This window comes from Scaptodrosophila lebanonensis, unplaced genomic scaffold, assembly GCF_003285725.1.
Source record: "Scaptodrosophila lebanonensis strain 11010-0011.00,11010-0021.00 unplaced genomic scaffold, SlebRS2 tig00000085-arrow-pilon, whole genome shotgun sequence".
Taxonomy (NCBI): domain Eukaryota; kingdom Metazoa; phylum Arthropoda; class Insecta; order Diptera; family Drosophilidae; genus Scaptodrosophila; species Scaptodrosophila lebanonensis.
Window position 1 is genome coordinate 3,746,732 of NW_022060564.1, and position 72,089 is coordinate 3,818,820.

At 37.5% G+C, this 72,089-nt stretch overlaps 3 protein-coding genes across 5 annotated transcripts; 1 reads left to right on the forward strand and 2 right to left on the reverse strand.

Moving 5' to 3' along the window:
- Window positions 1-25,700: 25,700 nt before the first annotated feature.
- LOC115626505 (ctenidin-1-like) lies at window positions 25,701-28,119 on the reverse strand. Of its 3 annotated transcripts, XM_030521893.1 has the most exons (3): window positions 28,089-28,119; window positions 27,863-28,028; window positions 25,701-25,922 (listed from the first exon to the last, which is right to left on the reverse strand). In XM_030521893.1, exons 1-3 carry the CDS (start codon window positions 28,098-28,100, stop codon window positions 25,801-25,803), a joined length of 300 nt encoding a protein of 99 aa, XP_030377753.1. In that variant the 5' UTR covers window positions 28,101-28,119; the 3' UTR covers window positions 25,701-25,800. The 3 variants fall into 3 exon arrangements, with proteins under 3 accessions (XP_030377753.1, XP_030377752.1, XP_030377751.1); XM_030521892.1 differs by lacking the exons at window positions 27,863-28,028; window positions 28,089-28,119 and adding an exon at window positions 26,149-26,179 and having other exon boundaries at window positions 25,701-26,088; XM_030521891.1 differs by lacking the exon at window positions 25,701-25,922 and having other exon boundaries at window positions 27,654-28,028.
- Window positions 28,120-30,387: 2,268 nt separating this feature from the next.
- Window positions 30,388-30,820, reverse strand: LOC115626496 (glycine-rich cell wall structural protein-like). The gene is made up of 2 exons (XM_030521882.1): window positions 30,790-30,820; window positions 30,388-30,722 (listed from the first exon to the last, which is right to left on the reverse strand). Exons 1-2 carry the CDS (start codon window positions 30,799-30,801, stop codon window positions 30,426-30,428), a joined length of 309 nt encoding a protein of 102 aa, XP_030377742.1. The 5' UTR covers window positions 30,802-30,820; the 3' UTR covers window positions 30,388-30,425.
- A 3,097-nt stretch (window positions 30,821-33,917) lies between these two features.
- On the forward strand, window positions 33,918-35,525 carry LOC115626473 (E3 ubiquitin-protein ligase KCMF1-like). Its single transcript, XM_030521857.1, has one exon. The coding sequence runs from the start codon at window positions 34,077-34,079 to the stop codon at window positions 35,373-35,375; it is 1,299 nt and encodes a 432-aa protein (XP_030377717.1). The 5' UTR covers window positions 33,918-34,076; the 3' UTR covers window positions 35,376-35,525.
- The last annotated feature ends 36,564 nt before the right edge of the window (window positions 35,526-72,089 follow it).

Sequence of the window (72,089 nt, forward strand, 5' to 3'; positions counted from 1 at the left end):
AGGTGATGCACTATACAAATATATAGAAACAGTTCATTTTAATATTAATCTATTTAGAAGATAACAAATGAGAGCAATATTTAGTAGTGTCGGCAAATTATAGAAAATAGCAATCACATTTCCAGATATACAAAAATATATAAATTACAATAAAACCGTATGAAAATATGACTTTGGTATCCATTAAGGAAAAATGTTTGTTAACTTTCTTAATTGACATACAAAAATATTCAAATTGTCACATTCAGTTGTTAATGCATAAGATATAATGAATGAAAAAAGAAAAGACGGATAATTTACAAAGTAAAAGTAATTTACAAATATCATTATTATAATCAGATAGAAAAAGATCAATCTGCAAATTATTCAATATTTTTCAGTTAGGCCTATAGTCGTATAGGTATGTGCATATCTAATACCAGTGTGGCCTTCAGTATTTAGTAGTAATTGAAATTATCAAGAGATGTCGTTGTAGTATTATTTACTTTATTTATTTTATAAAGATTTAGTTAGATACAGTTTTAACTATTAACATCGCTCTTTAATTATGGAATACAATTAGAAAACATTTTAAATCTGTAAGATTTTGAATCTGTAAGATGATCCATTTAAGATAAGACAGAAACAGAAGCAGAAACAATTTACAGAAAAAGTAATCTTATACTTTGCATATGAACCAAACAAAATATGGCCTACTCTTTAATATTTGAATATTTATGTGCAGTCAGGATTATAGCCAGGATTTCATTATAAATGTTATAGAGTATTAGAATAAGAAAGCTGGGCCAGCATTAATGGCACATTTTGAGGCATTGCATGTTGGGCTTGTTACGTTGTGCACGACATGACGCTCGCAAAAACGCAAGAGCGGCAGGATCAGCCGTCAGGACAATAGAAATTGTCAGCCACAATGAAGCGGCGCACGCGTTCTGCCAGTCTCGGTCTGGTCCGGACTGCAGGGCTGTGGGGGACTGCTGACATGTACAGCCTGCAGTCTGCAGTCTGAGCTGAGCTACAGCAGGCGCCTGCATGGCTATGCAAACAATAAAGGATAACATTTACACAGGCACACACACACACACACACGAGCGCACGCACAAACACATATGGAGAGTCCCAGCAAGGGTCATAAAATCCCTTAGCAATGCTTTGGCCAAGTTTGCTTTTGTCGTTCACATCGTCCTCATCATCTTTGGTGCGCCCCCTCCCCGCCTGTCCGCCTGTCTGTCTCTTTGTCTGCTACCTTGGCATGGACGGGCATTGTCTTTATAATCTGTGTCAAAAGGCGTGAGTTATTACAAGGCTTTTCTATCGCCCACAGACACACACACACACACACTCACTCACAAATGTATTGGTGTGTTCTATAAAGCTGTAATGTCCAGCTATTATGGCCGACCAGTTGGCCAGCCAGGCAGCTTAAACTTTTGGCCAAGTCAAAGGTTTATCTTTTGTGCAACGGCTTTTGTGTCGATGGCATAATCAGGCGCCTTTGATCGTCTCTCTATTTAAAGCAAATGCAGCTTTGGGATTCGCATCCTCACACCATTAAATTGTGAGTGCAGACAAAGTCAATTACATGAGCTCCTTCGTATAAATGCACTCAGCCTGCATAACAATTCAGTACACGGCGAAAAAATAATTTGTGTATATTAATTATTTCACTCGAAAACAATAGAAAAGCAAGATAAATAAGAAAACAGATATGTCATTAAATAGATCCTTAAATACTTAAATTCTTAATGTGTTTTGAATATATTTTCGATTAAGTTCCAGAGCGATAAATGTAATATATTGTGCATAAATATTATATTGTTTTATCGTTACATGATATTGAAATGTTTTCAACGTCTTGCCAGCCAAAAATCTCTAAATATCAATACAATCTCTTGAATCAAAAGCCATCAATAGATTCAATAGCAATAATTAAACGTGTGTGGTTATTTGACGATTATTTTAATTTATTCATTTGGATGTTTGGAATTTCTTCTAAATAATAGAAAGTTTTGATATTATATTGATATTTTGTTCATTCTAACTAATAAAAGAACAATCACTCCTACAAAAGGAGCAACCTAATGCCGATTGTTTAGAACTAAGTCTTCGAGATCAGTTTGTGAGAAAAAGCGGAAGCGTGACTCTAAGTGTTTATTAAAACTTTTAAATAAAAAGAAAACCAAGTGGTTTTACCAAGTTAAAGACTAAAGACACTTACATAAATAAATTGTTTCAATATAAAGAAGTTTTATATGTGGGGAAGAACCACTTGACTCCCACCATCCAATAACCAATTAGGAATCCACTAATACGATAAGGGATTAAAGGTAACAATTTACCAAATAAAATCAATTTGTGATTAATGGTTGCCCATGTATGATTAGTTATTGTAAAAATATTGTCGTTTTAGTATTTTCTGACAGCAATTCACAGTCGCCGGTAAAAATTGAACTTTAATTCACAAAAATCGCAATCAAATAAAAAAGCGTTTGGTCTTGCTAATGTTGTTATATAAATAAAACACTTCTGTAATATAAATTAATAATAATAATAAGAAATTATATTGTTTTTCCCTCTTTAATTAATAATAAACATTTTAGCAAATAACGGCATTCTGTTGTGTCATTTAAGTGAAGTATTTTATCTCAACTATAGATTAAAATCAATTCATTCGCAAAACCACCATTTTCTTCAGCAGTGTAGGGAGTGCTATTTGCTTTTAGCGTCCCCTTTGTCTTTTTGCCGAATAAGCTACTAAAAGCAATGTACAATTTAATTGAACTTCTATTTTAGTTTTTTGTTTTGACTGTGAGCATAATAAAAACGTAAATTAATTAATGAACCCAATTCGCACTTTACTTGTGCATGGCCGGATTGTATGCTGTACTGCTTTCCCCCCATCCCTAATGGCCCCGTTCCCCGGCCCCTCCCCCAGCCCATCACTTGTCTTTGCTCATGCTCACAATTAGCGCATTTGCTTGGCCCTCCACACTCGCCATCGATTGTTTAATGGCAGTTGATTGTAATAAGCCAATTTGAAACTGAATTTGAATTCAAAATGCGAAATAAGTTCATTAGCAAAGCGATGGCATGAACTGAATGGGGCTCGGAAGGGTTTGCGACCGCGGCAGGTCGGGTCGGGCCGGGCGGTCGTTGGGCCCGCAACAACGGAAGTGTAAACGTGCCGAGCGGAAATGTGTGGCAAAGCGTTCGTCGTTGTTCTTGTTCTTGATGCTGCTTTTATTATTTCTGTTGTTGTTGTTGCTGCTGCTGTTGTTGGTGTCTGAAACTGCATGTTTACCTGTTTGTTTAATTCGAGTTTATGCAACTTTTATGCTTATGATTACTTTTATTTTTAAGCTGAGGTTGCCACTGCTATTGCCGTCGCTCGGCACCAGCACGTAACTTGTAATGGCTTAAACGTAATTGCCAATTGTCTTGACATTTCAATTGGTCTATTCGAAGTTCTTGTTTCTATAATAACATTAGAAGGCAAGGTAATGTAAACTTGTAAAATCATTGGAGTAAGCATTTGATGCTGAAAGAAAACTGTTTGAGCATGCCATTTTATTTTGGAATCATTTTGCAAATGATTAAGTTGGTTTGAGTTGCTAACATATAACTATTTGTTAAGCTATATATTACAATGTAATCATTGAATTATAGCTAAAAGAATAAACGAATGGGAGAGCTGTTTTAGTTGGATAGCAGTGAAGATTTTATGGATCTTCAAACCAAATCCGTTGAAGCAATATAAGTGAAACGGGCAATCAACTCTACTGACTTCTTTAAAATCTTAATGAATCTAGAAAGGGCCATAAATATGACTCCCTAACAACTTAAATTCTTGGCCGAAATTGACGAAAATTGGGAAAGAACTGGTCCTTTTTAGGACTTTGGAGCATATAATTTAAAGCTTGTAATTCTACTTCTACTTCATGATTTGCCTGGATGTGAATTTAGCACAAAATTGATTTCCTTAGTAAGTAGAGGAAGAGAAATATGTGACTGAAATGTATTTTCTTTTAAATTGATATTCAATCAAGTTGCACGCAACTATTTAATTAATCTCGTTTATTAACATGCAAGAGCATTGACTTCGACTTAAAGAAGCTTCATTATGTTTTATGAAAAAAGAAGCCAAATAAAAAAATTTTGATAAATAAATAAAGCTTCACCATTGAGAGCAATCGATTGCCAACATAAAATCGTGCAAGCGGAAAGGAAGAATTTTAAAAGTGAGACGAAACGCGTGAAGTACTCGTAATTGCCCGTCGTTCGCTTCTCTACTCGCTAAGCACATTGTTGTTTATATAACTTGTTAGATCTAAAATCGAATTCGATCATTAATCGGATGTCCATTACATAGTTCGAACAACACACTTTAATGGCGCAGTAGCTGTTGTCGGATGCAATTGGACCACATGCTCGGAAGTGGCTCCTCAAGTGCTGGGTGGCACTCACACTCACACACTCACACACACACACTCGCATAACTTACATTCAGCTGTGAATAAGAAGCTATGGGTCCAACGCTCGGATAAACAGAGCCAGCAGTAGCAGTATTAACAGAACAGAGGCAGATGGGGTCGAGGCAGTAATTGTGCTTCAAACATGGCGGACAGCATGGCCAGAAGACAACAACAACAACAGCAGCATTGCTCTGACTCACTGGCAGCATTTTTATTATCTCAACATATAAAGCCATTTTAGTTTATATTTTTTGCGAGAGAGAGCGAGAGTGGGTCAGGCGAACTTCCCAGTACACTCGACGAGAACAACAACAATAATGTGCAGCAGTAGAAGAAAAAAGAAAAAATTGCAGCTAACTAAAGAGAAAATAACCGTGAAGTTGTATGTTTTGCAGTTCACTGCATTTTGGTTATTGTTGCAACATTTCTTTCATATTTCACTTCTAGTTGTTGTTGTTGTTGTTATACGAGAGCACACATGTGTGTTTGTGTGTGTGTGTGTGTGTATGTGTGTGAGAGCAGGGCTTGTAAAAATGTTTGAAGTGCCGCTGCCGGCACTGGACGCTGGTCAACATTTGACTCTGGTCCCACACTCCCTCTCGCACCATCTCCTCCTCCCGTACCTCCTCCTCTCTCCACAGATAAGCAAATGGAGAAGCGCAGCTGGCTAACAATTTTGCCGCTGGTTACTGCTCTCTGTTGTCTAGGAGTTGGTCAACTTGCTTCGCTGCTACGAGCTCAAGTAGCAATTGAGTTTTTCGTATACAAAATTTACTTGTCATCCTTTCCTACTTAGCTACCACCACCCTCTTCCTATTCTCCAGCGTAGTGTTGTGTAGTGTACTGTAGTGCAGTGTAGTCTGGGTCGGTCCGGTCTGGTCTGGCCTGGCAATTGACACTCGACACTTGCGCGATAGTCGTACTACTTGCCTGTATCAAATTAGGAGGCTACTTAGTGTGCTGCGCGCCTACTAGTATGCTATAATTTTTGCACAATTGCAAGTTGCAACAATAGCGCAACAGAATTTAATGGCACTTCACATTTTCCAAGCACAAAACATATCGCCTTGGTAACGCTTCTTCCTTCTCGCCATTATACGTAACTTCCCACCATTTTCACCCGCTTTCCCATGCCCACAAAGTTTTGATGGCTGTGAACGAATGTGGAAATATTGTGTGTACGAGTGTGTGTGTGTGTGAGAGAATGTAAAGGGTCTGAGTTGTTGGTAGTTAGTCGAGCTGGAAGGCAAGTTGAAAAATGTTTCCAAGTTAAATGAAGCGCATCAAACGTCAGTCGATAAATTTAAAAGCCAAAGCTATTGACTTGCAAAAATAAAAGCAAATAATAGAGCGCTCAGTGTACAGGATGGGCAAGAGTTTGTAGACACCGTGGAATAGATGGGGACAACCTTGGTAAATAAAATTCTGGGAAATTCAAGTGCCAACTAAATTTTTAAAAAATCAACTCGTCATAATAGTTTATATATTAAATAGGAAAGAGATATTGTTTTGTATTGTAATATATAGAAGATTATAAATATTGTAAAATGCAATCTTCTGCTTAAGTAATTTGATTTGGCTCCGCTTTCATTAATTAATTATTGAGTGATTAATTATTTTGTATTGTTTTTATTTCTTATTGGGATTTTTTCACCAATCCAGATGAATAACCAAAAGCTGCCCTCCAATTCAATTTCTCTTGCTACTACCTCTCAGTCAAAAGTGCTGTTTCCATTATGTTTTAATAGGTGGCGCCAGTTAAACCATTAAGCAGAGGTCCGATCGCGACCGAGCCTACAAAAACAAAATACATGCAGTTGTCGCCAGCCAGACGCACAAGCAGATTGAAGCAAAAACAAAATATATGTTCTGTAGAATTTACTTATTATTTTACGGGTGCATTTTGTTGCGATGCTCCCGATTAAAAATTTCGTGCTCTAAAGAAATAAGAAGAACTTATTAGTTGACTTCACTTGAATACCTGATTAAATATCCCACTGTCCAAGGCTTTTGTGTACCGTACAGTTGTGCGAGTGTGCATGTATGCGTGTGTGCATCTATTCTGTGACATTTTGCTGACAGCACAAAAGGCAGCGCTGCAACTGCACTGCCAATGGCTGGCAGCGGCGACAGTGATGGCGACGGTTGCAGTAACTTGCACGGAAGTCAACGTGTTGACAGCGCCCTCTGTGGAGCAATGTGAGCCACATAAAATGCATGAGCGGCCGGCCCCGACCACCCCCTTTACCGGCTTTCCGAAATGCAGCCAGAGAGCTATGCTCCAACTGGCAGCATAGTGATTGGCTACTTAACTCTTTGCCAACTTGGATGCCCGACGCAGAGCCAACCGAGAAAGCGAGCGAGTCGGCAAGCGTGGAGCGTATGGATCACAAAGCCAGCTGTGGCAGCCAGCAGCAAGGAGCAGCAAGCAGCAGGCAGCTTTGGGCAACTATGGGGCAACTGTGGCAAGTAACGTATGTGGATGTGATGCTGTCGCAAAAGTTGCCCGTCCGAGCAAAAACTTTGTCTTTTGCATGCTGCCAAAGTTTAATAGAAATTCAATTTCTATTATTTTTGAAAGAGTGTGAGTAAGATGGTGTCGCAATGGGAAGGGGGAAGGAGTGCATATGTCGTCGCGCAGTTTGCTGATCAATTTCAGTTGAGACAATAAATTTTTACCGTGTGTGTTGGTCCATCACTCGGTTAGGGCTTTGACCAGCAGACAAAAAGTGTTGAGGCGTGCAAAAAGTTGGCATTTTATTAGTTGGCCAGCATAGTTGGCAGTATTGAACTCTTGTCACCATAAAAAGGGTCTGCGGCCGAGAGGGGCATCAAATATATATGTAGATTGTACTTAATGGATGGCAAAGGTGACATAAAACTAATTTAAATAAAAGGAATTTCACAGTTTGAGGCAGGAATTTCAATTCTGGACGGGGGCCTGAAATGAAAACACCACTCCATTCCCTAAATTCACATTTTTAATTGTTTTATTCGCTAAAACTCTAGCCTTATACACTTACATGCTGTTCTTATTATTTATTTATTTAATTTATTTTATTTACTTATTTTTGTAATCTCTATCCTATCGTTTCAAGGTATTAGGTTACTTCTATATTATTACGCTAGTCTTTAAATATTTAGATTGATATCAATATACCCTAACATAGCAATACATATTATATAAGGTTATATAAAAACATTTCTAATTTAATGTTATATTTATTTGTTCTATTTTAATTTTAACACAACATTTTATAATTTAATTTTGATTTTTATTTATTTTATTGCTTTTATTATTATTATTACCAGTATTAACATTGTACTTTTTAGGCTATTTTTGCATTTATTTATTCTCTCTTTCAAACGACATTCACTGCAGTTACACATGTTCGTATACTATATATAGCTTTATTTTTATGAATGGAACCAATCGATGTAACTTCGAAAATACTTACTTGGCCCATTATGTGGTTACATTTTGTATTTACTATAATTTACTCACCGTGTCTACTAGTCCTCAATCATTCAGGTTGATAATGTGATAAACTTATGCTGACTTCGTTTGGGTTTTTTTGAATTTTGTTGTTAAGCAAATTGCATATAAATTGCACTCATTGAGGGGAAATCTACATAGAAATATTCTCGCACATAAAATTCATATTTCGAGGCATATCACAAGTGCCTTTGCAAATTAACAACAACAACAACAGCAACAAGAGAAACAACTGTGACAGTTTTTAGTTCCGAGAAATTGCAAGTAAGGGAAGTTCTCAGCTCGTCCTGTTTCGTCTCTTCAGGCTGCGTTCCACAATTTGTCGGACGGCATTTTTGATGAGCAAGTTGCACATTCCACTCAAAGTTGAAGTCGCGTTGCCAGCTGCCACCTGCCACATGCCACCTGACGTCGTTTTGACATTCTGATGTTACCGCTCCTGTTCTTCACGACTTTATTAAAATTATATATTTGCATGTTTGTTGCAATTTCAAGAACTTTACAAACGACGTCGACAACGTCGTCAACAACTCGGGTAATGCATATTAATTTGTATATATGTACATATATACTTATATATACGAGTACATAAATATGAAAGCAATTTTTCTTCAATTTTCTCTGTGCAAATCATAAACACGACAATGCTGAAATTTTTCGTCATCCTGCGACAATTTGCTTGACAATATTCGTGATATCTCATCAGCTAACCAAATATATAGGCCATATATATAGCCATATCTTAAGCCTTCACAAAAAATATATTATACATAGAGAATGGTCAATATTTTAGACTTTTATCGAATGTGGATGAAGGTAGAAAAGTTTGACGATCAATTAAATTTGTTGAAGGCTTGACTAAATATTATTTGCATTTATGTAGAAGGTTTCATGGCATTAATTAGGCAAAATAATTTTTAGGTTGGGTGATTTATTCATAAACTAATTACTTACAAGTATTGTATTTTGAACACTAATCCTCCATAACTGGCGAATTTAGTCAGTTGTTGATAAAAAGAACAAAACATGTTTAATGGAATTCAATTATTCTGACTAGGTTTTTTAGCAAAGTAAGAAAAGAGCTAGTTTTTTTCTTTAAGTGGAAAAAAGCTTTGAAGTCTTTCAATAGCAATTATTTTAATGCCATTATTAAAATCGATAAACTCTATTTCCTAACCCATATCCTCATAAAAACTCTATGAATTTGCATGAATTTAATATTTGCGGGTTCTTAATGAACCCAAAGAAAAATTGGATGGCAAGTGGTTCATTAATTTCAAATGTGTGGTAAATGTTGTTGCTATGTCTATGTACTCATATGTTCGTGTATGTCTAGAAGCCAACTCTCAACACTAATGTGTATGCGTGTGTGAGTGTGTGTGTGTGTGTATGTGTGTATGGGCCGGGCAACAACTACTTAAGCCAGAAGTTTTTGCGCCTGAATTTGTTGTTGCACATTTTTTAGCTTGCTAAGTGTTACACTTAATGCTCCACGCAAGCCCACGCACTCAGCCACGCTCCCATTCCCATTCCAATCCCCAACCCTGTAGCACAGCCCCAGCATTTGTATTTTATACAAATAAGCCGAGCATAAAATGCCAGGAGGTTTGATGTCGTCGTCGTCGTCGTCATCCTGATACTCGTACTCGCGCTTAGACAGTTGCCAGCTGGCTGCCTGTAGGAAGGATAAATGTTTGGGCCGCCGCAATGTTGTGTGGTAAATTAAATTGAAAGCAAAAGGTGGAAATGTTTTATGTGGCAAGCATCTATGTATGTTAAAAAAATGGGGAGAAAAAACATGAGCAGGAAATAATATTTGCGCCTTGTTAGTTTGTCAACGCTTCGCTGACTTTGAATGATGATGGCGGGCTGTGTTGAAACATTTAATGACATTTAACAGGCGACTCATGCTTACCGGCTTTGAGTTTGGCTCGGGCTTAGGGTTAACTGACAAATGCGAAGTTAAAAATGTAAGTAATTAAGAGGAAAAGAGTTCAAGATGCACACCGTATTAACCCCAGATCAGTAAGCTGGGACTTATAACAACCGGTATGAACAACAAAATGAACAGCAAAGCATTTGAATGCGAACCACAAAGCTGGAAGCACAACTATAAATACTTGTTCAATGTCTTCTACTTCTTTAGTTTTTGGTTCTCATTTTATTGTGAAACTGATAATAAATTAGTGCGTAAGGAAAATATAAAAGGAGAGTAGGTGCAGGCTATAAACAGTTTTTCCTGTGCGCCAACTTCTAGAAGAGATTGTCTCCCTCTTTATGATATTTCTATAGATATAGAAATTTTTATGTTATTCACAACAATTAAAATTTGAAAATAAATTGTGATCTAGAAACTTGTACGTGTACATAAATAATACTATATTTGAATTTTTGTACTACAAATTCAGATTAAAAATTAGGATTAGGTGATCGATGAAATGGCGTCAATGAAAGTTGTTTGCCAAAAGCAACAGTTTGAACCTGAACTTCTGAACTACTTTTCTTTATTGTGCCTGACTTTAAAAATGAAGAAACTTCGGAGAAATGTCGAAGAGCACTATTTTATTGGAAAAATTAAATACTGCCCTAGAATTGGAGCCAACATAAAAAGCAAGAGCTGAGTCAAAGGCGCCAAGTAGAGCACAATTGCTGCAGGAATGGGAACATTGCCAGTAGTTTAGTTTGTAAGTGGTGTGTGTGTGTCTGTATGTATGTGTTGTGTAAGTGCGTGCGTGAGTTGAAATGTGTTTGCCCCACCCAAAGCCCGTGGCTGCCGGAATCACGCTTAAGCTCACGATTTATGTGAGATTCTTTAAGCGAAATCCAAGTCAATTAGTTTCCTAATTCGTTTTACGAAAAGGAATTTATCGATTTTATCTGCAAACGTGCAGAAAGTAGTTCAGAGCTGTTTTCTGCTTCACGATTTCACTGCGCATTCCGAATGTGCTGCTCTGTGTATGTATGTGTGTGTGTGTGTGTGTGTTAGTGCTGATAATGATGCTGTGGGTGTGTGTGGATGTACGTTTACATTTGCGGTAACAATGCCAACTGCGCCCTACACACGCATGCCTTCAATGTGTGAGTGCAGGCGTGAGCAATAAACAAAGACTCCAGATTGCTCATACGCCACATGGACGCAGAAAATTAAATTAAATTGAAATTCTATTTGTATTTAAGTAATAAAGGGATAATAAGTACGCAATTAAAGCATTTTCTTGTTCATTTACTATTAAATGCTACGATTTCAGAAATGCAAATATATAGGGTGGTTCATAAAAAATTTATTTTTTTCGGTTAATTATTGGTGTATTTGAAAGGGGAAATATGGAACACCATCACATTCACGTGACTGCCTCTGCTACCTTCGCAATAGCACATCCGTCCTTGGTGGCGGTGTCTGGCTCTATCTCAGGAATGGAAATGGGTCCCAGAGCTCCAGCAGGAAAGAGCACTCAATGAACAATTTATTGTGCAATAAAACACAATATGGGCCACCCTAGAGAAATAACTCTCGTTTCAAAAACAATTTAAAATTGAAACTTTAGCTGATACGTAGCTATGAATTATTAACTTCTTTAATATTGGTGTATTCTTTTGATAATTAATTAACAAATTGCCAATAATTACACTATTTTAGTACTTTATTATTATAGAAACCATATCTTATGTTAAATATTCAACAATTGAATATATTGTAGTTGTTTTATTAAAATATGTCTTTAAATTGTAATTCAAAGTAAGTAATTATCTCTCTCTTATTTGTAGCTTTTTAAAAACTAAAAATGTTTAGTTTATTTGTTTAACATTGTAATTCAGCTCGAATAGGCCAGTAATAGCTGCAATACGTCCCTGACAGATTCTGTAGGCTATCATTTGGAATTATCACATGTTGTTCAAACTATTTGCTGGCAGCTTTATAATAAATGAAATTGACAGGAAAAATGTTTAAAGTAATATGTTCTGTGAATTGTGCACCATAAAAGCTCAAATACCTTACAATGTTATGCGAAATTCCAAGGCTTGTTAAATAAATATCAAACATAAATCAGTTGAAAATTAAAACTTTGATTATTTCGTTTGTGTTTACATTTTGGCAAAAGTAAAGCAAACAGCAAGACATTTACAGCTCACTCAGTTTCTGGGCCCCATAACCCCCACCAGCGGCAACACCCAGTCCGCATTGAATGCGACCACAGTCTTAAAGAATTTTTAATTGCTTCAAAAACAAGTTGAATGCTGTTTTATTTATTCTGCGCGGCGTCGACGCCACCATAGACAAATTCCATTAAACTTTTGCTGTAACTGCTCTGTTCTGTTCGGCTCTCTGTTCTGTTCTGTCACTGGCTCTGCTCCTAAACTGTGTCAAAGTTGGCATAGGCAGGTCGCACGCATGTAACGACGCTCCTCAATTCCCTGACCCGAGCCTGTGCCCGCCTCAGTTTGCTGCTTCGCTGGCCGTGGATAATTCACTCGCTGCCGCAGACGCCGTTGCCACACAGTGGGTCTGAGCCCTGAATTCGTCCGCCATAATATATAGCTGCCAAAAGAATGGGAATTGTTTTTCCTCATTTATGTTATTTGAACTACAAATTGGTCAGTAAGATAATATTAGAGTTATGTTTTTAATCTTTATCTAAGATGTTCCCTAGGTTAGACAAATATAAAATGATAACTTTGAACATTTTTAATCATGACAAGCATAATGAGAATCCATTTTATATTCAATTGATGATGTTTTTTCATATTATTCAATATTCTACATACTACTTAGTAGAGTAAAAAGGCAGCTCGGATTAGATTAAGAACAGTTTATATTCAAATTAAGGCAATGCCATTTGAATTGTTATTATCCGAAGAAGATATAGTGCTATATCTTAAATATATACATTTATTTGGCTATTGGACTACAACTATAGTCACACTATCTATGATTGAATCTATGAATCTCCGCGATATTTAAAATATTTGTAATATTGGTGAGTTCACGATTCACGAGTTAACGCTTTTTTTTTTGTCATTTTAGAAATATTTGCAAGGCCTTTTAAAAATGTGATTCAAGTTTTCGAAATTACTATAAGCATAGATTTCAACAATTTATTGACAAGTCAGTGCTCAAGTGTTGGTTATCAATTAGATATTGGCTTAATTTATTTATTTTTCTTTATTTATTATCTTCAATATATACGAGTATATATAGAAGATAACGATGGGATATTTTTTCCACATTGCAATTCGGTTCCCACTGTCTGCGGTCGGAGACGAGCTTGAAAGTTTGGCGCAAAGTAAACTAAATGAAATGAAAATGCCACAGAAGCAAAGCTAGCAAGTACTGAGAGCCATGAAGACAGTGGTATACGAGTATAAAGAGTGGCACTGGAGGCGAGTAAGGGGGGCGAGAGTGCAATCAATTTCTGTTGACGTTGACAACAACCAAAAGTCCGGCTAAAGTTAAGGCCAAAGGCATGGCAGCTGAGGCGCAACAAATCAAAGTCGACGGACGCTTCTTAAGACGCCTGTCGAATTGTTCCGGGGTGTTGGCAACCCACACTACATTCCCATTCCCGCTCACAGCCACAACCACAGCTACTGCCACAACCACAGGCACAGGCACAACCACAGCCACAGCAACAGCCGCCTATCTACTGCAGCTTAAAGCCGGGCAGGAGGCACTGAGGGTGACGTGTATTTAAAAGTTTGATTAGTTTGTAATGCTTGGGTTGGAGTTTCTTATATATATATATATAAAAAAATTTATTTTTTTTTTTTGGTTCAGTTCGGTTTGGTTTGGTTTGGAAAGGCAAGTTACGCTGTAATTTTTATAAAGTTTTCAGTTTATTTTATTTTTTCATCACAATATTTCTTTGGCATGTAAACAGCTTAGCTGCACACAAAACTTGTTCCCATGATAAAGTCGTAAATATAATTTATACCAATCAGAAAAGTAAAGCCCTTAGTAAAGCAAAACAAGCCAGCAGCGTGCGTTGCGTTGCGTTGAGTTGAGTTGCGTCGACATGAAGAAGAGTTCCATATTCCAAAAATTAATGCATATTTATGCAAAAGTGAACTAATCACAAGCATATTGCATAAAATAACAATTTCATAAATTGAAACAAATGTCTAGACTCATTATGCCACAAAATTTGTATTTGCCACCAATGAAATTATGCAAATTCTATCGTTGGACTGTTGAGCTTGCTGCAAATTTAGCAGAGAGTGGGAATATGGCAGCAGACAAACAATAACAACAACAACAAAAATGGCCAAAACCAACTGATATATTTTCGGCTAAAATTGTCATACACAATTGGAACATGCTCTTTACCAATGCAAAGTATTCTGGATTGCGAACATCATTTGAAATGCAAATATAGGGCAGTGGTGGGAATTTAATGGTAAGACAATATCTTGCCCTCTCCCAGCTGAAAGAGTGTAAGAAGTTCGAGTATGTCTACAACATTTTAGGCATAAATTATTGTGAGAAATAAGAGCGTCTTCAGAAAGTCGCTTTGCAGTGTATTCAATGTTCGACGTACCTGAAATCCAGTTGATGTTTTTATTTAAAGCCTCTTTTCCCCTCCTTGCTGTTCTATCTCTTCTTATTTCTGCAATTGTAAAGTGGCAAACGCGTTATGCAAAATAATTTCAAATATGTTAGGAATTTGTTTTGATAAAATGTTGTGTGAGTGGCATTTTGAATATATGAGTTTTTACATACTACTCTTGAATCACTTTAAAGACGGGCTTGAAGATAATAAGCTTTGCTAAAATCCAACAATCGCGAACAACATAAAACACAGACAATACTGCTCTCCAAGTTTCCTTTATTTATGCTAATGCCAGTCATTACGCAATTTCCACCACCCCCAAACAAACAAACAAATTATTATTAAAAATGTTTTAATCATAATTGCGAGTTAACAAATAGCAACGGGTCTGGAGGTGTGGAAGGTCCTGCTCTCCACCGCTGTCGTGGTCGTTGCCGTTGCCGTTGTCGTTGCTTCAATAAAAGTCAGTCACCAAAATGCAGTCATAAATTATGAATACGAATGAGAAGGTGTATATGAAAGGCTGTGCGGGTGTACGGGTGTGTGGGTGTGTCTGTGTGTGCGTCCCCAGAGCCCAATAACATTAAGAGGCGCACAAGGTCGGTCTGGCAGCCTTCATGGAATATGTGGGTGAGAACGGTGCTGATAGAAAATGTACAGAAGGCTGTAAGCCGTCTGCCCACAAGTGCGTAAGCATGTGCATATAGAGATGACACCCAAAAAGTACTGCTATCGATCACGAAAATTGAAAGGACTTCTTTTTTTGATAGAAAATATAAGCAAATACTCGCATGTGGGAATTATTTAATTAAGAATTCTTTCAACTATAAATAAATATATTCCACAAAGCAAAGCTAAACAGCAACAAAATGTGAAATATGAAATTTTTTTAAAAGCTGTACTTGCACATCTAATGCTAAGAAATTTGTGTGCATTTTTGTACTCACGCTTAAAGCACAACTCTAAAATCTATAATATGTATCTATATACAGTATAAGTGTGTGTGTTTGCTGCTGCTGAAAGTTATAAACATTTATGGCAGCTACTTAAAAATGTCAACCGAAAAAATTATGATAATGATACGTGACATTTGAAAGCAATAACAATTTAGTTAGCTTGTAGGCTGGCAGTCAACTCGTACGCACTTTTTGATTACATGAGCGCCTTTTATTTATCGACCTTCCCTTCCCCTCCCCCTTCCCATTTGCCGTCCTGCTGTGCCTTGTAACATAAAATTGAAAAATTGCCTCAAGTATGCGAACTGCTGAAATGGGTGGCAAATGGCAAATGCTTTTGGCACCCTACCCCCGCCAACTTCAAGGAATGCGCGTAATAACAATAATCATAAAGCATGCCGAGTAGAGGCAACAACAACTTTAATTTCATGTGCTGCCATTTTGCGTGTTTGGTGAGTGAGTGCGTGTGTGCGTGCGTGTGTGTGTGTGTGTTTATACCAACAACTTTAAACGAAATGAAACTTCCGCTTTCGCATTGCAACGGCAAAACAGGTGCAAGTGCCTCCCGAGGCATATGTTCTTAACTCGAACTAAAACAATTTATTAAAGAGTATGCCTGTGGGGAAGAAAGGGCTCGTAAAACACAGGATTACATAAAGTTTTAGAAATAGAAAAATGTATCAAATTAATTATTAAAAGTTCATTAAAACACAACTCAATGGAATTAAAATAATACAACTTGCCAAAGAGGCATTCCCATTTTAATTTAAATAAACAAAAACTCGGAAATTATGTTGAAAAAACAAAGCTTTGCTTCAATTTGACTGAAAAGCAATGAGTTTTCACGCAGAATTAAGCGAAAAGTAATAACTTTTCTCTTGACTTATACAAATTTCTTAAGAAATTTCATAATTTCACAACTTACAGCAGCAATACAAATGACTGATATGTATATCTGCCTTCACATAAATGTACTTTTCAAGCTTTAACAACAGTACAGTTGGACAAATGGATAAGCTGGTGAGAATAACAAATTATTGGTTAATTGAAATAGTCAAGTTGACGGGTAGATGTTGTGCCTTCTCTGCAAGTATCCATTATTATATACAAATACACCGACAGGACAGCAAAAAAGGGTATCGCTGTACCTGCCAACACTAATTAACGAAATTAACCCGTAAACAATAATGGGTCGATAACATGCAATTACATTTTTGAAAGTAAGCCTGTTAGCCACTGGACTTGAATGAGAGAGAGAGAACTGTTATTATTAATTAATTAGTTTTAATTATTTAATAATTATTTCTGTATTTTTCGTCGCTTCTAAGTCAATCAGTTGTTAACACAGTAACAATTTCGTACCAAATTTAGTTCAATTTACGAGTATGTTCGAAGCAGAGAAATAGATATTTTCTTAACAAAATATATAAATAAATGGTTCAATAGAAAATTGCTTCATTTAATATCATTTAAAGGAAAAGCAAAAAAATGGTTTCTCTCAGCTGTTTCAATTAGAAAATACACTTAGTTTTGACAGATGTGTTAACACTTGAAGTAACTATCAAATGAATGAAATCGAAAATTATCAAGCCTGTGATAATGGCAATATATAGTAAGCATCCATTTAATCTGAAAAAAGGTATTACTTTACAACTTTTTAGCTACCGTTTACTTACTATTATATGTATGGTTACTTTATTGAAATAAAAAGGAAATCATACCCTTATGATTTATACCCGCATGCGCTTTTCCACTCCCTGTTACACTTCTATTGAATTGTGAATTGGATTGCTGTGGCTCGGATCAAAACGCATTGCCACAATCGGTCGGCAGTGAAAATTAACCCACATGGAATTAACCAAACTCTAGCAATTTGGCATCGCCCAACCAAAAAATCAGTACCGCCACATAACAACAGCAGAAGTAGCAGCAACAGCAGCAGTCGCTGTGTGGCAATGGCAACAAAAACAACAACAACAACAAAGCACACATCCTGTGTGTGTCAACTGAATAATTCGTTGCATGCACAAAAGGCACATCCGGTTTCCTGTCATTCTTTTTGCTGCACACACGCACGCAAACTCAAACACACACACACACACATACGCACACACACACAAAGAGAGGGCCAACTGGCAATTTATGTCTATGTGCTGGTGGCTGTAACTGCAGTTGTTGTTATTGCTATTGTTGTTCTTGTTCTTGTTGTTGTTGTTGTTGTTGTTGTTGTTGTCTTTATGGCGTGTTTGGTATTTGTTGCAACTTTTGTTTTGAATTCCTGTGGCCTTGTCACACGCTTGCAGTTAAATTTATGTTTTTACACAATCACACATACGTACATATATACGAGCATGCACATGCACATGCATAACTCTTAACGAACAATGAAATGCAGTCAGGAAATAAACACAAAAAAGTGTTGCATACAACGCGGCGCTGCCACTGACTGACTACCGAGTTCAGTGACTGAATCTCGCTGCTGGTGCGCCTGCTTCTGTAGATTGCGGAATGCAGAGCTAGGAATCAGCAAGCTCTCCGTCTATCCGTCTATCCGTCTGCCTGTCTGTGCTATGCTGTCCTGTGCTGTGCGCCTACTCGCCAGATAGCCTGTCATGCTGCCGCTGTAACTGTGAAGCAGCGTATAATCCACTGATTGCTCCCAAGGTTCAGCTTTCAACAATGAGAGACAGGCACCGGACAGCACAGCAGGCTAGCTGACTGCCTCTGACTCTGCCTGCTTGCTTGTGTGGGCCTGAAGGACACACACACACACACACACACACACACACACGCTTGCAAAGCTAACGGGTCAACGGATGTGTTGCTCGTACGCCGCTGTTCACAACTCGGTTGCCCTGCGCCTTTGTGCCTTTTGTTGTGAGCGCGAGAACAACGACCAGAATTGGGAGGGAGGGAAATGCGACGTGACATGGCACCTACCATGACCCAAAACTTGTACTACAGACGAGCAACTCTACAAAGAAAAAGCACAAATTCCTCTTAGAAGCTGAAAAAGTTGTCTCTTAATGCAATTACATTGTTGTATCATTTCTTTACCCTTGATTATTTTCCTTTCCTATTGAGAATTCAACTTGAAGCACTTCAAGCATAAAGTCTATAAATAAATATACATATTTCGTTTATTTCCAAGAGAAATATTTCTCTAATTAGTCTGTTAAACATTGATTCAAAAATTTAAATTATATTAAGAAGGGCTTGCATAACTTTTATGGATTCAACAGTCTAACCAATAAGTATACTATACATAGAAAAACAGAAATATTTGTATGTATATTTGTACTGCCTTATCCTTCGCTTTTAAATATTTTTAATTAAGAACAAAATTTAATCAGTACTACAGATTATGCACAAGAGCTTAAGGGGCTCCAAAACTACGTACAGAAGTGAACTAAATTTATGAAAATGGGGTTACAGTGATTCTCTTTTTAGCTGATGTGGTAAAAGCCTATTTATGTTTCCACTTAGCCCAACTCATAGCGTTAGTTTTAGAGAATCGTTTTGAAGTCAAGGAATTTAAATAAACCACCCTGCATTTTATATATATTTCCTTAACTACAATTACAGCGATTGCCCTAACAAATACAAATATTTTCTCATCTGCTCGTATAAATTCTTTAATTGGAGGCCCTTCTGTTGCTCATCGTGTCTGCTGTTCGCATTAATTTTGCATATGAATACTTCATGGACAACTGGATTTGTCGTCGCTCTATGCGACAAGGTGTCATGTTTATTGCATGTAATAAATTTTCCACCCACTGCCCCGACAAGTTATTCCCATGCCCATGCCCATGTCTATGGCCGATGTCCCATGCCCCAAAACCCCAGACCTCCAGGCAACATGTTGTGCTCTCTAATGCACACAAGGCGAGCGACGCGCAGGTTCTTCAATTTTCACATTAATTTCGTTTGAAGTTTCAGTTCGCTCAATTAGCCAGCGCTGCCGGATAATTAACAACTACGGCCCTTAGTAACCCCATCCCCAACCCCATCCGCGCCACCATCATCCATCCCATCGTGCTTTCGGCTGGCGAAAGAGTAAAAGCATTTTGCAGCTGTTTTGGCAAAGGTTTCAATTTGCATGCCACCTCACTCAATGGGTCTCGATAAAATTGGCTGTGCAATAGCACGAGCTCGACACTGGCATTGGCCTCATTAATATGCCATGGATATAGCGATTTTCATAGCTGTGCACGGCTCGAATATAGTAGATATTTCAATTCCTCTTAGCCACTTGTTGTCAAATTAATATGTTATTAAATAATTAAAGAGTATCAATGTTGAATAATGGTACTTTCTCAAGTACCTGCAATGGACAAAAGCAAGGCTTTTCTGCAAATTCAAAAACTTGTTGCTGTTCCGGAACAATACTGATGTGCAAAATAGAAAAAGCTACATATATCGTTTTAAAAAAGGTTAAGATCGAGTAATTTCTTTCTTTTTATTTTCTATCGCCTATATGTGAATTATTTATTTAATTTTGTGTATTGTGATTAAAATACATGGAAATGTTTCAACAGAACTACCAGTTATTTACAGATTTTGTTAGTAGCTGATCTACGACTGCAACTTTATAGCTCTGCTGTATATCTCCTATATGTTTACCTATATATATCTATTACTATTAGTCCATTATGGAGCAAAGGGCCGAAATCAATCAGCTTCATTAAGATTATTTTTTATTGTATGTTTAATGTAATTGCCAACTTTAACGATTTAAATTGGTCTAAAGTTGGTGTAAAAATCGTTCAGAAAAATATACAGGTGTCGTTTTTATTAATTGCAACCTCAGAAAAGTATACAAAATGGAATCAGAAAGCATAATTTATTAATAAAAGGGGTTTTTTTCGCTTCAGGATTCATAAGAAGTGTTCTCAAATATCTTGCGTTTATAATATAGGATATCAAATCTTTTGAAATATTGATAAGTAAACTTTAGATGTGAATTTTTGATAATAATAATTTGCGGGTTACACATAAGCTTACACCTTTAACAACAAAAGGGTTCCCAAGTTATCCATTTCATTCTTTATGTAAATAATATATGTAGCCCGAAAAAAAAATGGTTTTTGTTCGGTCAGTTCTGTCCGCAAAAGTAAGCTCCATTATATAGATGTGTGTATAGTATCTTGTTTTTAAAGAGAACGGATTTTAAGCCCAGCTACCTATGAATCGAAATAAATGTGAAATTCTATGAAAATAAATAGTACACAAAAAAATATATTTAATAGCCAGTGCTTGCAAAAAACATAATACCATCGATGTTGTAAGAAATACGCAGAAACAAATGCCAGCAAAGCTAGAACAACAGATGTTGCCGAAATAGAAAATAATAGCAAAAATCGTTTTATTTTTTAGTTTTCTCATAGTAAAATATTTTTGCTAATTTGTGCGAGAAATACTTGTAGTTTCCACATTTTTGGTGTTAATTTAATTGTTTGCGGAGAGTAAACAATGCAAGGTAAGCGGAAAACAAAAATTAACACACAAGAGCTGCCAGAGCTGAACATGCCAGTATATTATACACAAATGCACAAATGCACACACACACTCACACTCACTCCCACACACACTAACGGACGCCCCCAATTGCATCTGAAAGTTGCCAACGTTGCGAAGGTTGCAAAAATCTCATTGCGAGTGCATCAAAGTGTTGCTCATTTTTGCACTCGTTGCGGCAGTTACGAGCTTGTTGTTGTTGCTGTTTTGTGCACCTGAAACGATTGTTGTTGCTGTTGTTGGATGTTAAGTAAAATGAATTGCTTGCAGTTTATTTTGTTGCTTATCATATAAATTGCACTCGCCTGCAAGTCATTATTTGGCACATTTGCGCTCAATGGCTGCACATTGTTTCCTGAGCACGGGCAAAACGGTTGGGCGGGGGCAGGTGGTGAGCAGACGTCGACGCCGAGTGACGAACCGGAAGTGCACAGATACAGGCCACAAGAGCAGCAACAGCAAAAAAACACAACAGCAACACAAGTGCACAGGACCTGCAATTGTCTCTGATTCCTTAGCTCGCCACACTCAAAGAAAATCCTCAATAAAATTTATTCATACGCCAAGCAATTTAATCAGTAATCAGTGTAATAAATTGAGTTTCAGAAGTGCTTTTTATAATTCAAAAAAATAAATTGTTCAAATAAGTAATTATTATAAAAATATATTAATATATTAATTACCAATTTTTAAAAATAATTTAAAAAAATTTGATATACGAATGAATACATTGATGAATTTTGAAAATTGTGTTACTTATTTTAATTTATTAATCTCCCCTATTAAATGAAGCAATCCATTCCTGCTGAAGAAATCAGAAAGCATTTGAATGGTTTTGTGGGTTAAAAAAGTGTTTGTTAAATGATAAATGGAAGTCAAGTACGAACTTTTTTCTTAGCAAAGTCGATCGAAATATTTGAAACAGATTATATCAGTTTTGAAACCTTTACTTTTTGTTGTTGTATTTCCAAATTTTGCATTGAAAAAAGTCAGTAATCAATTCGCATTCTCTAATACTAAGAAAACAAGGGCCGATTATATGGCCATGTTAAATGACATAGTAGTCAAATATTATCGTAGTTAAAGTAATTAGCTTAATTTAAATAAAGAACTTTATATTAAAATGAAATAAATGTTATGTAATATCTCATAAAATATAATACAGAGTTTCGAAAAAAATGGGGAATCATCATTTAAGATGGGAGCTGTTAAGAGTTGCTTTTTTCTATGTGTATTATCCGACACCCCCTTTTCTGCTTGGCTGCATTCGAAATGGGACCCCAAGTGGCCATACAAGTAAATTTGCAGTTTTATTTACTACACCACACGACGCAGCCGAATAAGCCAACAATTGGCCAAGCGTTTAGGCCATTGTCAAAATGTATGGAGACAAAATATTCTCTTGGTTTTTTTGTTTTGCTTCAGCTTTATTTGCATAAGAAGCACACGTCGCTGTGTTGCAAGTCTCGCATGTTGTATGGCGCGAGTTGTGTTCCAAATAGAGTTGCAAGCACATTTGTATGCTTGAGTGTGTGGTGTGTGTGTATGTGTGTGCCACATTTGCAAGTCTATTAAAATGCAAACAAAGACCACATACAGATGCACACACGGCACAAGAAAAGGGGCGAAGAAATATTTTACAAATGCAATTGCAATTAAGTTGTCCGATTATTGGGTCAGATAGCAGTGACATTTAAGAATTGCGCCCGCAACGTTAACTTCGCATATAGATGCACAAACGTGCAGGTCGGTAAGAACACAAATAAAGATACACAGATACACACACATTCACACACTCGCAGATTGGGTCGCCCTGTTGACTCCTTAGTTTTGGCTTCAACAATGCACACGAGTCCTCAACAACTACAATTTGGGAGTAACGATTGTGCAACGGCCAAGATTAAAGTTCATGTACCTAAGGAATATGTTGCCTGAAGTATAGGAGACTACGAATTATAGGTAGAAGCTATCTTCAGCATGCGCCTCCTCCTTTACTGAACTGACTATCAAAAGCTTTTGCATATCAACTGCTTTATGTGTTAAATTAAATACTTTTCTCAGCTAAATTAATTGTTTATTTTCGCTAAATATTATGAAGTTTTAGTCATAAGCCCCAGCTTATCAGAAACCATACTATCCAAGATCAGTAGCCATTCCACCGAACATTAAATATTAAAAGCATAATGGGAATTATAGAAAACATTTAATAGATCTTTTGATCTTTGTTTACATCTCAAAGACATCAAGGTCGTTGAATCCATAATGCTTCCTGCTTAATATAAAATGAATCTGGAAATTATAAGTTTAAATTAAACACATGAGCACCATTATTTTAAATATTTATAGTCCAGCTTTTCATCATTTTACAAGCCGTTCACAGCTTTTCTGTATAATTTAATGTTAATGATCAGGAAGTAAAATTAAGTTTGCTTGAAATGTAAACTCATTTAACTATTCTGAACATCACAAAGTATTACACCTCTAATAAAATAAAAAACCTGTTTTTGTATCAAATTTCTTGTGTTAATAAATTTAAATCAACGATAAAGTGGGGCACATCAGTTTCATAACAACACAAAAATACAATACTCCTACAAATGTTAATACAAGTGGTTTTCATGTCATTAAATATATATTGAGCAATTAAATTTGAATGCCTATTGGGTTTGTCCAAGTTTTTTGTTTTGCTTAAGATGTTGTTTTAATTGTAGTTGTTTTAGAACGGGTTGAAAAGGTTTGTTGTATTTGTTATTTAACGACCAACCTCTAAATAACAACAGCAGCAGCATCATAAAGAAATATAAAGATCAGTCGTAGTCTTCGCACAACAGGTTTCGCTATCAAGCAATCGCTATTTCTATAAATATTTCAGACCTTAGAAACCAAACCTTAGTCAGTCTCAAACCCGATCCATTTCAATCGGAGAAGATGAATTTCAAGCGCTGTGTAAGTGTCGTACAAGCTGGAACATATTTTTATTACAAAGCTATTCCTGTTTTCCCATGTGCAGTTGCTGCTGTTGCCATTGCTATTGGCCGGTGCCATGGCGCTAAGCCCACCAGGACCGGAACCCGCCAAAGTGCCCCCCACACTCCCGCCGCCCTGCACACCCTGGTGCGCTGGTCAGCCCCCACCGCCCCCGGGCGCGGTCAACTAGAGCAGCCGCTGAATAAAGACAACAGGGGAGGAATGGGGGGAGGGGTGTAGGGATTGTGTTTGTAATTATTTTGTGCCATTTGGTAAAAACAATTAAACTCACATAAAGTATACAAATAACTTTTGTCGTCTTCTTCAGCTTCTGGTCACTAATTAGTTTGCTCGTATGGGCACCCAAGAAGTAAGATTTTATTGCTTGGGAATTGAACCAAAGCGTTCAGTATACGACCTTTTGGGTCCGCATCTTGCGCCACTTTGCTGCAGATTATTGTAAAGTGTTACACGATTGCTCGCAGCTGTAGTAGCTGCCCCAATAATTGTTCATGAAATAATCTTTTGTACACATATGGGGTTGAGATTGACTATCAACTTGAATGCCATTGAATGCTTAATTTTTATTGAAATTTCGAAAAGTTCTAAAAGTTTGAATAAATACACACGTGTACAATATTGATTAGAGTTGATGTTATTGCTCGTTGAAATCCGCTATGGATTTCAAAAACATGAAGAAGTCTTGCTTGTATCCTCATTGGCTAAAACGAGAGACTGAAAAGAACGTCCCGTTTCTTTTCTTGAAAATAAAACTAGTTTTAGCTTTCAAAACAACGAACGAACATCAGATTCGACTTTGGCAAATAATCTGCTTAGAGCTTTCAAATTGAAAGTCTAGATAGGCATTGCTTTATCGGTTCATCTCATCATAGACACGCCATTAGCATATCTCCTTCCGTTACAAATATAGAAAAATTATAAAAAAAATGCAAACTCTTGACTAGTTTTTAGTGTGTGTGTTGTCAGCAAACTATAATATAGTTTTGATAGCAACAACTTAAAAAAACTACACAGCATACGTTGTGAGCTGTACCTATGCTCTTAAATCTATGATGGTCTATACAAGATCAGCTCTATTCTATGCTTCGGAAGTTCATGTATAGTTAAGCATGACAAGCACCTTATGGGAAGAGCAGCTTGCCTTGCTGCTGTTCTTAACCACAAATATAAAACTATAACTCTTCAAACTCAAATGCTTGACACAAAACAAATGAATAAACATTATATTGTAGTTGCAGTGCTCTGGCATTAGCTACAACAACTAAAACAACGTTTGCATAACTCACAACAAATAGCGAGCATTAAAATCGCGATGCTGTCATTGCTGCCATCGTTGAAATGGCTTGCTCCTCTAGGTCTCAGCTGCGATAGCTAAACAGCTGAACAGCATTTTCTTACATTTTAAGTGGCATTGCTTTTAATTAGCTTTCCCACTCAAATCAACCTCATAACGCAGTTTCCGTTTCCCTCCCTTGTCGGGTCTAATGTGGTATCAAAAGATTTATGCAAACGCGTCTGCTGTTGTTTGCTAAATCATAATTTTGAGGGGAAGAGGCAGCTTCTCAGCACAAATCAGACATTGGTTTCCAAATCTACTTTGTTCGGACACATTTTTCAATGTTGGCGCCATTAAGCGGAGCCCATGAATTAGAAAATGTTTGCTTTGACGTTTGTACTAAAGCAATAATCCAGGAAAAGGCTAGTGGCTGTAAGAATAAACTTCAGAACGTTTAGTGGATTTGTTTGTCCTCACATTTATTTTTAGGCAATCAGATGAATAAATAACAAAGAAAGTATTTCGATCAAAAGTCGATTTTATTTAAGACATATTAGCCGCGATTGTAACCACCAGGTCCTCCGAAGCCACCTCCTGGTCCTCCGAAACCACCTTGTCCTCCGTAACCACCTCCTGGTCCTCCAAAGCCACCTTCTCCTCTAAAGCCACCTTCACCTCCACGATGTCCACCGAAACCGGAACCGCCACGATGTTCACCACCAAAGTTGCCACCGCCGAAATTACCGCCTCCGAAACCTCCCTCGCCACCATGACCTCTATGACCTTCGCGACCGAATTGGGGCATGGCCAGGACCGCCGAAATCAGGGCGAAGAATACAATCTGTAATTAATTCGTCGCACAATTAGTTGTACCTTCGCTCTGCTTCTCACAAACACTTACAAAAAGTTTCATTTTGATTATTTCAGTTTGCTTTGCGTTTTGGCAATGAACAAATTTTGGCTCGTCGGGGGTATTTATACGCAAAATCCGATCCGTATAGGCATACGATTTGTAGCTTATCAACAAAAATACACACGCAACAGAGGCCTCAATATAATAAGTGTTACATAACAATTTCATTCCCGTCTTGTGTCCAACGCTTATCTGCAATTTATACACAACATTTGTAAACAATTTAGTGTAAGGAGAAGAGCATTTCTAAATTTCTAAAAAATATTATAATATGATGAATATTTGCATAAAAATGTTCATTTTTGTCATATCATTTACTAAAGAATGTCGAGTTTGCAAAAAGGCAATTATCGACAAACAATTTGCACACATATTGTGGTAATTTTAAAAGTTAGCTCTTTTATTTAAAATTTGAAGAATTCCTTGTACAAATACAATTATTTACAGATAAATCTCTCACAATTGAAAAAAAAAAAAAACTTTCGAAAACTTTAATACGTAAACTATTTGCCTGTCTATTCATAGCATAATCTGTAGTTGTAAATAAATGATATGTATTTATTCAAATGATTTAAGTGTTAGCATAGATTATAAAGAGTATTGCAGCTTCGTTATTCTCGCAAAAATGATTTTCCGTTGTTTTTTTTTTTTTTGGCGCTGATAAATAAACGTTTTTGTTTTCACATTGACCGAGAATTTGTCGTTAATGCTTGATTCTTTCTAGAAAAGCGTAACAAAAATTCTAAGAACACTAATTTGTAAAACGTGTATTTGTTATGGGGTTTCCGGCAGACTTTGAGTTTGTATACAAAATTCTAGGGGATTTACAGACCTACTGGCGACATAAACAAGTCTAATGCGCAACTAAACGAATATTATTTATTATTCAATACTCATATGAGAATTGAATCAAAACACAATATGATGATTACGACTTTGAGAAAAACTTGTAGTGTTTTATTTATTCACAATTTTTAGTGTTAATATGTTTTGTAAACCTTAATGACGACGATGGTGTTGATTATGGTGGTGATGGCCACCGCCCCCACGATTGTTGTAGTTGTTGTTATAATGTCCACCACCAGGACGGCTGTTGTGGTAGTGATGGCCCCCATTATAGTGATGCCCATGACCTGACTGCCTGCCCAAGCCGCGACCAATGCCGAATCCAAATTGTATCCAAGTGGTATCAAAAGATTTATGCAAACGCGTCTGCTGTTGTTTGCTAAATTATAATTGTGAGGGGAAGAGGCAGCTTCTCAGCACAAATCAGAGACTGGTTTCCAAATCTACTTTGTTCAGACACATTTTTCAATGTTGGCGCCATTATGTGGAGCCCATGAATTAGAAAATGTTTGCTTTGACGTTTGTACTAAAGCAATAATCCAGGAAAAGGCTAGTGGCTGTAAGAATAAACTTCAGAACGTTTAGTGGATTTGTTTGTCCTCATATTTATTTTTAAGCAATCAGATGAATAAATAACAAAGAAAGTATTTCGATCAAAAGTCGATTTTATTTAAGACATATTAGTTATTTTATATTATTATTACTGGTTCTTCGAAACCTCCTGGTCCTCCGAAACCACCTCCTGGTCCTCCAAAGCCACCTTCTCCTCTAAAGCCACCTTCTCCTCTAAAGCCACCTTCTCCTCTAAAGCCACCTTCTCCTCTAAAGCCACCTTCTCCTCTAAAGCCACCTTCACCTCCACGATGTCCACCGAAACCGGAACCGCCACGATGTTCACCACCAAAGTTGCCACCGCCGAAATTACCGCCTCCGAAACCTCCCTCGCCACCATGACCTCTATGACCTTCGCGACCGAATTGGGGCATGGCCAGGACCGCCGAAATCAGGGCGAAGAATACAATCTGTATTTAATTCGTCGCACAATTAGTTGTCCCTTCGCTCTGCTTCTCACAAACACTTACAAAAAGTTTCATTTTGATTATTTCAGTTTGCTTTGCGTTTTGGCAATGAACAAATTTTGGCTCGTCGGGGGTATTTATACGCAAAATCCGATCCGTATAGGCATACGATTTGTAGCTTATCGACAAAAATACACACGCAACAGAGGCCTCAATATAATAAGTGTTACATAACAATTTCATTCCCGTCTTGTGTCCAACGCTTATCTGCAATTTATACACAACATTTGTAAACAATTTGGTGTAAGGAGAAGAGCATTTCTAAATTTCTAAAAAATATTATAATATGATGAATATTTGCATAAAAATGTTCATTTTACAAATACAATTATTTAAAACTCTCACAATTGAAAATAAACTTTCGAAAACTTGAATACGTAAACTATTTGCCTGTCTATTCATAGCATAATCTGTAGTTGTAAATAAATGATATGTATTTATTCAAATGATTTAAGTGTTAGCATAGATTATAAAGAGTATTGCAGCTTCGTTATTCTCGCAAAAATGATTTTCCGTTGTTTTTTTTTTTTGGCGCTGATAAATAAACGTTTTTGTTTTCACATTGACCGAGAATTTGTCGTTAATGCTTGATTCTTTCTAGAAAAGCGTAACAAAAATTCTAAGAACACTAATTTGTAAAACGTGTATTTGTTATGGGGTTTCCGGCAGACTTTGAGTTTGTATACAAAATTCTAGGGGATTTACAGACCTACTGGCGACATAAACAAGTCTAATGCGCAACTAAACGAATATTATTTATTATTCAATATTCATATGAGAATTGAATCAAAACACAATATGATGATTAGGACTTTGAGAAAAACTTGTAGTGTTTTATTTATTCACAATTTTTAGTGTTAATATGTTTTGTAAACCTTAATGACGACGATGGTGTTGATTATGGTGGTGATGGCCACCGCCCCCACGATTGTTGTAGTTGTTGTTATAATGTCCACCACCAGGACGGCTGTTGTGGTAGTGATGGCCCCCATTATAGTGATGCCCATGACCTGACTGCCTGCCCAAGCCGCGACCAATGCCGAATCCAAATTGCGGCACTGCCAGCGCAGCAGCCATTAACGCGAATAGAAAAGTCTGGCGATAGAAAAAATATATATTTACATTTTAAATTATATTAATTTAATTGAAAAGTATACTCACAATTCCGAACAATTTCATTTTGCTGGCTGTGTGGCTTGTTCTGCTTTGGTCGTTGAACCCTTGAACTATAAATCAGTGGTGGCTTGACCTGCAGCATTTATACCCGAAATATGTCGGCAGAGACAATGGATTGAAAATGCGTTATCTGCTAATATGCTCGGCGAGCGAACTTTACTTTACTTAGAGCGTAGGAGCGATTAGTTATCAGTCTACTCAAAAATAAACAAAAGGAAGTGCTTATCATCAAGAGCTGTGTAGTGAATTGGAAAACAAAATAGACGCATTTCTTCCACACTCTTTTGTAACTAAAATGTGAAAACTTATAGTACAAATATTGCAAAGATCATTACACTTACCTTGTAAGTTCGCTATCAACAGCAATTTTCATAGCATGCACTCGATTAGATGACAGATTTGTACGAAATTTTACAGATAACCCCGAAGTAAATCAAATTACATGACCTAGAGAGCTCAGTTTAATCACAAACAATGTATGGCGAATGTACATTTACATATTCAAGGAATAATTAAAAGAAGTAATTAAAGCTCTTTATCAAGCAGTCATTTGTAAAAATGAAACAATAATAATAATAATATATACATATATAAATACTCGTCTAAACGAGTCTATCTAAAGCATCTAATATTTGTTCGTTATTTTCTTTTTGATTTGTGTGTGTTTTCAATTAATAGTCGATATTCTTTTACGGATATATTTTAACTTTAAACGCTCATCAAGTCTCTGAAAAAATATCTCTAAAACAAGAGAAAAAGCTACAATCGAGCAGCCCTCATAATGATACACCCTGTAAAATAAAATTGTTCCTATATAAATTGTACCTTAGCATTCATCATACAATATATTCCACTAGCGAAAAGGTGTTCATGTTTAATCTTCGAAGACTAATGTTATCTTTGTAGGATTTTTGTTTAAAAGTATTCTTAATTCGTGTTCGCTGTCTTCAACTTTATGTGTGGTTTTTGTCAAAACAAAACACAGTTAACCAAGAAAGAAATACATATTTTTAAGTAGTCCAGAGTCTATAACTTTTTGGTATGGCAGATTGGCAAACTAACTGCATGATCGAGCCTAAATCCGAAACTGAAATCCAATATAGAAATGAATAGAAATACATATGTGTAAATTGTTAGATTTTCTTATTATTTTATTTTAGCAGTTTAATAACGTTGGCCATGTCCTCCGTGACCCAAATTGTTCTGTCCAAAGCCTCCCTGGCCACGTCCACCTTGACCAAATCCCTGCTGACCACCTTGACCGAATCCTCCCTGGTGGCCACCTTGACCGAATCCTTCCTGCTGGCCGCGTCCACCTTGACCACCAAATCCTTGCTGGCCGTGTCCGCCTTGACCACCAAATCCTTGCTGGCCGTGTCCCGATCCTTGCTGACCGTATCCACTCTGCTGGCCGTGTCCACGTTGAGCCGCAACGATGGCGATCAAAGCGAAGAAAAGAATCTGCAAAAGGAATAAAATATTGAACTTGAAAGGCAGCTCAGAGCCTTAAGCATCGCTTTGCACTTACGAAGAATTTCATTTTGTTGCTGCTGTTTGTACTTTCAATTAGCTACTGATTTTTCAGCGGTAATCGCTGCAATATTTATACAAAACCATAAAAAATCGAACACTAAACAAGTAAAAAAGCTAAAGTCGGGTGTCCCGACTTTGAAATACTCTGTACATATGTTTACAATAATTATAAAAAATAAAAAAAAAAAATAAATAAAAAAAAAATTGGATCGATTTTACCTCTCTCGGTATTCGAACTCACGTAAAGGGTGTATAATTGCACATTTACATAGCAATTGCGTCTGTGTGAGTGTATGTATGCCTATGCGCATCAATTCGTGTCTGTGTAAGCATTTTCGCAGTCAACCAAACAGCAACATCAACAACAGCCGCGGGCAGCGCTGCAGCAGCGCTGCAGCAGCAAATATATTTATGGCTATAACTTCTTGGTAAATCGGTCTATCATAGTGAAACTTGGCATACGGACACATAATTACTAACTGGGGGTATTTGCAAAATTTTAGTTCGAAATTCCAAGAATTACGGGAGTTAGAGAAAATCGCATTTGCGGGGGAGAGGGGGGAGGGAGGGAAATTCCAAAATATACATTTTCTGCGTATTCACACAAGGCATCTTGGACTAAAATTTGGTGTGCCTAGGTCTTATAGTCTCCGAGATATAGGCGATTATACGAATGGAAAATCGGGAAAACCCCCATAGGGGGGAAGTGGGGGGGAAAATCAAAAAAATAAAACAAACTCGTATAGAATATACACATAACGCATCTTCGTGCAAAATTTGGTGTCTCTATCTCTTATAGTCTCTGAGATCCAGGTGTTCATACGGACGGACAGACGGACAGACGGACAGACGGACAGACAGACAGACAGGGCTAGATCGACTCGTCTTGTCACGCTGATCAATAATATATATACTTTGTGGGGTCTGCCACGCCTCCTTCTGCCTGTTACATTTTTCAGCTCCCGCAAACCTAATATACTCTTGTACATTTCATGTACAGAGTATAAAAACAACCAAACAAAATTCGAAATAATAACTTTTTATATACGCATTTATTTGTTCTGTGGCGTTGGTTGTGTATTCTATATTCTAATTTATACGAATATATATACATATACTATATATTTTTAAATGTTTATTTGTTTATTTTGAAACGTTTCGGTCCTTATCTCGGCTCACCCGCAGCTGCAAACGCGACTCGTAATCGGACCTAATCACAAATTATTTGTCGTAGTCATCGCCTCTACCGTACAGTTTGTTTGAATGAAACAACACGATTTTGAAATGTGCTCCAATTGCTTTTAACCTTCAACTTGAACTCGATATGATTTGTTTGTCTGACGTTATTCAATTGACTGATAAGACTAATCTCGTTTCCTCTATTCAGCACAAAATCAATTTCGAAAATGCAAGTGACTTCAATGTCTACACAAATTCAGAGGGGAAAGTAACTAAACATAAAACAATTTAAATATGAAGAGCTGTGGGGATGTACATGAATTTTAGTTTAATTCACAAAAATATTAGGGCAGAGTCAAGCACCGAATTAAAGAGCAAGCCCTCTTGATTTGTCGGAATATTAAAGAAAATATTCCATTACTTGTACTTGGTGTATGTTGTACAGAAACAGTTCCAGTGGAAATTAAATTAATTGATGGAGGCATAGGTTTTATGTATTTATTTATTCACCTTCCCATTGATTGCTTTAATTGACAATTTCCTGCCATGATTTAGAAATAGACACACTTTCAATTAGACTGATAGCCGTCAGGCACGCTTGCAGCATTTTCTTAAATACTTATATTTTAAAATTCAATCAAACCAAATAATAATAATACGGAATACACGTATTTAATAACTAAATATTTGATTATTATTAATCAATGCAATGCTACTGCACTGAGCGATAATTATTCTTCATATGAGATTGATTTAGTTTTATTTAATTTGAAACTATCATTTAATGCATTCAATTAATTGCATTCAATTTGTTAGGAATACAAATATATATAAACACAGATCAGCCCAATTGATTAGCTCATATGGTCCCAAGAAATTTACGAAAGCTTCTTACTAATTAAATTTGTAATTTGTAATGGACTTAGAATGTTTCACTATAATCTTAAATAATTGCAATTAGCACTCTATTAAAAAGCTGTCTTATGCTTTAAGGCTTGCTTAACTTTATTCTCTGTGTTGATACGTTTTTAAATGCCCTTCGTGTGCTTGAAAGTATTGATTAAAACAGTAGTGTTCTAATAAAATAATACCTGAATAGTATGGTACGTTAGTAGCCTAAAAAAGTTCTCAAATAAAATAAAAGAGCAAATGCAATTTATAAATTGTGCTCCTTTCTCTAAAGATTTAATAAATAATCGAAGACAGGAAAATAAAAGAACCAACAAAAATAAGCATGATGAGCTAGAAATGAAAAGCAAAAGCTTGCTAGTTTTGAGCCAAATATGGGACAGATTAAAAAATAATGTACTTATTATAGTTTTTAGAATAAACATCGTCAGCTTCAGTTAATGTACAGTTAACAAATACAGTAATACATTAAATATAAGCATGCTTCATCTTTTCTTATGTAATTCATTTAAACTAAGGAAGTATTCGTATTGTTGGCTGCCTGATGTGTGGCAGCAGCACAGGCCTCTGGGTATTTAAAGGCATTAACGGTGCTACTTTGGCTGTTGTTGTTGTTGTTGCTGTGGCTGAAACAGGATATAATGATGCAACAATAAACTTGCTTAATGCCTTCAGCAATGAAGTAATTAAAATATTTTTACGCTCATCCTGCTGCACAAAGTCAACATAACAAGAAGAAGAAAAGGAATAACAATAACAGTAAAAACAAAGTTAGGCGCCACCGTCTGATGCTTTATAAGTGTCCAGCACTCCCGACAGACATCCCACAAATATGCTCTTTACAAAGTTGAAGACGGTTTTAATTAAAACGGATAATACGGCGCGTTTGCAAATTAAACGATTTACCAAATACGTTAATGGTTTAATAATAAGCGTGGTTTCATTTTCTTTTTACTTTAAATTGCAACTAGTATGTAGTTGTGTCCAACCACTTACACAATAAGCAAATGACATAAATTAAATCTTTTAACACAATTTCGATCTAGTTCTCTCAATTCGATTGATTTCTTAGAAAATTCAAAACGTTTCGCTAGTTTCCCCAACCGTTTCAATTCAGAAATTCACTGCAAATAACAGAGGAATCGCCAACTCCGACCGCTCGCCTGGTACCCGACGGCAAACAGCCCCGCATCCATGGGTCATCGGAATATTTGCTGTGATGGTTGCAATCGTCTGAACTTCTTTGGTCGTCGCTTCAAGTGCCTGCGTTGCGTGAACTATGATCTATGCGGGGAGTGCTATGACCAGCGTATAGAAACGCACGATCACTCTGTGGACCATCCCATGCAGTTGATTCTGGAGAATCAGTTGCCCGAACTGATATTGCCTGGCGAGACACTGGAGTTAATGCATCTGCCCAATTGCTATACCTGTCCCTACTGCGGTCTCTTCGGGCAATCGGCTAAGCAGTTGATCGATCATGTCGTTACACTGCATCGTCTCTCCGACACCTATGTGGTGTGTCCAATGTGCTCGGTTCTACCGGGCGTCGAGCTCGTGACCATTAGAAACCTGGCCCGTCATCTACTGCTCAACCACACCGAGCACGCCAATTCATTGGACCCGGATACGCCGCCGTTGCGGGCGTCTTTGGGACGCGCATCGCGCCGGCGCCGACGCCAGACCAGTACTAGCAACTCCTCCACGTACAGCCAAAGCAACAGCAACAGCAACAACAATAACAACAACAACAACAACAGCATAAGCAGTGTCAGCAGCAGCGTCGACTCCGAGGCGGGCATTGACATTTTATTTCAGCTTACAGAAATGAGACGCTTGCGCCCGAATCTGGCCAACCTAAGTACGCGCTGGCCCCTCGCCCAGCAATTGGATAACATAGAGGAAATATCTGAGGATGAGGTACGCGCCCGTTCTGCAAATCTGTCAACAAGTGTCGCCGCCGAACCCTTAATCACGCGCACCATTGAAGAGCTGACCTTATCGCTTTGCTCCCCGCCAACGACCACCGAACGACCCGACGCGGATAAGTTTTTGTTACTGAAATGGATTGCGGCAGAAGAGGAGCGGACACAGGGCGCAGAGGAGGTCTCGCACCAGCGCCAATGCCATCGAGTATTCACAGAGCACTTGCTTCTCTCCATGCTATGCGAGCGCGAGCTAAGGTTGCCAGAACAGAATGTGGAGCCTGTGGTAAATCGGAAGCTAATCCCTACCATAGAAAAAGAGGATAAGGAACTGGTGCTCGCCCTCAAAGACTCAGATGAAGGTAGGGAACCAGAAGAATCAAAAGCAAAGCCACGCCGGTCTGAAGTCATGAAATTAATGGCTCTGCCATGGGCCTGGGCCTGGCAAGCGTACAGCAAGATACAGTTTATAGAGCTGGAGGGCGTTACTTTAGACGAGAGCGAAGTGAATGGGCAGGAGTTGATCCAGCAGCATGAAAAGGACGAGAAGGAGGTGGATATCGATTGATCCAAACAGTGCGAAATTTCCGGTTTTTGTAGTAGGGGGCTTTTTCTTCTTTTTTCTTCGGCAAACGTTTCCTTAAAATTCTTTAAAATTATTGTACAAATTTCAAATTTTATATGTGAACATTTATTTTATTTTGAATTTGCTGAAAAAAAAAAAAATAATAATAATTAGTGTTTAAAATTGATCAAACATGCCATTAGTATATTATTTTTAAATGAATCCTGCAATGTAGTAGATTCTACATAAATTATTAAAATTCGTAGTTAATTTTAGTGATTTTTGTTAAATGTTTCTCCCTAGAATACCGAATACCATGATTGAATACCAGACTCGAAGTTGAAGCAAAAACCAGAACTCTTTTCAATGTTGTTTTCGGAATAACATGAAAAATGGAGTATGAATCAACGTTCATATGAAATATTGCACAAAAGAAATACTTCTATATTTATTTATCGACGATACCATCACGCAACTCCAAAACATCTTAGTAGACAACAGAATACAAGTTGCGGCATAAATAACATTCCATTATTAACGCCCCGATCTTTTTATTTGATTTAACTGACAACTATATCATTGTTATCCTTCCATATGGGGTACTTCCATACCTATTTGCTAAAAGTTTTCTGTTAAAAATAGCAACAATTTATTAGTAATATTAATTGGACTACACTATGTGGCGAATTATATTTATCTGATTAGTTAATAATATATGGTATAAGCTTTTTAAATACCAAATGCACAGACTTCTTAATTTCAATAACAATGAACATAACACTACTCTCCGATTTCTCTTTCCCACCACTATCGCCTATGTGGAATTGAAATAGAATTCTACCCATTTTGCAACAATTTCATTTAAATGCCACCAAGCCCTGTCCAACTTGTGTACTTTTTGCCTTAATTTCTTTTGTCGGCTTGCCAAAATTTTCACCGGACTATTTCTGTTTCTGTTCCTGTTTTGTTCTATTCTCTTCCAACGGGGGCCAGTCATAAGAGTAATTTTGAACAGGCTCATTTTCAAAAGGTGGGCTGCTGCTATTTTCGTGTTTCTCTCTCTCTCTCTCTCTCTCTCTCTCTCTCTCTCTCTCTCTGTCTCTCTCCCTCTGTGCTTACAATCCTGATTTTTCTTTCTTTTCAATTTCAACGCCAACAACGGGAAATGCAACACAGGCTGCCAACGTTGCCAACGTTGCCCAGCTGGCCATGTTAAGACTGCAGACGAGCATTTGTGTGGGCAATTATTTTATGGAGTGTTTCAGGGGGCCACATGAATATACATACATATGTTTATGGGTGTTTGTGTGTGTGTGTGTGTGTGTGTGTGTGCGTGTGGGGGCGTGCATGTGTATATGTGTGTGTGTATGCGCACCTTATGTTTACCAAGCGCGAAAGTGGAAACGTGCTGCAAACATGAAGTTCGTTCGCCGTTGCCGCGACGTCATTTTGGCTAAAGGTGAGTGCGTGACTCACGCTTGCAACACTGAAACCATTTCCATGAATCCAAGGGCTTATTCTTTTCAAGACAGTTAACAGTTCACGCATTAATTTAATCCTTAAAAATCAATTATGTTTTGGCGACTAAATTGGAGAACAATTTATGTTTTAGTTTTATTTTGTTTGTAATAAATTTAATCTTGTCTGATTTCTGATTCCAATGTTTTTTATTTTACGTTAGTTAAGACGATATTAGATAATTTTAGCTGAAATTTGGCTTAGGAGGGAAGTTAAAACAAAATCTTTTTTTTAAAGATACAATTATTTGATAACAAAGTGACGTTTTCAACTAATATTTCGCTAGATAGAGAAAGCATTTCTAAAATACGGCTATTATTGATGTAATAAAATATGTAGATTGCGATTTTTTCTTCAATCGCATACATTTCACATAAGTACTGCATATTTCTTGTTATGACAATTTTTTGCAAAAGTTGTATCTTTACGTTACATAAAAGGCGAAAGAAAATTTTCTTTAATATGCGAATGCTTTCTGTTAACATCTTCACGCTCACATCGCAGTGTCATCTCCATTGAGGAATATCAACTGCTTGGGCACTGTTTCCATGCTTTACGTTTTATAATAGGATTTGAATACAATGGCATTGTAATGAAATGTGCAGCAGCAATGGCAATGGCAACGAGAATGGGAATGGGACCGACAGCGCCATGAAGTTTAGTTTGCGGTTGCTTTCTAGGCTTGGGTTTAGTTTCCATGTGTTCTGTTGCCAGTTGCAGATTCCGCCGCTCTAGTCGGCCTCATGGACGCCATCGCCGTCGTCTTTGTACAACAAGCCAAACAGCTGTTCGTTGTTGCAAACTCCCTGCAAGCTGCAGGCTGCATAGTGGCCGAATGAGTCTGGCTGCTTGCTCCGCTCCACAATTTGAGTTGGTAATTAAAAGTAAAGTAACGGCATAAGAATATGAACACCGCCACACGTGTGCTTGCCATGGCCCTGTGGGGTGGCCATTAAGTTGGATTGCTCCAAGTATTTGCTAACTGTGGCTTTAAACATTTCTGCAAATCGAAAATAAAAACTGAATACTGAGTCAAGGCAGAATAAACGACTAAAAATTACATCCAACTACTATACTTAGGAATAGATTGTAGAATAAAGAAATATGAAGATACAATTTTGGTAAAGCTGGAATATTTTAGAAGATTAGAGCACTATTTATGCTGGAAGATGAGGCCCAATTTTCCACCACAGTAGTCCAGTTGACATGGATAACAGATTAACAGTTATGGTTGGTTATAAGAGATTTCATTCACTTCTGGAAAGAAGAAATCTTTAAACATATTATCTATATAAATGGCAATTAGTTTCTGAAAAAGTACCGCCCGTTGGTGCTACGCCACACCTTATTGACAAAGCTCCTAAGGCCGAGCTCAGATTCATTGCTGAACAGCGAATTGATTCGGTGAAGTCTCTAGCATTCAGGAACTTTCCATCTAGTGTTTATTTATATATGGATCTAATGTTTGGTATTGAAAATCCTTACAAGCATCGTTTTTAAGTCTTTCTGTTTCTGAACTTGCACAGCAAACTCGCATCAATCAATGCCTTTGTCATCATTAATTTAGCAATTAAATGTAATTCGAATTTTATTTCTCATTCAACGTAATCAACCGCTTCCCCTTTAATCTAAGCAAGCCCTTTAGTCGAGTACTTGCGTTAATTAACAGCAAGGGCAACGGAAAAAATCTCAACTCCAAATCATTCATTTATTCAAAGTTCGCAACGCTTGTGTGACGCCCTGCTCATTAACCCATTAAACGCCCCCATTTCAATTGTCTAATTGTGTTGGTGTTGCTGGCGTATTTTCTTAAATCTGTATATAGGATATGTACATACTGTGTTCTTTTATATTTTATTTTTGTGTTCATTGCGTTCGAGTCAAGCAGTCGATTGAACTTGTTTTTATTTATGTTGATTTCCGGCAATTTTAGAGTAAGCTTGCGCAGAATGGCTTGCGCAATCAATCAAAGTCAACATGGCTGCGAGCTATAAATTGAGATATAGACGTCTTTCCAAATGGTTAAGTGCGGCAACCGCGTACTCGTGCATCACAAAAAAATGAATTCCTTCAGTGGAAATGCGTTTGGTGGTCTACAGATGAAAAAAAAGGATTGTCATGTGTACGTGTGTGTATGCGTAGGAGTGAGTGTGTGTGTGTGGGTGTGTCTGTGGGCATGGGTGGATGTTGGGTGCCACTGACGTGTGACACTTGAGCGACACTTGACGCCCGATAATTGATATTGTACAAGAGTGAAGGGCGGCCCTGATGCCGCTTCCGCTTGCTCGACACCAACGGCAAGTGAAGTGCATGTTAAGATGCTCGATATTATCGCTGACATTGACAGTTGACTCTTAAATGTCTGTATAGTCAGCATAGCGCCCCTAACCCGAAAAGGACACGGATGCGGAACTCAACCCGGTGGTTTACTATTTATTACTATTTTGAGCTAAACATTATTAGCATATAGCTGATGCTTGTTCAAGGTCACATGGAATAGAAAGACAAATAGATTTTGGTACGAATTATTTGAGAGAAATACTATACATTCCGAAATTGTTAAAAAAAGCAGTAATATTGTTAATAAGTTGGACGTGAAAGAGCCATATTATTCCCAAGATCGGACCAAGATTAATGAGAAAACGTTAACGTCTTACCTGCTCGAGTTATTTTAGTACACTAAAGTAAGCATTACTAGGTAGTAACAATGTGTAATTAAAAAATCTATTTTACACACAAGTTGGTATTCCAAGTGTACAAAAACAAATACTCCAAACAAATACGGCATGAAGAGGAGTATATGTTAGAAAAGCTGCTTTAAATATAACAAAAATTGTGATACTGTGGAGTTTAGTTCCATTTTTTTTTTTTAAGAATACTTTGGTTTTAATACACAATTCTTTCTTTAATCATGTATTCTATGGCTGCCAAATGATGGCATGCTGAGGCTCGATATATGTTAGCCAAAAAGAACGCGATAGCTCTACAAACTGGTTCACAAGTTATATTTAATAATTATTAAAAATGATTATTTAATACAGTAAATGATATTCAAAGATTAATTTACCATATGAAACTCCTTTATTTAACACACTTAAACATATTATAGAAATAGAGAGCCACGTTGGCGTTTCTTGACTGCAGTCCAGTAAACATGATAGTGCACGGTGTAATACAGAAGACTAGACACATTTAGCCACTTGAGCTAAGACTGTAAATTAGTTAGACAGTACATATATAAGTGGGACGGACTGCACATTAGTTGGAATGATTTACAGCTGAATTCATTTCCCTTAGCCCGACTTCTATATCTTTCAGCTGCAAGTTGCTGAACCGCAAGCTGCCCAAAGTGCCAATTTACACACTGCCACACTGTTGCTCGCACTTTGTTTCAAGGGGTGATGAAAATACGTGTAAGGAAGAGGGTGGGCAAGAGTGGGGAAGGGGGTGGCTTGGGGCTGTACACACGCCAAAGTGTTGATAATTGTTGACCATTAAATCGCACCGCAAATCAAGTGCAGCATTGCACTGGCCTGCAATTCATTTGTGGCATGGATCATTGCCGGGCCAGACACGGAGCGCGCGGGACGGTCAACAACTATGGGGCATGGTCTCAGGCGGCCGTGTAAACCAAAGACAAACCGCACGCAAAGTTGCCAACGCAAGCACCAAAAACAGACAAAACCGACAGACAGAGAGACCAACCGACCAACAGACCACCAGACCAAGCGACCAAGTCGAAAGTTTAAATGCGTGTTCAATTTGCCTTCAGTTCAGTTTGATGAGGAGAGTATGTTATGGGCCCTGGAGACTTGTGACCGCCTTTGACATCGCAGCTTTCCCATCCATTAAGCATTTGTCGATGGCACAAGTTTTCAAAACCCGATGGCACTCATTGAAGCGCATCAGAGCGCTTCAAACTCGTGCGTCAAAACTATTTTACAACCAAATATTTCATACACATTATTTTCTGCATAATTTTCGCCAGGGCGGGGATGTTCTTCGAAATGTTCTACAATGATGGAACACGACGGTTGTGCCAAGCACATACAGATTGTATGCACACACTTTTATATATGTAGTCATAGGTACGCGTGTGTATATAAGTTACAAAGTAGGAGTAAGTGAAAATGTTAAGTTTGTGGAAGTGACTCAGAGGTGGAACAATATTCAGCTATATAGACTGATATAATATAACAGTAGTGTAACAAAATGAAAGTTGTTATCATAAATTTGTAGCACGGTATTGAAACTGTACGTTTTTTTTTTTTATATATATTTAAAAAAGAGCACTTATTTTTAACCCTTGTTCTTCGTCATAATGATTTATAAACACAACATTCTCAATTTTATAATTTTTTGTATCTTTTATATTTTGTTTATTGTGGCATGTAATTATAATTCTTATTATTTTAAACCTTTCAAGAAACTTAGCATTATTTAATATTTTTTTAATTTTTTATTGATAAATTGAAAAGACCAGTCTGGAGACACAGTTAAAACGACTGAGAATGTTTAAGTCGAATCTAAGGAGGATTGTTGGGACTACTGTATTTATTTGAAAATAAGGGCTTTTTAGTCGCCGAAATAAAGCTCTGCATTTAGGTTGATTAGATAAACCAATCAAATAAATTTTAACAAATTACTTAAGTTTTTGAAAGGTATAACAAATAGTGTATGTCATACTTTAACACGACATGACATGGCCATGTCTGATTCCAATTTTTTATTTGTTATTTTACTATCACTCTTTAAGCATAAAGAAAAGGTAATTCAATTGACAGTTTTCTGAGTTGGTAAATAAGTCTTCTAACAACATAAAATAAAAAGAAAATCCGGGTAAAAAAAGAGATTTGCTTGTTTTCAATATCTTCTGAAATTCAATTTAATTATATAAGTACATACACGTACATACATATGTCACTAAAACTCAAAACTAGTTTCTAAATCGAATGGGCTATGTGTGTGTGTGTGTGTTCGAAAAGAAATTGGGTGAAAATAGCTAAACCAACAAATAGACCCTTCAAAGACTTTGTTTGCTAAGCTCCATCCCTGATTATAGCAACCGCCCATTCCAATGGCTTCCAATGTCAAAAATGTGTCATTAGTGTCAAAAATTGTGGAGCGGCGTGAAAATCCTTTTAATGTCATACCAAAAATGTTATGCAAAGGGATTTAATGCGCGGCTCTTGCTTTCTAAGTGTATGTGTGTCTGTCTGTATATACTTATATTTGTGTAGGTTTAGGTTATCGTCGTCACAGCGTCGGCAGCAATGAGTTAATATCGCCAGCCATAATGAGCATTAAACAGCGACAGGACTTGGCCCTTTCATGACGTCAATCACACAAACTTTGTAGACACTGCGAGGCCGAAAGTAATATTAGATAGAAAAGGAGTGCGGGAGGCATGGGGAGAGCACGAAAACTGTTGCTGCCTGTCGCTGTTGCCTTTTTAGGCATTAATATTAATTTATATGTATAAATTATTTGCGAAATACTGTCATTTGATAATTATAAAGCGCCTGCCTCTATGACTTTTTAATTAAAGCGTTGACTTGCGCCATAAAAAAAATACAAATCCGGAACTTTTCAGTCGCGTAAAGCGTGCATTCAAACATAAAGATAAATGCCGTAAGAGCCAACAAAATAAAAAAAAAGAAATTCAGTGTGGGTACAGGGCCAACATTTCTTATCAGCAGAGAGGCGAACTGCACACACATACACACACACACACATACATACACACACACACATACGCACAAAGTGAAAAAGTTTAGTGACAATGCCAACGCACTTTTATGACTTGGGCTTTGGAGCTTGCTTGCGTGCAATGCATAAGTACACTCACACACATTTATATGTATATGTATATGTGTGTAAGTATGTACATGCTTTATATATACTTATATACTTAAAGTATGATTGCAAGTGTGAAAAAATATATATGCTAAACGTGGCTCGCCCCGCTGGGCGCGTCATGCGTTTTTGTTTTATTACACGACGACGTGCTCGGAAAATTAAAAGCACTTGACGCGCCAAAGTGCTGAACTTGGCGGTCGTCCGCAGGACCCCCTCTGCCGACTATCCACACCAATTGCACTGCTCTCACACACACACACAGACACACACACACACACACACACACACACACACACACACACACACATGGCAAATCGTAAAACGTTCCGCCTTTTTTCACAGTCGCCTCCGTTTTCTTTATCCTGAATTTTTTTAAGCGACGTGCCCCACTGTAAATGGTTTTTGCCGCTTCTGCTTGCCAGCCAGCCAGCATTCTTCATCTTCATTCTCATTTGTTCAAACAATTTAAGAAATTGTCGCCGTGGCGCCACCGCATGCTCCGTAAGCAAAGCGACCAGAACAAATGGCTGACTTGCTGCCTAAGTATGTCTCCCTCTCTGAGTAATTTACTGTATACTCTTTAAAATAGTTTCCAATAGGGATTGCAAGAAATACAAGAAGCTTTTTTATTTCACTAAAGGTAAAACCAATAATAAGCGATTCATCGGTACATTAGGTTTTAAGATAATTTAATAGTTAAATGGTAAATGCCGTAAGTATTTAGCTAATTTAAATACTTAGCAAATTCAAAAATTGCAACAAAAACTATTGGAATTGTTACATCAACAGCCAATGTTTCAGAGACTGTAGTTCTTGTTGTGAAGAAAGTCGAAGGCTTACTTAAACTATTCTACTTCCATGTTTATATGTACACATAATTACGTTATATCTACAATAAGTATTAAAACAATAATTATTATATTATTTGGTGAATAAACTCTCGTAATTCCCAGCCTCCTACAATATAATATATATATATTTCATTATATTATAGCTACCATAAGTATTCGTACTATAATTATTATGTTTTTTCGTATCTTTATTGATCTTGTAAATTTTTTCCTCTACAATTAATCGCTATTCTAAATTTATCTGCAAATGAAACGATTTTTAAAAGCCGAAAGTATTTGATTTGATGCCAGAATTCAAGCTCCAAAGTTTATAATTAACAAACTGTGATTGTGTTAGTCTTTGCGGCTTATAAAAATTTATAAGGCGTTGGTTCATTTGATTTCATTTATACTTGTATACCAGTATGTTTGTGGTGTTGTGGTCACACAGGTTGAAATGAAAGTACGTTAATAAACTAAGATCCCCTGCGAATTTAGACTTCATATGTTCGAAAAGGTTTAAAGCCGCTGCACCCTGCACCCTTGTCGTATAAATTTAACACTCCTGCATTCAACTTACAAAAGGAAACAGGGCTCGCGATGCGCAATTAATTTAAAACAATTTATGCTTGCGATAAAAAATTAAAGCGCGTACGCTGAAATGTCAGGTCGCCTGTCAACCGCAAATTCGCTGTTGAGTGTTATGCAATTACGGCTACGAGCCCTCTACAACTGAATACCTCTGACGACACCTGACCATATTTCCTTGCTTGTTGAGTCAACTTGAAATTAAATTGAAAAGAGCAAAATTAATTAAAATAAGATTGAAGTGAAGCATGCGGACAGCGCGATTGTTCTTGTATCTCATGATGCTGCTACCGACAACAGATTGCCTCGAACAAGATTCGACCAACTACCGGCCCTATCTGAACCAAAGAGTACTTTCTTCGATATCTAGCGGATTGTTGCAAAAGCTTCCAATGAGCCATCAACAAGAAACGAATTCAGTGAGAAGGCACAGACGAATGCAAAGTCTTGATAGAAAACGTAAGATATTTGGCAAACGGCGGAAAACAGTAAAGCCCACAAGGCCCAACACAATTTTAAAATCTCAGCGAATCCGACCATTACGCAAGCCATATCGTGCAGTTGATGAGCAGCGTTTTCCTCCGCCAGAGCGATTAGGTGTATCAGAACCCAGGAAAAGTTCCAATTATCCACGAATATCGGAACGACTCCGGCCATTGTTAAAGCCAACATATGAAACCAATAACCAAAAACCATTAGACTTGTCACTGCATATAACAGACGATGTTGAGCCGGCCGAGCATTATTCGTCGTCACAACGATTCAGTTCCAAGGCCGTTCAAGAAATATACCATCAACAGTCGGGGATGGGGCCACCAATAATATCAAGCACTCTACCTGCCGAACATATATTTGCGACCAAAGACTCGGATAGTTACAGTCAGCTGCCTTCGCCATACTTTTATTTTTACAATGCGCCAACAACCACGGCCGATGGCCCACTGAAAAATGAGGACATACAATATCCTTTAACCTTAATAAGTTCGATTACCAGTTTAGAGAAATCTGCTGATCATAGAAAACAAAACATATCTCCGCTGCTCCCTTCCAGCATTGCTATGCGCACTCAAGTGTCAAGTGATTTCAAACAACCAACATCTGCGGCCTATATCGTAACAACAGCACTCCAGCTTGTAGCACCACCGACCAGACATGAAGAAATTCATGAGCCCCCTACTGTTTATACAACGACCACATCCCAGGAAATATCTGTTCCGACGCATCTTTCTAGCTCTGCTCGCCAAGACGAAAACGAGAGAGAACTCACGATAAGCCCAACACCTGCATTCAATATCGAAACGGCAACTTTAGAGTCCGGAAATGCAGAGACCCCAAAAATGCAGAAATTCGAGAGCTCCCCTAATGCAGAAAAAAGGAGGAGTAGCAATGAGACCCCAGAATCGCCTACTTTGTTAACTGAAACTGAAGAATTGGGCGAGTACCGAAACGTCTCCATGTTTCCAGCATTATCCTCGTCAACTACAGCTAAAAATATGGATCCAACTGTGGCTACAACCACAATCACATCGCCAGCTCTAAGTTCTCCAACTCCAATTGAAAGAAAGTTTGAGCCATATCGGCAGCACAAAACAGATTTTACAGAATCCAAATTATATTCAGCCTCTATTAAGAAAAGCGGGACATATAAAGAATATCGGGCAAACACATCAATTTTGACAACTCAAGCAAATTCGCGGCCAACTTTTGGCAAAGCTAGCACACATCGAAAGAAAGCAGGAAGAAGAAAAAATGGGCCATTCATGAAGCTTTCAAAACAAAAAGAAACCACGAACCTGCCGCCTTCTAACAGTTCATATCGGTCCGAACCTACAGCTGTATATCCGCTTGAATTGCATATATTCTTTAATCGCTACGTTTCGATTGGTGCGTCTCGCATTATCTTCTTAACTATGCCCAAGCTGGGTAGGCAACAATTCATTCTAAATGTCACCGTCAGCACTGAGGACTATCTGATAAATGAGAAGGTTACGACGCCCACAAAAAAACCCAATGGCTGGCGCTGGATCCGTGACTTAAACAGTCTTCTGATACGCTATAACATACGGGAGCAGAGCTTACCCTACAACAGCTGCTACTACTATTATACGAATGCCACATTTTGGGACCGGCGTCCACGTATTGTCATAGCCATGATTACAGCCTACGATCAACGTAATAGGCTGTTGGCCCCATTGGCAACACGCGGCATCATTGTCCGCCACAATAGGTTGTTGGCTTGTGAGCCACTTTTGCGACTGCCGCACTGCCAGGACCCAACCCGTCCGGTGCCTCTGGCCCATCGGGGCTATAACGCCTTCAACGCGGAATTGGAAGGATGTCCGTTTGTACCTTATGCGCCGCTCAACTGGCATTTCTACGATATTGGCGAGTCACGTAAGCTGTTCAAAACCATCAATTGATCGTCTCGATCTAGCCAGCCTTTTCATACAGATCACATCGGACATGCTGGCACTACGTCGGGGCTGACGCTAAAACTGCTGCCCTATAAAATAAAGTTTGAGAACAAGCCGTGGCTGTTTAAACTTTTTATACTGCGCGTGCATACCATAATTCAGGGAACTATGGCCGTTGCTCGTGTAAGTTTTGAAATGAAAAGAAAACCCTCATATGAGTATTCAGAAAAGGAAAAGGCCTAGGGTTAAAAGTTCTCTTCTATATCTCATAATTTTAAAAAATATATGCATATAAAAACTAGGAAACAATCCCCATCGATTTCAAATGAGCTTCAGATACCTATTTTGTAAGGCAATGTTCTTTTCCACCACTAGGGACTGTGCACAAGATTATTTCAAACCATTTGTAGCTCACCCAAAAATTAACAAAGAAAAAGTCTGTCTCATTTAGAAGCTAACATGTATTTCTTATCTCTCGAATCTAATGTATGAGTGCTACATAAATTTGGCAAATATTAAGTGTTAATTATTGTACATACTCAGTGCTATGTGACATACTACCCCCCGGTGGTAGAACCAAAAATAATTGGCTCCCAGTTGCGTGAGTCGAACTTTTTTGCGCCCATAAAACTAAATGGTACTGCAAGTCGTGACTGGGCCAAAGAATATTGGAGTTCTCAGAAAAATTTGCTGTGGAGCTGCAGCTGCAAACAAGACCCAGACAATCACTATTGTCGAACAAATATGTCAAAAGGTAGGTGCATTTCTCTCCAAACTCAAATATGCAGACCTGTTCCCTCGAAATTTTGAATACTTTTGAAAAGTAAAGCTGTGACAAGACTGAACCATTCCTTTTTCCGAAATGCATGGCAATCGTTTTTAATTTCCGCAGTTTCGTTCAAATGATTGTTCTGAAATAAAATAAAATTTAAATTAAAATTGTGCAAAAATTAATTGCATTCCAAAGGAACAGGCCTGATGCTTACATTTGAACATTTCCACTTATAGCTGTCATTAGAGCTGCCTCCCTAATAAACTCTCATTGACAGCGCACGTTTTGAACATCCCAGCTCAGCAGCTGAAACTGGGCTTGTACTATAACTTCACGCTGGTGATGTTCTCATCTATCGATAGCCGGGTCCATCGCTCAACCACGCAGACCTTGAAAATTGTCGACTACGGGGTGTTCACGCCCCAAATCGTCTGCATGCGCAACTGTAAAGTGAATTTCTTTGCACCTGATGAGAGCGTTCATGTAACAGCTCGTTGTTTCCAATGTACGTCACCAATTAAAAAAGTGGAATGGTGGCTATCGGTCCAGGACGTGGAGCCGGAGCTTTTAAGCAGGGAAATTCATTTTATATTCGATTACCTGGCCCAAGAGGTAAAGATTGAGTTGATAATGACCTTAGCCGATGGGAGAACTGCTGCCACGTCTAAGACTTTCCATATTAATACCGGACCACAGGACGGTGACTGCACCGTAACGCCCACGAGCGGTAGAGAGGCGAAAACACTGTTCACCATCGATTGCCATAACTTTTCAACGCAATTTCGACCGATCGAGTACCGCTACATGGTGCCGCGAGGAGTGGTTGAGACGAATGTGCACTATGAACGCATGACAGTGATGCTGCCAGCCACCAAGCTCCTGATTATTACCGCTTGCGATGCGATGGATGCCTGCACAGAACTCTCAGTTGTGGTTAAGGTCAGGCCATTGCAGATTTCCGGAATGAAAGAAATTAAAGCGTTCCTAACATCTGGCCAAACCTATGTTGCCAACCACTTGCAACATGGCCGTTGGCAGCACGCATTAATTTGTACTTTAGCGGCGGCTAAGCATGCCGCTTCTTCGCATGAGGTTAAGTTGGTCTATGACGAAATAGCCGACTATGATATAGCCACGGCTTCCCAATTGGAGCAGCTGGTGATGCTGGCCTCGCATGTGGTTTCGCAATTATCGCCCCTGGATTTCCATGATGCGGGCGTCATGGCGAGTATTTTTGTAAAAATCTCTGTCCTCTTTGAGGTTGTGATTTCCGAACAGGAGTGGATGCATCGGGATTCTTATAATTCACTGACAGCCATGCACATCTTCTTCTTACTTATTCTGAGCACTGAGTCGGAGCCACATGCACGGGCCATGTGTAAAGCGCAGGACGAGGAGTGTAGCATGGGTCAGGAGCTAACCGGGTCAAGTGATCTTTTTCTCCACTTCGATCCACTGGCCTGTCAACGCCTTAATAAGTGGTTGAAGTGTTCCTGGTTTCTCTATAAGAACATTTATTATCTGGGCTTTTTGGCCACCCGACGCCACCATCCCTATGATGAGGCAATGAGTGTGTATAAGGCTGGCCTTGCCTATCAGATAAATGTTACGGATACCGCCGCCTATCTTAACCTAACACTGGAAACCATCGATGATGTGTTCAATGTTCTCATATCGAAAGAGTTGATGATTGAGCTTTCCGAAAAGCTAGAAAATGACATTATATTGTTTCAGATAATTTCACAACGGAATCGCCACAACATCTACTGGTGGTACCCGGAGGCTCTGCCCTCGCTCACCAATCTGCTCATATTCCATGCCTATAGTCCAGCTAAGGCATATCCTTCCGGTGCTTATTTCATCGTATCCAATCCATTAGTATTCCAAATGAATATTACGCAATATGGTGAAAATCGTGAGTTCGCCGAATGGATGGTTAATAGCAGTCTGCCTTCATACTCCCACATCCACTACTATAAGTTGCATTTGATCAAGCGTGCGATGCTGGCCGTGAGAGTCATGTCCTGCACAGCACCTATACGGGTTGCCATGAGGCTACACAGGAAGCCGCGTGTTGATGAAATCGAGCGATACGGCTGCGTCATTCCCGCCTATACATATGGCAAACGCATATGGATAGCCAATTTTTGCAATGAGCCAACCATCGCATATGTAGCCATACGCTCCGCTGAGAAATTCGCCAGTAACTTCGATTTGCGAACGCACCGCAGACGTCGTTCGGTAAAGCGAGAGAGTGATAATGAAAAGAACGAAGGTGAAGGTCAAGATGAAGCTCAATATGAAGAACAAGGTGGAGATGAAGATGAAGCCAAAGATGAATATAACGATGAAGATCATGATGAAGATGACGAAGAAGATCATGATGAAGATCACGAAGAAGATCATGGTGAAGATTATGATAATGTTGAAGGTGAAGAACAATATGATACTGAAGGTGAAACTGATGGTGATGCTGATGGTGAACATACAGATGAATATGAAGATGTAACACCGGGTAGTACAGCACAGAACAATACAGAATCGGAATATGGAACAACAGACGATTATGAATATGAATATGATTACGAACAAGAAAACACAACTGAGGCACCAAATAACAATGGATCCGACACAACACCGCCGCCGCCATTTTTGGGGCCAACGGTCTCTGTTAGGTACTCAATACTTCTGGAGACCTTTCACTGTAGCTTCTGGAAAAACCGCTCGCTAAGTCCCGGCTGGAGTGCCGACCACTGTACAACAAATTTTAATTACACCAAAGGACATGCAGTGCAATGCACTTGCTACATTCTGGGACCACTTGCCACACGCATATTTCCCACAAAAGCCAAACCCATTGTGGAAATAATTGTAATACCAGTGTTATCTATCAATTGGCTCATGATCGGGATATACGCAGTTCTATTACTCCTACTCTTCCTTATTCTAACCACATACATGACCGGTATTGCAGCGCATCAGAAGGATTCACTGCTTGAATGTGATAAGATCATCAAGCAGGATATTACAATGTCTGGTGGCACCGACATCATAATTCTGATCACAACGGGCGGTCCCGAATTCGCAGGCACCACCTCTAACGTCACACTGTACTTTAAGACCAGAGGTCAGCCTCAGATAACATTCCACATCAATCAGGACCCGGCACGTCCCAAACTAGTGCGAAACTCCTCGTGCAAACTTTTTCTGGGGGTTAGCATAAAGTTGCCAACACGCTTGGCCATCGGCATTGACCGTAATGGACGCTATCCTTCCTGGTATTGTCGTTCGGTAACCATTTGTGATCGCGTTAAAGACACCGAGCAAACGTTTATTGTAGAGCGTTGGTTTTACGAGGGGACCAGCAAATTTATGAGCTCGGCCCACTTATCACAAGAAGATGAACGCTTTTTAGCCTATAACTGGTGTGAACGCTTTCGCCGCAAACTCGAAGAGCTGTTCATCAACTGGTTCATGTTTCAGCCCATTCTGGGACCCTGGATGAGCAGTGAGAATGAGGCAGCTATGAATAGATTTGAGCGCTCCTGTGTATGGATCTGCAAAGTGGCCATTACATTGTGCATAGCTTCGCTCTATTTTGGACCCACTACGGCTCAAACGATACGCGAAGAGGGCAGCTCAGACAATCTGGACATAAAGGTGATTATGGGTCTGTCCTTATGGTGCTATCTGGCATGCCTGGTAGTGGATTTATTTTTCTATGTCATCATTATGCGCTGCCTTCTACGCCGTTAAAAAGAGAGAAGTCCCAGCAAGTCTAGTAATACTATCTATAAATACCGACATTTTCTCCGCCCAAGGTACGCCTCTAATTGCAGCTCTGCATTTTCTACCGGACTGGCAACAAATCTGTTCTGGCATTCCGGCAGCCCACTCTACGACTGGCTTTAAACTAATGGATTTTTCCACGCCTAATTACCATGATTGTACTTCGTGGAATAAAAACACACGAAATTCTCAACCTTTTTACATTTTCTCTTTTTTTTCGTCTGTGTTTTCCAGCTGGAACTTTCAGGTTGAAGTATATTTGCTTTGGCGCTTCTTTTGATGCAGCTTGGTAGGCTTGGGTATTGGTTTAAAAAAAACTGTTTAAAAATGAAAGCAATTACAACAATAAAAAAAAAACTATAAAAACTTTGAATTTAAAGAAGCGACTGACCAACGTTTTTTTGTGATATAAGTAATGCAAATTGTTAGTTACTTGGCATATTTTTTCAAAAGTTATTACTTTTTCAACAGTATTTTTTTCTGATATATACACCTTAAATATACTGTTAATAATTCAATAACTTAAACTAAACGTATAGCTAAATACAATTACAACTTAAACTAGGAGTTTAGTCTTCTTAACAATAGTATAGAAAATGAAACAGAATACTAGCATCAACAAACAATACTTAGATTTGCTTTGTGCGGCCTATTAGCAATAAAATATTCTGAAGAGTATTCAAACATCAGCTTTTTGTAGATCAAAAATACACCATATATATATGGTATATCTATGTATATACATACATATATTTTTAATTTTAGTTCTGCTTTAAAACTAAATGGCTGTGCGCAAAAATGTAAATGGAATTTCATAGTCACATTAACACCTCTTTGCCTCGCCACCTTTCAACGCTCCACCTATTTCTTGTGGTGTCGCATATTTTATGTGATGTCGCCGAGCTATGGCGTACGGGAGTTTCAGCCAAAAAAAAAGCAAAAAATGAATTTAATTAAATGCCACAAAGCACTGCAAAATGTTCAGAACGTGTGATATTTTACGGTGGTCTGTTGTGTTTTTTTATGCCATCCGTGGAACAGCCACCGGCCACTGGCAGCTGTCTTGTGAAAAATGCATTTTCATAAAACAACTGAAGAAGGAAAAAAACAAATCACCATTAATATAACAATATATGAAAGTTGTGGGAGAGCAACGCATATATACTTGTACGATTATTTGTTGAAGATGCTTAATCTTGAAGCACAACACTTTCCATAACTAACTTTATTTCTTTTGCTTATAAAATTATTCTAATTGTTTTTAAAAATTTTATAAATATATTAATAAAACTTCAAGTTGATGAACAGACGAGTCAGCAAATATGCAGATTCTCTTTAGGATTAAATAATGGTGTGATTGTGTACATAGATAAGACTAGCATGCCTTGCCCGCCTATAATGGACTACGTACTATTTGCTTACAATTATATGTTTATTTACTAAATACTATTTCCCATCATATCAACATATGTATGTACAATCAAATGTACAAATGCATATGCATCACATTGTCATAATTATTTCTTAAATGAAAATTCCCAAAAACAAACGAAGCAGTTTACATTTTTTATTTGATTATATTAACCAAGCTTAAAGTTGATCGATCAATCAATCTTACCATTGATTGCAGATCTTTTATGGAAACGCAAAAAAAACTCCCCATAACTCCTCCAGGGGCTTACATTTTTCAGCTTCCTGGCTACCACCGTTAAAAATTAAATTAAAATTAAATTAGCTTATAAGTTGATTTGTTACAATTGGGCACTCTAATTTCTGTATTTCTTTAATTTACAGGCATGAAACAAACGGCTAAAAAGGACAGGTAAGTGAAAAAAATGACTTTCAATTTTCCGATGTGAGAAAAACTTTGCTGACTTTGTCATCAGACTGTGCTGTTGGGCACACAAAAGGAAACTAATGGCCAGATGCTTCGAACTGATATTTTTAGATATTTAAAGTTGCCTTCAGTCAATCTTTCTTCAAAACTTTACTAAGTTCATGTTAGATTTCTCCTTACACTCTGCTAAGAAATACACCTACATTCTTGAATTCTCCTATTCCCGTCCTCTTCCTCTGCTTAGGCGCTGCAAATGTGTGCTCACTTGGCATTTACTTTCACTCTCGTTATACCTCATTCAAATGCCTGTGCATATCGTTGAGAGTAATAGTTCGAATTCCTGCATTAGGTTTGCTGCTCTAATAAGCTTCCTATTTGAACTTTATATCCATTTCCATTTTAGATCCATTTCAAAGCCACAACCACTCGTATGCCATTTGCCTTGGCCAGGTGCAGAATGTAAAATTCTAGCTTTGCCGACAGCATCAATATAATCGAACTCTGGGACGATTGTTGTGATTTCTGATTTCTGATTTCTGGTTACTTTGTATTTAGGCATTGCTTTGCAATTTTTGGTTTCAAATGCAACGGAAATTGATGGAGGGGCAAGTGGGTGCTGGGGAGGGGCAGAGGAGGAGCAGGTTGAATTTGTCATTTCCAGTTCGTATGCTCGCAGTTTTGTTTATACCACACATGAATGTATATGTACTTTATAGAGCAGGGTGTATGTGTGTGGGTGTGTGCACACATCCATGCGTCCGTCCATTCGCATTCGTCTCTGTTTGCATACGTGCCCATGTGCAATTGCCAGGCGGCTGACTACTGGCTGCTCTGTCGACTCCAATCATTGGTTAACGGGCGGGCCATGTAACTGACACAATCGAAATGGAAAACGACATGTGGCGCCACAACATCAACTACAATGGTTGCAAGAAAAAGAGTGCTCTGTGATGCACCGAATGCCAAACACACTTTGTTGCAGTTGGAACCCAAATTTCCAGAACTACATACTCACAACTATTACTAACTTAATCGCTGTGCCTTATTAAAATCAATGGGTTTGAAATATACAGTACACCGAATAATGTTATGTTTGATTTGAATATTTTAGACAAAATTGTGGTTTTTTGTTATTTTACCTAAATAGGTTCTTTTAACAAGAAAGTTACTTTCTAAAGACGTTCCTCTTCTAAATATAAACATTAAGATTCTTAAAGCTATACAAAATTACTTTCAATTTGAAGCTTTAAGAATAACCTTCAGCCAAGACATACATAGCTCTAAGTTTTGAGTCTAACAAAGAGAACAAATAATATATTTTAACAAAATAATTACTATAACGCCGTAGCTATTAACTTAGTCTTCATACCCATTGATAGAGTAGATTTGCAGCAACAACAAATTACTTGGCAACTTTTGCTTCTACTGCTGCTCTATCTAGTACCATATTTTCTTCCATCAGCTGCCACTGGGGTCGCACCGAGGTCGCTTCCTCATCGTCATCCTCGTTCTCCTCCTCATCCTCCCAATTCACACACGATTTACCTTTTGTACCATTGTATTTTCACGGAAATTGAAGTGTGCAATGTGGCAAAATAAGTGTGAAATCTGTGACTGGGATTAGTCAGCGTGTCGTTTGGCAATTGTTGCAGGTTGCAAGTTGCGGGCATCAGGCATCAGGCATCGGGCATCGGCAACAGTTTGACAAATTTCCGTGTGATTTCGACTGTTTGAGCCAAGCATCAAACGCAGGCAGTATACTCGTCGCGCAGTTCGTGGCCCAACGCTCAGATTATGCAAAGGGCAAACAGTCGGCTGTCAGTTGTTAGTTGACAGTTGCCTCCAATTTCGTCTTCTGTGGTAGATCCCGTAGCAAGTCTTGCATCCGCTCACAAAGCCTGAAGCTCCGTTGACATAGGAAACGAAGCATCAGATACAGCCGCTAATGCCACCTTCTTCGGCACAGCCACAGCCGCCGGCTCAAGCTCAGCTGCTGGCAAAGGCATCAATGGCATTGGCGATAGTTGTGACGCTACCAATGGCAACAGCAACAGCTGCTATTTACTTTGTAGCTCGATATTTTGCAGTGGAATAGGCAAAAATCTAGCAGCGAGCTAATTCTTAGCGAGCGACGACTACGAAATGCACTGCCAAGTAGTACCGATCCAGAAAATCTTGTTCAGCAGGTTTCTCAGAAAACGAGAATTTACGATATTTTATGGTTTTCAATTTATTGCAACAAGAATTTAAAAAAACATTTAGCCTAATATCCTTTAATAAAAAGAACACTCGCATGTCTTCAACAATTACATAAAATAAAATTTTGGTTACCAGTCGTTTTGTGGCAGCCATTTCATTTATTATTCAGTTTTCTATTTAGATAATGGAGAGGCGTTATAAAAAATTTCATACATACAGAAAAGTTTTGAATAAACAATAAGTGCAACGATTATTCCAGTTAGCTATGATTTGTAATATAAGTAAACTTTATCTTTTTAAGTGATTTCAAATAATAATTCACATTTACATAATAAGTTCATGGCTCAAAAGTATTCAGTATGCAGTACAGTAATACTCGTATGGATGACTTTTAATATCAATTAATCTGGTCATGCTGACCATATTTGTTTCATACACTAAGGTGCGTCATATATTGTGCATTTTTAATATAATATTTCACCGATTGGGTAGAGGATATACAATATATATATATAGTACGTGTTTTATTTCTCTATCGAAAAGTATGTATAATGGCTTTATTGAAATCAGTAAGTCGCCCAAATACATTACAATGTTCACATCATAGAATATATTTACTTCTGAAATGTAGAGCATCGCTTGAATCATGCAACACATCCTGTTGTTCAATGAATGGCAAATGCTACTGTCGCAACATCGACATCAGCGATGCTATATGGTGCATGGTGCATTGCACATACGCCGGGTGGTACAACTTCAGGCCGCTTCTGTTGTGCGCATTTCGCTCAGATTGCTGTTTTCGTTTCTTTCTGCCAATAAAATTTGCACGAATTTGTTGTGCCAATTGTGTGTGGCAAGAGCACCAGCACCAGCAGTAGCAGCAGCAGCAGCAGCAGCGTCAAGCAAATATTTATTTGCCTATGTCTCGCGACTTATCAAGACGCAGGCAGGCAGGCAGGCATGCAACATTAAATTTTGCTGCTAAACAAATTCTAGAGTTTTGTGGCGCTTTTTAAATAAAGCTGCAAAAAAAAGCAAAATATTTAAGCTCACGCCAAATAAAATTGCAAGCAGACGTTGCTAGACTCTTAGCACTAAACCAAAAACAAAAAAAAAACAAAAAAATAGCCCAGGAAATAAGTCAGCCAGACTCGCTGTATCTTTATAACTGTGTGTTTGTGTCTGTACACACAGGGCGTATGCGTAATTTGGCAGGCGCTGCAGTAAAAATTTAGCTGCAGATGTTTCGAAGAACGAAATTAATTACGCCAAAATGTATATGAAAGCAACAGGAAACAGCAAAGCAACAACAGCGGCAACAACAATAAGAAACAGAAATAAAATTTACGAACAACGAACCATAAACAAAGTACGCGTATAAGAACAAAAAGAAAAAACAACAACAAAAGTAATGTAAGCATATGCAGGCGTATATTTTGTACTAAACCAAAAGAAAGGCATAAAAATAAAGCAAGTGCGAAAACTTTTCGTCATTATGTACATGTGTGAGAGTTTATGTTTCTCGATGCTGTCGATGGGTTGCAGGATACAGTGAGCACTGCATAGGCTATATGTGTATGCGTATATCCTAGTGAGGAACTGATACAGAAGCCAATATTTATTTTCATATTATTTACACATGTGTATTTGATTTGAAAATCGTAGAAAAAATGGATTAAGAATTGAATAATTAAACAAGTCAATGTTTAACCCTAGATAACCCCACATGGCTGTTCTTATACGTACACTTAGGTTGTTCTTCGTCGAAACGACATATAAGATAAAAGTAGTTTTCTTTGTAATCGCGAAACTTGTTAGCTTTATTCAGACTTCAGTAATATTTTATTGCATACATTATACATAAAACTAATAAAGAAACGTAGCTTGATTAACATTATTTTTTATTTTATTAAAGAAATTTCTTATTTTTTAAAGTTGTTCTTCGCCTAAAGAGGCTTTACACAGTTTAGCAGAAGTTGATTTCAAGGGATACATTTTTATTTGAAATATGTAGCAGTCAGGTAGAATCTTATAAATAAAATAAAAAATGTATTCATAATGCGTGCATGGATATCCGAATTAAGTGCTCCCTTTTCATTTAAAGTACTTACTATGCAAAAGCCTTATTTTTTCTTTAAATATGTGTATTACATTGAGATATACAACATTTTTTAGTTGAAAAGGCAGGTGTTTGTCTTAAAAAAACATATAAAGAGGTCTCTACTGTATGCATATTTTTGCATTTCGTTGCTTATTTTGGCAAAAGTTCAGCAAGAACAACAACAAAAGCAATAACGCATAATGGGCACATTATAAAAGTAAAGTAAAGCAAAACGACAGAACAACAGACAGCCGGAAAGACAGACAGACAGACAGATAAAGAAAGCAGCAGTCTGACCACAGGATTTCAAGTGTTGGCCTCCGAGCTTTAAATGCATTTGCTTGGACTTGGAATACTTTTGCATGTTCTATGTGCTGCACTTACTTTATTGCTTTTGCTGTTGTTGTTGTTGTTGTTGTTTTTACTGTTCTCGTTGTTTGTGTTTTGTAAGTTATGCCCCGATTTGTTTTGCCTCGCCTTTCATTTCGATCGTATACAAAAGAATTATCGTCCTTCTCATAGTCAAACATCTTTGCCTTTCGTCCGGCTGTGCACAATGCAGAAAAGGCAGCAATTAGTGTTTAAATAAAGAAGTCATAAAGTGTAAATAAAATTTTTCAAGCGCAAATGAAAAGCAAGCAAACAACGACATCGAGCATTGTCGTTCCTTTTCTCGTCAGCAACGATAACGCCCACACATCCTTTTCACATACACAGTATTATATGTATGTATGTACATATATGCATTTATTTCTTTGGAATAGCCTTGTAAAATTTCTTTACATTTAAGGGCTAGGCCGAGGGACAGTAATTTGAAGTTTGAAGTATTTGCAATGTGTAAACAATACGGCACAAATAATAATAACAATACAATAACGTTTTGATTTACGTTGTAACCCAAATGAAAGTCAAATTGTTGTATATTTCTGCCTAATTTGACAATTAATTAAAATGAACTATTTGACATAAATATTTGATTTCTACAACTAAAATATGATGTAATTTAATATGAGTGCAAACTAATACTATAAGAGTATGTGGATGTACAAATTTTTGAAATAAAATAAAATAAATAAATAGTTTTATTATTTTATGGACAATGGACAAATAGTTATACCATTTTTTATTGACTTTTATATACTCGTACATATACTAGCAATGTGAATAAAAATTCAAATTCGAAATAAAATAAAATAAAATCATATTGGAAGTTTCATGATATAGACATGAATGTGACATGAAAATGAATGTTAGGTCAGCACATACTTGAGTCTTCTATTAAACCCTCTCCAGTAAATGGCAATTATTAATAACTAAAAAACTAAATAAATTTAAAATGCTTTCGCACAATAAATATAGATATTTTCGCAGCAAATCAAAAATCCAAAACATGGCCTTTTAATAGACTCTAAAAACCGTAAACTTTTTATAAGTATTTTGAAAGGAGACATTTTAGAAGCATTGCTTCTAATATTCGTACCTTTCATATACGATAAGTATTTTATAAAATAAAATTTCCGCTCTCTGAACTCTGTTCCTTTGCCCCTTTCTTTACTTTCTTAGTCCCCCTCTTATAAAGTGCACAGCAAACGTAATTTGCTCGGCTCTCGATAGATTTTAAAAGTTTTTTTTTTAAGGACATAAAATGTGTTTTGAGTGCATGCATAGAAATGAATTTATGACTGAAACAACTAAAAAATATCTCTAACTGAATTTTATTTTAACTATGACTGCCTGCTGAATGCGTAGTTATGCTTGCTGTGCTCCACACCCCTCCCCTCCCAAGCTCCCCTCCTACCGGGCACAGACACAGACACAGGCAGAGGCACATCGTCCAGTAAGGACCAGAACGCTGAGGATGACAACGAACAGAAAGAACTCTGACGACGACAATTTCTAGTGGGAATCACGTAACGAAGTGCATTGTTAAAATATAATAAAATTGCAATTTTGCGTTCATGTTGCAATGTGGCGTCATATCCTTTTTCCTTTAATTTTTCACGAATTCGTCGCCATTTTGCAGTTCCGAAACCGTAGCCACGTTGCATCGTGCAGTTCATAATGGCTCCGGTCGGGCTTTTCTATGCACACTCCATAGATTTTAATGCAATTTTCTATGGGTTTTTACTTCGTTTTCTATTCCTTTTTTATATGTTTTTATTTTGCTGTTGTCATTGTCGCCATTTGCTGCCAAAGTCTTTGTTCTTCCATCGGACGCAAACGCGCACTCTTTTCGGAGATGCACAGTGGAAAGGTTTAAGAAGCCGGAAAAATTCCACTTTAAAATTTTTACCGCAAACGAAAAAGTAAAAAAAAAAGTTGTACTAACAAATTTTAAATTGCATTTTTTTTTTAATATTTAGAATATTATTTAGAAAAGAATATTTAGAATATTAAACAAGTGCTTTAAACTGCACTTTTTTTAAAATATTTTTACATGATAGAGAAGATTATTAGATGAATATGACAATACATGAAAAATAAGTTATACAAAAGCTTATTTAATCCCGGTATATTGTTTATATGTTGAAGGATAGCTTATCGCAGTCCCAACTCATGTCTTAATTATATTTATAAATAGTAGACAAATGTTAATGAAGCTAAAAATAATTATTGAAGTATGCTTAATAATAATAATATCATTCCTTTTAAACAACATACTTCCTGTGGATACTTACATTCCTGCAAGTATGTTCGCATATCCAGCATTTTAATAATGTTGCCTCAAATATTTATGATTTGTGAATTAAAATATTAAATACAAGGCTTGAGTTCAATCGGAAGTGAACAAAGTATTCACATCCTTTGTGGACAGGAAGGAATTCATTTTTTCAATTACGAATAAAACGCAGTAGCTACTCAAAACACTAAACGCCTTAATATTTATGATAATTTAATATTATGTCCCAATGTGCGGTGGCTGGATGACTGGCGGATTGGCGGCCTGGCTGGCTGGCTGGCGGACTGGCGGGCGGACTGGTGCGTCAGTGGGTGGGTCGGTTGGCTTGTTTGCCTGTTTGGACGATGCATCCGCATCCGCTTGCTAGTTTCTCGAGCGCGCCATATTTCTGCACTCAATTTTGCTTCATAGTAGGTTTGCGTTTGTTGTTGTTGTTGTTGTACATTCTGTTGTTATTCTTGTAAAATATAATGCCTTTGTTTGTTCGCGCAATAAAAAATGATTACTTTAATTTCCGCGCTCATAAAAACGACACGATGTTGACTATGAAAGTGACTGCAAAAAGAGACACAAAGAGACGGAGGAGGGGGGACAGAAAGAGGGGCGGCGAAGGCCGGCATCGGTTCACAATTCTAAAATGAAAAATTGTTGTCATTGTGGCACAATTTGAAGCCTTGGCCCTGCTCGTCATGTCCATATAGACAATTGCACGCTGCAAGCATGAAGTGGCGATTGTCAAAGTTCAGGCATTGAATCGTGCGGCATCCTTTGCATGAAAAAGCACACTGGGACTCACACTCATGATGCCCTTTCCCCTAGCTCCTACTCTGGTTGCTGTTGTTGCTGCTGCTACTGCTACTGCCACTGCCACTGTCGCTTTTTCCCGCTGGCCATTTCCATTTGCCTGCTGCTACTGCAGCAGTAAAAATGACTGCACACAGCTGTGCTTCATTGCTCTACCCTGCGGCAATAAGATTTTATTAGCCTTGGTATTAGCCCCTGCCAACCACCCACGAAATCTCCCTAGCAACTGTGAATAGGCCCGCACTCACAGCTTCTGCCCCCAACCACACTCAAGCATTCACAGTGGTTGCTGTTGCATATTAATGCAGGCATAAAAATATTTACAACTTTTTTATGCAGAGAATTTGTGTCTCTCCCTCTCTCCTTTTCACTCACACACACACACACTCTTTTGGCAAATTTAATATAATTTTTGGTCATTTAATGAGCCATTCAAAAATTTGCTGGCTTGCCAACTCATCAGAAAAGTCGAAGTTTATGTTCTGCCGCAAGGTAGTACAACAATCGCGTGCTCGATTATAAGTAGAAAGCTGCCACTGCCTCGTAAAAATTGGTCAAGAGCGTTTTATGCAAAATAAGTCAAACCCAAGTCAGGGGGGTCTGTTGCAATCCTAAAATCATTTCGTCGCAGCATAATCCTCTGACCTCAGAGTCCAAAACAGTGCATAGGCAATTGGATTAGGCACATAAGCAGCACTTGATAAAAGTTGCTTAGTAGGAGTAATTTAAAATAGTAATAAAATGTTTATCACCACCATGTAATAAGTGCCAGCCATAAAGTGTTTAAGAGGAATGCTCCCGAACATAATCCGGTATTGAACAGTCATTATGTATCCTCGCTGTGAGATAAACAATTTAATTACATCGCATTTGTGTGCCATGACAAGCTGTTATGAATTACTAGATCGTTGTACTGGTTTGAGATAATTTCCTAAAACAGCACAATTAATTGAATTAATTGGGTGAATTGTGGAAAAAACTTGCAAATAATTAAGAATTGATTGTCGATGCTAGATTTTGCTGCTCAATGCAAATTCTTATAAAACTAAACTAAATTTCGTCGATATGTTTAAAAGAAAACATAATGCTTTAATCTGAATAATTAATTTATTGATAGCTCCATGAAACTGAATCTTTTGATCGACCTCTCTGATAAACCTTATTCTAGATTACTTTTAAATTATTAAGCTAGTCAATTCATATTTAATTATATGTAACTTATAATTTGGTTAATTTCCTATTAATTAATTGTATTCTAACATTAGACATTTTTGTTATTAGTTTTTGTTTATTATTATTAATTTTGTTCATTTTATTGTCGTAAAAGTATTGTTTTGTGGAAATAATTTCTTACGTGGTATCAGTTCTAGGTTTATAAGCATGCTAGCATTATTAAGCAGCCAATATATCCAGTAGAACATGATACATTTCCATATATTTAGTATTAATAGACTATTATTGCAGTTATTAAAGCTGCCTAAGCCCTTGGACAGCCAACTTCCTCCTGAATTTCTTAGCATTATCCACGTAGAAATCGAAGCATATATCCAGGCTTCTGGTTGGTTCTACAAAATGCAACGGGCTTAAATAAGTGAGGGACCTATCCCTGCCTTCCTCTCTACCTCCCTTTTCACATCACATTTAATTTTTTGATTCCATTTTATATTACTAAATGTTGTCATAATACCAATTATTTGTGAGCATCGAAGCACCGTCTATTTGATTAAAAATTCTTTAAATTCCTCTTTCGGTGCACTTTATGATTCTTTTTTAATTATCATGAGTGACCTCTGATGCGTGATTAAAATATATATATTTTTTTTTTTTGAATATTTTTTTCAGTTTTAGTTAGTTATTTCTAATTAAAATTTATTTATCTATTTAATTGCTTAAGCTATCTACATTTATGAGCTTTTCTTTTATATTAAGAGCCGTGAAACGGCCCAGTCTCTCTCTCTCTCTCTCTCTTCTTAGTTATCCAACTCACTGTGCCAAAGGCGAGGCATCACTCTCATTCAGCCGGTTTTTGTCTTTTCGACGCCACCGCGCTGCACTAATCCATGTGGCTGCTTAGTGGCAGGTAACATGGAGCAGTGGCATCCTCTATTGTGCCGGCACACAAATTCCGATGCGCCGCTGGTTTTTGGCAAAAGTTCGTGGCACTTCTTGTGAGGTGCGAGTGGGTCGAAAAAATGAAATGGAATAACCAGAAAGGATTATACAAATAAAATAAGGCAGAGAGGTGTTATAAATTTGGGACAGCAGGTGAAAACAATTTGGTGCATAAACTTTTCGCTTAGCTTTTCCTGCACTTTCTGTGGCTGTGACTTTGTTTTTGGCGCCCAAGTTGACAGAAATAGCAGCGATAGGGGCAATGAGAAAAACCGAATAAGTTTCCTTGGCAAGTGGCAGGCATAGAAATGCGGGTATCATATGTTTGCGTGCTGGTTTTTTCCTCTTATTTTTTATATTTTATTTTCTTTTTTTTTTGTTGAGGAGCCACTTGAGTTACGCTTATTGAAAAAGCTACCCTCAAGCGTCAGGTGTTGGCTTTTTATGCTGGCTGCTCTCTGTAAGGTTAGAACAATGTGGTTAGATCGCGGATTGTTGCAACAACTAAAGGCCTGCCGGCTATTTCAACCTGGTCCAGTAGGTTGGACATTTTCCTTTCCCTTTCCCCTTCCCCTGCATTTTAAGCCAATGTCACCTTCTGGGCTAATAACATTTGCGGCTTTCGCTTTTTTTGTCTTGACTCCCATTTCATTTAAATACAAATTAAAAGATGACGAAGTTTTCATAGTTGTTGTTGCCGTTGGCCGCCGACGGCTTTCACCTTTATTGTAGTTGTTATTGGAGCTGTGTGCGTGAGAAAAATATTATCACGCGATAATAATTAATAATTTCATTCCATTATTATTTACAATTTATTTAAGTTGAGTTCGGAAATGTTTTTAGACGCTCAAAATGTAATAAATGCGCTTTAAAAATAAATACCAAAAATCTTTTAAGAGAAACGAAAAAATTGGAATAAATATTTATAGATTTTTATATTCGAGTTAGGCGAAATTTCTCGATTATCTGTAAGAACAAAGATAGAATCTACTTTGTGAACCAAAAAAGTAACGGCAATTTATTCTAATAGTTATTTTATGCTTCTTTTTATCACATAATTCTTTGGAATCATTTGATGATTAAATTATTTCAAGAAAAACTTTTCTGTTACCGGAACAAATTTAAGATAAAAAAAACAGACTTTTAATTATAATTTAATAATATATAAGTGTATAGTTTCTACAAAAAGAAATCATTATTAATATTATTAGCGAGAAAGGTATGTTTATCGCCATCCTTTCCCTGCAATGTAATTAAATAGTTAAACTGCCAGAATTTAAATAAATTTCTAATGGGCTTGGTAGCTTCTTTTCCAACTCCATTGATGAGTAAGTTAACGCTATTTCTGGATCTACTCCAATCTAAGTCATCAAAAGTGCAAGAAAAACATAACTTCCTACGATTATCTAATACTTGAAAGTAATATTAGCATTCCTCCATTTACCTTTATTCCCACATTTTCAAATCGCGACTCGCGCACACCTCCGGTTGTTGTTTTCTTGTTAGTCACTTACAGTTTACATGTAATGGAGGTTTATCGCTGCGGTTTTGTGTGTCAAGCAAGAAAAGGAACGAAAAAAGGAAGAGAGGCGGGAGAAAAGTGCCGCTGGTCAAATGTCTGTCCACAAACCCATCATGCTTCCTCACAGGTAGGAAGGCTACCTATGTCTGTGAGGAAGTTGCTGCTCTTGCCTTTTCTCGACGTTTGCTGTTGTTGGCGGAACTAATTTGGCTGGAATTTGCATAAATCCGCCATGCCAAGTCATTACGTTTATGGCGACGTGAAGTAATTTTTGCATATTTTGTTTGCATAAAAAGTTTAGCTTGAATATAACTTGATTAAATTAGTGAAGCCTAATGACAGGCAGCTGCATTTTAGTGTCTGTCAGTCCGAGCGTCTGTCAGTCCCACAACAGATTTCCGCTCGTTGACAGCTCTATAAAAATCCTTCCCAATACACATATGACAAGGCTAAGTCAAATTAAAAACATTTATTTTCTATTACCTATGCGCATTAAGAAATCTAAACAATGCCCAACAAAATGCAGTCTGAGTGGCAGCTGGAAAAACAACAAAACAAAACAATGCCGAGCAGTGCGAGTTCATCCATTGAAAATTATTGTGGCATATAATAAAAGCAGATGACGTTTGATAGACGGCAGAAAAGTAACATAAGATGCGTGTAATATTATATGGAAACGGCTGTCAGTGAAGAGGAAATCGGGAAATAAAAAATTATTTAAATACGAACTTTTCAACGTCCAAACTGAAAACAAATTGCTTGCTTGCTGCGGAATCAGCCTGCATTTTTGGCCATAACACGACAGATTGACACTTAGTAGCTATGAGAGAGACACGGAACTTAAAGAATTTTTAAAACTGCAAGTAATTTTGAAATCATGTAAAACATGCGATGGTGGTAGCGAAATTTCTTCGAAAAAGTAACAATGGCGCTTTCAAACAATATATCATTGTGTAAAATATAGACAATGCTTATTATATTTTGTTAGCCAAAAATTTCAGTAGACTGCACTATAGGTAATCGGAATATGACTATATATTTTAACTAAATATCCCAAATTAATTTCTACCGAATTAAAAGCCTTCACTGAAGCAATCAAAAGGGGTAATGTTTGTGGAAAGGAATTTAAAATAAAACGTGCCTCTAATATTACTAACTATCAGTTATAAAACAAAAGCAGTATAAGGAGTAACTTTTCTTTGGCGAAATTGCACTTTATATTCCTGTATTGGCTTTTGTATAAACCAAACCCTTTTCAGCTACTCTGTACATTAAGCTCTCAGAAGGGATGCTAAGCAAAGCGCTTGCTAAATCTAATACTCAAACTTTTCAACGCAGATTTTTCAAACCAATTTCCTTCAAACCCCCGAGTAGACAATGGTAAACAAATCTTTTAGAATACAATTTTGCTAACCACAATCATCTTTGTGCTTCAGCTTTAGTACGGCTAAATAACTGTCCCATGCAAGTCATTGTGGTCCGTTCTAGTAACACGATTTCTAGGCATGCCTTTTATTATTCAAACAAATGCGAACCTTCATTGGCAACGCCCGCAAGTATGCAGCGAAAAATTGAGAAGAAGGCCAGCTACGCATCCAGGGCCAATTGTTATGGCGAAAAGTTTTGCGAAACAAAAACTACGGCGCCCAAAATCACCAAACTCTAATGAGTGCTATCGTTAAAATCAGAGTTATAGTGCTGGCAAGGGGAGACCGAGACCCAGTAGGTCTCTGTTGGCTTAGCTCTAGACAAAAACTGTGCGGCAAACTCATTGAACGAAACGCTGCTGTAGAGAGTCATTAAGAGCAGCAACCAAAACCCTTTGGGTTCCACTTGTTTTAGCTTTGGCCAAACAAAGGAACAACTGATACACCAAAGCACTTTGTGATAGAGATGAGCGTGAGAAATACACGATGCAATATCTTGTAAAAATGTCAGCTAAGCGCTGGCAGACAACACAAGCTCTTGTATTTTTATGTTAAGTCTAAGGGTCTGTAAAACCACAGCATCCATTGCAAACTACAATCTTCAGTTCAGTAAACAAACTACTTAATAAGGAATAAATTGAGAGATACTTAACTGATTCGATTTGGCGACAGTTTAGTCACGCATCCATCGCCAGCTGCTGCGCATTGTAATGAGTTCATCTTTGTGGCTCTTTTGGTTGTTGTTGGTTGGTTGTTGGGGCCAAGGAGACAATTTGCCAGTGTGTAATAGTCACTGTGGTGAGCCTGTATGTGTGTTGTGTGTCCCTAAGTCCGGAAAGTCCGTGTGAGCAACGACAAAACACTCGTAACTACAAACAACTTTTTAATTGCAATTAAATACGTAACAAGTTTTTAGTTGTACATACGAGAATGTAAGTGTGCACCGCAGAGCTAAGCTGAATGCGTTCTTCGTCTTGTTCTTATTGCTGTCCTGGCACTTCCTTTCCACTCCACTCCACTGCAGCGACTAGAAGCGGATGTCCTTATGCTGATGTGCGTTTTGAGTTTTCCTAGACGCTGTCGTAGAAGTTGTTCTTACTCCTGTCGTCCTTTGTCTGTGGCTGCTAGTTACGCGCTTTTCCAGCTATCCACAACAGCCATCTATTCTATACTTGATATCAATGTATAAAATTGCTTTTGTTATGAGTTTGTATGTGTGTGTGTGTGTGTGTGTGTGTGTAGGTGTGTGCGCGCGCAAATGTGTGTGTATGTGTATGTGTTTGTGCCTGCTCAACAAAATTGAGTTGGGCGCTTTGGGGCATAAATTGTTAATTGTCAGACGCCAATGAGAATGAACAGCACTACAATTTTCCCAGTTGATGTTTTAGCAAAACGCCACATACTATTTGAACAAACTGATTTATTTGGGCGATTGATAGTGCTGCGCAAATTACAAATTCAATCTCAAATATAAATCTTAAAGGACTTTACCGAAAGGAAACTTTAGCCGTTGCAGAAAAGCTTTATATTTCTACTTCTTCTAGGATAAAGAGGAGGCCCCACATTGCAGACACTACTCAGTATGTCCAGCTGTCTGTTTCAACCACTACTCACACTACCCACAACTTGAGAACCATAGCGTCCAAGCAAGAAAAACAATAGATCAATAGATATTAGCAACCACAATCGCTGTTCCATGTCGGTCCTTCAAGGTGCTTTCTAACAAAGGACAAGAGAGTACGGACACAGTAAATTATATACAGCTCGGTTCATGATCATGGAGAAATAGGAGCTTTTTTGTAGGAAACTGTACATAATTGAAGTGAAGCTGCGACGCTGGCCAGGATAAGTTCTTACCCCCTATTTTTCTATTCTGTTGCCCTTAAAAACATTGGTTCTATTATTATCGTTTTAAGTTCAGTAACAAGTTTTCCAAAAAGCCCACACTGTAGTTTAAATATAAATCAACATTTTTCAAAAACAAATTAATGCCGATATATTGGAAAATTGCATTTATTTCTTTATTAATGTTTGTTAAATAATAAGAGGATTGACATAAAATAGTTATCTTTATGTGTTACAATACATTTATTTGAACATTCTCAACCAATATCAAAGCCCAGCTTTTTTCTACTTTAGGGGAGTCTGATTTTTCGATAACATCAGTAAAATATTAGATGACAGATTTTAAACGAGCTTTTCATTACAAAAACTGAATCGAAGCTATTAAAAATTGGAAAAAGTGTTCCGCATTAAAACTATAAAGAAGAATATAGATAACTTTATTGGGTTCTTCTTGTTAGGTCAGATATTTGTATTTCCAGCGAAACGCTGGCAGAATATTTGCTTAAATTTGAAATTTCTTTTGCGAAACTAGAACTTAATTCTAATAGCCCGTTTGTTAACATTTTGACTTGGTTTTGGTAAACTATTTTCCATACTACAAGAAATACTCTGTTAACTATTTCCATGCGTTAATTTCAAATATAAATCTGAATGATAAGACCAAACATTTTGGTTCAAGCTAATTCAAATCATAGATGCAAAAGCTGCTGTACGCAGAAAATGAAAAAAAAAAAATACCCCAAGGTGTGAGAAGAAAGCGAAGGGAAGAGTAAAAAGCAATTCGCTATGCAAAAGCATAATCGTGTTCATTGATGGTTATTGTTGATGATTTTCGTTTTGGTTTGTTCTTCCCGTAGCTGCTGTTGTTGTTATATTTTCTGCCAAACAACGCGTAGCCTAAGTGCTGTTAATTACCAAAAGTTAATTACACTGCCCCCCTCCCCCTTCTGCCGACTGTCTGCCCGGTCTGCGTGCATTTTACAACTTGACCGCATTGCACGAAAGTTCACATTTTACGGTATTTTGGTCTATTATGAAATTTTATATGCCACTCGATGGTAATGGCAGTAATGCAAAAAGTTCAACCTGGAGATTTTTATGATGACGTTGGAGAGGAGAAAAGGCAGTCCTTTCTTAATTACGCTAATCCTGGGCTTATATTGTAGGCACAAGTCGCAGATTGTTGGCTTTAAATAAAACCGGCAGTAATTATGTAAACAATTATAAGGTACTACAATTCGATAGCTGTATGTTCTAAGAATATGTACTATGTTTGAAATTTTTACAGCTTTCTTGCTTCTTTGCCGATAGAGTCTAAGGAGTGGAAGGCTCTGCAGATACCAGCTATTCATTGCTAGCCTCTTTTTTGAAAGAATGTCTCCGCAAATAGTCGAAATTCTCTTTTAAAACAGCCTCAAAGACTATATTTTTCAGCTGAGAAAAACAGATCAGCTCTTTATATCCATTTTAAAAACATGCTTTATTCAACTAAAAGCTTCTGTTGCCTCGCAAAAATCATTTGGTATTCAATGGTCGAATGGTAAATTTTTAAATAGCCATCAACGTATTTAGCATAAATACATGTTCGTACATACAAGTACACACAAACATACATATACAATACATATATAATGCAGCTATACAAGTTTAAGCTGCTTGCTCGCAGGAGAAAAAGTCCCAGCCAGATTGTATACCTGACCAAAATTCGATTTCCCTGGCCGTTATGCGGCATGCAAATGTCACAAATGTTTACGTTTTGTGGCAAAACAAGATTAGCATAAGCAAGCACCTTTTGTGGACTTAGCCGCTCGTGGAGCAAAGCAAATGAAATGCATTTCTCCAGAAGACAGAAACAGAGTCAATGTCAATATTTGCTCAACTGCTGCGCCGGGCAAACTTGCCTCGTGCCGTGTTCGACTTCAGTCTAAATGCCAGCCCCCCACCCCCTACTGTTCTTCTCCACCGATCCGTTCCCCACCCCTCACCCATCGCAATACCAATTTGCTTGCCAATACCACCCTCTATGTACAGTGAAAACCTATGTCATCTGCCATCTGTTCGGTATTATTGATAACGCTTTTCCTACATATATTTTTTATTCCTTGTGTATCTAAAGCGATTATTGAATGATATTTGAAGCAAGTGTAAGCATTTAGTATTTGCTGCTAACACGAATTACAGCTATTCCCATAACTACCTTTAGTTTTATAAAAATATAGCTATTAAATATATTTTTTCGACAGTAATTGAGGCTTTTAGGTACGCGATAGTGTCGTTAGTTCTTAAATTCAATATCAATTTATTCACTTTACTTATAATATTGGATATTTTAAGGCAAACAAAAACTGAAAATATATTAATTTTAAGACTACAGACCTTTATTTAGCCTTTTCTACTTAATTAAAAAAAAGGGAGCAAAGGGAGAGTTGTACAAAAAAAACCTATAAAGCCTAATGACTTAAACCTAACTTAAATCTTCATTAGTTTTATACAATTTAAATATTAATATTAGAGAGATGGCTTCTATTGCCATGTAGTTCCCCAGGTTTTATTTCTTGTTCCAGTCTTTGTATGTACATATATACTTATATCTGTGAGAGAATTTGGAAAAAGTTATCCTTAAACAGTGAGCTAGAGCCTGCTTACTGCTGGACATTCTTCTTCACATTCTTATCTCTGCAACTACATCTTTAATCTTTTCAATTTAATGAACTGCCTTCTCTTCGAATATTTACTAATATTTTACTGGTTTCATACTCCGGAGAGCTAATAACTTTCGTGATTAAATGCAATTAAATAATATAGCAGTTATAATATTGTTAATGACACCTAAGATGCCTTTTGTGAATTAAATTTCGTTAACTTTCTGCTGAAACACTTGCCGGGACCAAGTTCTTTCAGTGGCATAACATATTTTTTTACTTAAGCATCGCGATAGAATCTGAAAACTACAACATTTATCCAAGATTTTTAGAAGGTTAAGGCTTCTAATTGTTTCTTCTGCAATTTTTGTCTCTAGCACTAAGTCAAATTGTATTCTGTAACTTCCTAATATTGCTGTCAATTCGCCTGCGCTGTAGAATTATTTGTCATTCATCCGATATATTATTGTTAGCAGAAAGCTGTTGACCAACACATAATTTTTGTTAAAGCGACGATATTTAAGCAGTTTTCTCTGTATTGCTTCCCCCGGTCTTGCTGTCAATGGCGGTTGCTTGCATTGGGGTTGTTCCGGCAATTGGATTTAACGATACGTGCATAGCTTGCCAGTCGACTACAAATGTTGGCAGGTGTTAGTGTGTGTGTGTGTGTGTGTGTGTGTGGGGTGCCCCACTAAATGAATTTATTTGGCTCATTTAGCTGCAGTTAATTTATTTTTATTGAATTTATTTAAAGCCCCACACACTGTGTGGCAAACGCTGCCAAATAAATTGCACATGCAAGTTGCAAGCTGCGAGCTGCAAGTGCCAAGTGGCAAGTGGCAAGTTGAACCCAGCACTTTAGGAGTATTATTGGCAAAGTTGCTGCGCGCTGTCAAAAGTGGCTTCAATAATGAAGCCAGAGAGTGTTACTAAGACTGTGATGCGCGAGCAGCGGAACAAGTTTTCCAACTCGCATCAAATAATGCGGCTTAGAGTTGGCCGCTGCTGCGAAAGTCCACAAATAATGCCACAGAGTAAGTGCCGGCCGACTTTAGGCCTGCGAATAAGCCAAATTTCAGTCATTTCCACAGCTTAAAGAAAAATGTCTAATAGGCGCTTTGACTGCGCCCGAAATGCACACAAATTATGGCAGAAGAGGGCTGGGGTGGGGGGACTCTTTTCTTCCGCTCGCGTGTCGAAAGTCAACACTTTTGTTGGCCTCCAGTCGAGAGGCAAGCTTATGACTGTGCCACACGACACCACACGGCCACCTGCATTAAAATTTGTTCAAATTCATTTCAATTACCGTCAATTTTCAATAATTTTTGCTCAAATTATATTACATTAGGCCGGCATGGCTAGCTATCTGGCAATCATTGCAAGCCCACACTAGACAACAAAAAGGGGGAACAGGTAAAGCAAGAATTTTGCAAAATATTAAAAACTTTATGTAGAAAAGAAAATTTGTATCATGAGATCGTTTGCAAAAAATTGCAACTATTCAGGAAGAAATTGTGGTTTGTTGATTTTGTTTATCAAAAAACTGAAAATTTATTGTATAATTATTGACTTTTTTATATAATATTTTACTAAAGGTGCCCAGTTTAAAACCTTTATTTGTTTCAATTAAAAAACTTACTATTTTTCATACTTATCTTCAACATACATTACATTACATTTTTTAAGTTTTTAATGATATTTTCTAGAATACTTATTATTATGTTAATTTTGTTTTCTAGAGTTTTAAGGCACCAACAATAATTATAATATCGATTTTA

Excerpts from the sequence above, each read along its gene's own strand:
- LOC115626473 (XM_030521857.1), top strand. The coding sequence starts at position 34,077 with ATGGGTCATCGGAATATTTGCTGTGATGGTTGCAATCGTCTGAACTTC.